The following is a 72,089-nucleotide window of genomic DNA, read 5'->3' as shown; positions in this document are numbered from 1 at the left end:
GGGAATACCTCCTCAAGTAGGCAGAACGCTTCGTAAAAAAATCTGAGTGAACGATAACTTTCCCAACACTATCAACAAACTTGGCGCATACATCAACGTCCTTAAGTAAGTCAGCTTTCAGCAACACACAAACCTTGAGAAACTCCCCAACCTCATACTCGGTGGATCTTTCACAACCGCCCGTGCGAGCAGACTTTCATTTCTTAGCAGACGAATCAATCGCAACGAAAGAATGAACAAGCCCAGGCACCACCTTAGTAGTAGAATCCACTTTCCAGTTCTTCATAACTGCGAGCCTCTCAGAAGTGGAACTAGACATAGCACATGACACGCGCTTCAACACAAACCTAAACATCGAGGGCATCACCAAGCCTTTCCGTTGTGTGATCTTTTCAGCAATGGTTGTGCCTACCTTCATAGTAACAGGTTTCACAACCTCAGACTCAAATGTCTTTTTCGTCCCTTTGGCAGAAGTCAGATCGATGACAAGCTTCTCAGCAGCAGACGCGAAGGATCTTTTTTTTCCAACCTCATTGGCAGTAGGCTCTGTTGTAGAGATCGGGAGAGCAAGTGCCTTATCTTTTATTCGTTTTATCACTTCCTTCGGAGGTAGCCCGTCTTTCTCCAGATGAAGAGGACTGAGCAGCCAGCGCCACTCACGGTATTCAGCAAGAATTCCCAAGGTGATGTGCATTTTCTTCATATTTGCCGAAGTTCTTGGAGATGAGCCAAATTTTGAATCTACACAAAGTAAGAAGGACAATCAATAAAATAAAGTCATAGAGTAGCTTAACAAAGAGTTCAAGCAGGCCAAGAATGAAGCAGTTCACTTACCACTGATAAAGACAGTTGGAACATGCAGCTTAAGAAATGAGTTAGACTCCTACTCTCTACTTACCTCCAAAGTATTTCTCGTCCACATATGATCACCTTTCCAGGAAGCATTAAGTAGCCTATGGTGAGTCCTCAGTTGCCCCACATATTTCTTATGGCCAATTTCAAAGAAGTACCGGAACTTATTTATGGTCAAGCCAAGATCAAGGAACCTGCTTAAGTTCGAGAACATCACTATCTCACGGACTGCATTCGGGGAGCACTGAGTAGACGAGCATTTCATGGAGCAGATCGCCTCCTGAAAAAGACGCGGCATAGGGAAAGTAAATCCCAACGCAAAGTAATACTGATGGAATTTAATAGCCTTCTTCCTAGCAGAGGCATCATTGTCGCACGATTCATGACCACTATCATCTTTCACCCGCTTAATGTGAACCCTTGACGGAATTGCATGTTTGTACATCTCAAGAAAATCCCAAAACAGCTCATCGAAATTAATCTTAACATGTGCAGCCTTGAAGTAGCCCACCTTGCCGAAAGAAACATCTTGACGGTATAAATGTGGAGGGTATTCATCACTTTTGCAATCAGAGGAAGACATCTCAAAATCTTTGCAAGAAAAATACTTAGAAGGCAGTTCACGAGAAATGAAGAAAAAAAAACCGCAAAGCCCAGTGCTAGGCCCTACGACCTAGCTCACACACAAGGCCACTTGAGGGCTCAGCCCTCATTATCTCTTTCCTCTAGCGCGGGCCCAAACGGCAGGAGCCCAGCAGCATGCCAGGCCCCAAGGCCCGGACCCCTACCACATATCTTTCGCACCCAGCACACCCAATAGAGCCCAAGGTCTCTCACCCTAACTTGCCAGGAAGTGAGACTCGGCCTATGCCGGTCTTTTTCCCTTTCGTCCACTACTTCTCCATGTTTGGCTCGCGCCAAGCTTAAGCCTAAATGGGCTAGAGTCTTACAGCTCGCTTAAGTTCCTCGCCCTAACGCCCCTATTACTTAAGGTCACCCCTATTACTTAAGGTCGAGCCAAGTAGAACACCTAGCCTACGCCAGCCGATTCTCGTGTTGCACCACCTGTGCCCAACAGCCCCATGGCACCCTTGCCACATCCTTCATGCCTTCTCGACCCTTGCCGAGCCAATTTTTCAAGTCCAAGACTCCTAAAAAATCAAGAAGAAGAAAAAAAATTCAAATTTTCTTACCTTGGTGCGGCACAGAGAAAAAGAACAACAACGAGAAACGACTCTTTGCAAGGGCAAGAGAAGAAGAAAGCTAAGGGAAGGGGAACAAATTTTCTCTAGCTTCTCTCTTCCTTGTTGGAATGATGATTGTTCTCCAAATTTATTTAATCCCCTAATTAAGGCATAATTAAATAGGTATTGGGGGCAATTGGTTTCCTTTTCCTAGAAGAAATCTATCTCCAAATCAAGTAAGGAGATCAAGTTCAAATTGGGAAAACTTTATAAGCCCATGCAGCTTGGGATTTCTACACTTACTGCCATTTTTCCTACGTGCAGCCCAACAGGTGTGGGAGCATTTGTGAAGCTTAAAATAATCCCAAAAATTCTAGAGGCGACACATGGACTTTTACTCAAGAAAGATAAGATTGCCCTCATTAAATGGGCAGGCTCCTCAGATACTCCCATGCGCAGCTCACACCCCTAAAGGTCTTAGTAGCTCACCTGCCATTGGCAAGGAAAAGTCAAAGCATTAAAGATAATGATTAATTACCCAAATGCTATCTTTAATACATTTCCCAATTGAATATTGACTTCATTCAAGTAAGTAATCCCAATTTAAATAATTAGGGATAATTACTCCATTATCTCAAGATATTATTTCCTATTTAATATCTTAAGAATATTTCTCCATAAACCTTGGCCTATAGGATGCTGCCATGTGTAGGGTAAAACCCTAACACTATGGCCAGCCCTCTCCTCCTATATATACCCCATATTCTACCAAATTTAGGTAAGCTTTTGCTACCCTAAGAAGCCCTAAACACTTTACTCTTACCAGAAAAACTAACTTAGGCATCAGAGATCCATTGGCCAAACCCCCCCACCTCGTGGGCGCGTGAGGCTTAAGTCTTTGATCAAAAGTGTTGATTGTTTTACAAGTGCATTTTCATCAAAGCTAGAGACGACAAAAATTTGCATCGACAGACACCACTTGAAGAAATGTTTTTGTCCTAGATAAGAACAAGTGAGAATATTTGAACATATAAGCTAACAATTAACACTTTAAAGTAGGCATGCATTCAACACACATGACTTTCAATGTCTAGTGAATGGTAAACCACAAGACTCTTTAACAACATTAAAGGGAAGAAAGTTTTTTTGAGATTCATTACCCTTAAAGCTCATCGTTGTTTACACAAGAGATTCACCTAAGTGAAGGGCCTTCAAGTCACCACCTAGCTCCTTGGATCTTCCTTGCGATTTTTCTCCTTTTGATTATCTTTTACTCCTTGACAATGTGAGGAAATGAACTCCAAAAGTACCAAAGATTTTGTACCTCTAAGTCTCCACACCAAGGATGATGGTATGAAGATGAAATGTATTACCTAGAAGGAATTTGATGCTAGTAAATCCTCCGAGGTAGGCCGGCCTCTTTGTAGAGAGAAAGAGAGAAAATGTTTCACTCTTTGCCTCAAAGAAACCCTAAAGAGGTTAATAAAAGTTACCACGCCATGATCCTGACGTACGTCTAGGATCGACACATGACGTCACCAAGTACCCATATAGCTAACATACCCCGCCTCTAGGATATGGACAAAGCACAACTCAAGATTCGGATTGCGTAGGAATTTTTCATTTACTTTATGGTTGCATCTAACCTCTTTATTACACTGCCTATGTACGCTCCAACGAGATTAAGCCATTCATAGTTCACCATTTGTTAAACTCTGAATTGTTCATAAAACACTTCATAGCGGACAACATAAAGTACCACACTACACATCAACCATAAGCTAAGCAAGAGTTGTCATCTTGCCATTTACACACACATGCTTTCCAATACCATTCCACAATCAAATCAATTTATAACTCATACAATACATCAAAATTCAGGGCTAGAGTGTCACAGTTTGGCCGAAGCCCACATCTCTGAATCTTTCTCAATTTAGACCGAATCCAACGAATCAGAGAAGCCAAGGATGTGATTTCCGACCACTCAACGAAATCCAACAACCTTGAGTTCCGGACCACTCAATGGAACCAAAGGACCAAACGGGATTCCGGACCACTGAAGGGAATCCAAACCAGAATATGATTCAGGACCACTCAACGGAATCGTGAAGTAGAAGGGATTCCAGACCTCTCAACGAAATTCGAGTGGATACGATTTCGGACCACTCAATGGAATCGTAGAGTACAGTGGATATCGGACCACTTAACGAAATCCAAGGCAGTATACGATTCTAGACCACTCAATGGAATTGCGGAGTACAATGGATATCAAACCACTCAATGAAATCCAAAACAAGATACGATTTTGGATCACTCAACAGAATCGAGACTGAGCAGGGAACCGAACCACTCAACGAAACCCCAGCAGAACCCAATTCCAGACCACTCAATGGAATCAAGCGGAAGTCCAAGAAACATAACAATGGCTTGAAGAAACAAAACATGAACCAAAGTGCTTAATATACAAAGGCTTAACGAAACTAAACAAAGCACAAGTACTAAATTTAGAACGGGTCAACGAAGTAAGAAATGAAATGATATCGAAGCAACAAAATGCCATGACAATGGGTTAACGGTCCATTGCTAGCCCTCACATTTAACAAACAATCCAACTAGCACTTCAAATCACATTTCACAAATATCATCAACACATAAGTCAAATCACATTTAATAAACATAGTTCAATTGGTAAATATATATAAAATAAAAAATAAAAATTTCACATTTCACTAGAAATCACATTTATAAAATTAAGTGATATCCACAAAAGATTCTAAATACGAAATCAGGGTAATAACCCTATCACATATATTAAAGTCTGTCACGAACCAATGTAGGTCCACTAGACGTCACTTAGTCTTTAGTAGTACTAATTTTAGTATTTAAGAATGATTCAAGACATGTGCCGAAAGTCAACACTTTGTCAACGGTGGGGTCCACAACCTTGCGTAATTCGATTTGGAGCATCCGTCTGTAGATTTCTGATCCTTAATTTCCCAAGAATCTCAATAATCTTCTAGAACAATATCCTAACATTTCGGAACGATCCAACGATTGGATCTCTACCAATCGCTAAAATTAAGAGGTGGTCAACGTTTGGTTTTACAAACTTAGAAGTTCAATTTGGGAAGATTTGTAAGTCGGATTCCCAATCCGTAAGTTTCTAAGGTCCTCAAATATTACATATAATAACATATTAAAGTTTGGTAACAATCCGACGGCTGGGTCCTCGATTGTTATAATGATCAAGTGGCGACCTCTAACGAAAATACGTTCAAACGATGGGATTTTGTCAATCGAATGTCACATATGGAATCAGGGTATTGAATTTATCCTAGAAGGGTCAAGTGGGTCCTCGGGCCACACGCCGCCACCACACACCACCCCGACTCGCCAAAAAATTCACCTAATTCCTAAAATTACCAAATTTTACAAACATGTAGAGCTCAATGAGGGAAACATTTTTCATACCTGGGCCAAAGTCTAATTCGGCTAGGAAGATGCCTGAAATGGCCTTGATCCACCATAAACCCTTGAAATGGGTGCACTTCGATTCGTCTTCTCTGGTGCTCCATCGCCCCCCAAACTTTTTTGGGGTTTTTTCCTAGGCTCAAGAGGAGTTGATTGATGGTGGTGATCGACGATGATGCTTGCGGAATTGACCATTCGTCGTCGTGCATCCCTGAAGCCTATTGACGCGACATCCACAAAACCTAGGCCAAAATCCATCGATTTTTGGATGAAAATGGAAGAGGGAGGATTGTGGAATGTTTTCCAAGTGGTGAGTGGCTTCAAATCATTAGAAAACCACAATGAAAGGCGTCGAAAACCGTGGAAGCCGTCAGGTCGGGTCGCATGTCAAAAAGAGGTTCGTGTTCCTTCCTTCTCTCTTCCCGCATTTCCCTCATTTCTTCTCCTCCTAATTCGCTCATTCCCCTTCTTTTCCCTTAGTTATCTCCTCTTTTTCCCATCTTGGCCACATACTTGGCACCATATCACTGCTCCAGCAATCTAGAGCCTTCTAGATAATCGTCAAATAACCATTTTGCCCTTACTTTGCTCGTTTATATCTCGTTCGTTATAGCTCTATTTGGCGAACGGTTTTTTCCTACACTCTCGTGAGGTCAAGCTCTATCCAAATATGTAAATAAAAGTGAAAAAACATACAGGAATTAAATACATCCTTGAAAAGTCTGTTTAGTTCATTAAGGGCATTTTTGTCCTTTTATTTATCGAAAAAAATTATACGCCATAATTATAAACACGTTGAAATTAAGAATAAAAAATACGTAATTTTAAATAGTGAAATTCGGGAATGGGATTTCACATCCTTCCCCCTTTATAAAAATTTCATCCTCAAAATTTCCATTGTCGGCCTACTCAACACTGCAATAATTCCACTAATAACTCACCACTTCCTTTCACTATGGCTGGCCACCTTAAGTGATTGGGCTATTTGCTCATTTTTGTTTTAGTTGTCATACAACTTAAACATAATCGGTCTAGTGGACCAAAACCCTTTTGGGCTTCGAAGCCTGAAACTAACTTAAAAAGGCCTAATACGAACTTTTTCTATAATTAATTAATCTTGATCATTCTCAATTAAAATATTTAATTGTTTATCCATCTCATTTATATTTCTTCACATTCATCCTTAATCGGTGTACAATCCATTAGGTTCCTATTAGCGAGGCAATGGGCGATTGTAACTCTTAACGATCGATTGTGAATTGAAACAACATTTCAATTCTCCCTTTAATGAAGATTAGTGTTTGCTAATATTCAAGGCTTTCAGAAACCATGAGTGACATCTAGCAGTATGTCATGGCTACCCAAACTAAGTAAAAGTGGTTGGAGTACCTATCCGATTACAACTACAATGCAATACGGTCTTTCTCTAATACAATACTCTTAATCACATTGTTTAAGTGATAGTTTGTTTCATGTCTACTATCCAATGTGATACTTCTCTATATGATTCAATTGAATAATGATTTGGAACATTCTTCCTAAGTCATATTGTACGCTTTAGCCAAAGACTCCTGAATCATATCTTAGAGTATGCTTCTTCCACCATGGAAGGTTAGAGATCCCTTGTTGTGCATTCACATGCCTACATGACTAGATAGCTTAACCCTAACAATACACTCTCAATGAACTTCCTTTGACATAGTCAAAGATACCCTTCAGACAACTATGATGCCTCAGGTCAAAGGACTACTTTGCATATTGCAACTTATGAGCTCTTGCATGACATTTATGTTTGAATTCTCTTTTGATCGTTGTTCAATGTACTCGATTACCCTTTCGAGCACCTATGTGTTTGTCTAAGTGTCTAACACTAAATGACTTGAGACTAGTCATACTCAAGCTTGAGTCAACATAACACATACTAACCTTAGCGGATTGTCAACGCCTAATTGGCAATCCTATGGCTAGGAACATTTTAGGAATGGACATAAGAGAAAGGTCTTGTTAATCTAACTTACTTAGATCACTTCTCTCTTAGAACAAATACATTCTTAGATTCCCCTATTGCTTAAACACATGATACAACAAACAATGATTATAAATAAGCTTTACCCTTCGTTAGACAAATAATAGTTTAACATAATGAGTATTCCAAAAGCTATTACATTAAATGAGTGACTTTGTGGGCATACTTCCAACAGCCAAATAACAAGAAGCCCAACAAGGGTTGCTGGCTTCTAAAATGAATCGAGGACGTGAAACCCATGCATTAGGGACCCAAGCACAAGCTTGGTCCAATTTGAGCACTAATCCCAAAGGGCTACCCTATTGCAGACCCAAGCTTCAAGCTTGGCACAACTCAAAGCCATGGCTTAGCCACCAAAACAAAATCCCTGATTTTTTTTTTTTTTTGACATCTAGGATTACTCCTAAATTATTTCGATGTTTTGACTCACAAATTCTACATAGCATAATTGCATATTGCATGACATGTGTGTGTGTATATATATATATATTGACAAATATATGGACATATACAATATATATCGGAAGGAAAATATAAATATAGGGGGGGTTCATGTATCATGTGGAATGTTTTCATGCTTCATGATAATTTATTTTAAAAGAACCTGATTGGCAGAAAACAATTGAGCCTTTGAATTTGTAAAAAAACCATTCTCGAAAAGCCATAATTGCATCTTCAATGTGTTATATTATGTTCAACAAAGAAAAATTAAATTGAATCAATAGCATATAGATCAAGTCAATAAAATAATAAATTAATCATAAAAAGAATGATTAAAACATAATACTCCCCTGATTGAAGATCAAACTCTTTGTAGTGTAGCGTAAAGAGCGTGCTGATAACGTGTTGTAGGCCTAATTACTGAATCATATCAAGGACAGAGAGAGGGGGTGCGGCAACATTAGAGAGAAAGAGAGAGATGTGTAATTGTGAGGTATGTGTTATCTCACCTCATTGTGCCTTTATTTATAGTAGTAGGGAAGATAAATTCCTTACCCCAATAGGATTGCAACTCTAATAGGATAATATCTAAGCTAAGAGATATGGTAGAATCTCATAAGAATATCGTAGATATGATAGAATTTACATGATCATATTCCTAAACTAATAGGATTGTAACAAAACCGAAATTAATAAAAATAAAAATTTTCCAAAGGAGCCTAATAGCCCCAAGGTTGAAGGCCCAAAATCTCACAACTCCAAGTCCACAATCCACTCAACAAGTACAATCACACATACATAAACTGGATTGGTTTTGTAAGTTGACACTTCAAACTGTAGTAAGACTTATGTTAACTGTGATTTTGCTCTACCTTTTCCATTTTAGATCGTGTAGATTTGGAAAGAGAATGACAGACGGTTATACGAGTTGAGATTGTGTTAGATGAGAAAGATAATAGTTATATCATTTTTATTTTTTTTTGTATAGGAGCCTGTGTGGTTCAAGGCAGTTTAAGATGATGATACCACAATTCCATTGAAAACGTAAATATCGACGAGCAAGTTTTAGGAAAAACTGGCATTTGGCTTGCGGATGCTAGGGACAATGTTTAATCCCAATGGTTTATTTGCGCATGGTGGTAAAAATCAAAGGAACCTTTTTTTTTTTGACAAACGATAGTGTTGACAAACGATAGTGTTAGCGGGTTAAATAGTTAGCTATTACTTGTTAGAGGAGAGGGGAATCAATGGGGATTGAACCTGCACTATGATGCATAGACGTGATTGTTTTCCGTCATTGCGGTAAAACGCCATCTGCAAAGAGAAATTCATTTATTCAAAAGGTTTAAGTTATCGACCAATCTTAGCTAGTTAATATTCTCTTTTTTTTTTATTGAGCAATCTATCTTATCTACACTAAGGAGGAAGGGGTAGACTTAGTTTCATAATGTGTTAGCAATAATGTGGTTCAAATTCACCTTTGGTAAAAATCGAATCTAAGACCTCTCACTTACAAGTGAAGACAAATATCATTAAACCGTAATACTAAGTGACAATATTCTTTTTATTTCCTACTTACAATATTATAGAAGATAAACTTATCAAACAATTATACCAAATTGAGTAGTATATATATGCTGATTGCAGGCCTGCTGACTTAGGAATGTTGACGTATTAAGTTCGTTCCATATGTAACCTGACAAACGTTCGAGCTTCCAAATGGGTCATTCCCTTTAGGTATGTTATTTAAGGAACGGGTCAAGAAAAATAGTGTTGAATGTTAGCTGGGCTTTTGTTAACAATCCTATATATGTTAGGTTTGCATTCTTTTATTCTTCTGTAATTGTTGTTGGAGCAAATGATTAATGGACAAATAGCATGCCTTTATCCCAATCTATTTCAATGAGGAGTCATCCCCGTAAATGGGATTCCAACTTGGACCAGACATTTCTATCGTTTTCCTCAAGTTTCTTCTGCAAAAGGAGTCAAAATTCCACCCAAATAGTTTCGAAATTCTATAGAAATTAAACCGGTATTTCTGGTAACAGTACCAAGAAACTAAGAAGAATTTCAATAGTATCAAAGAAGAAGAAGAAGAAACCAAACAATAGTATCGAAGAAGAAGAAACAAAGGAAAGAGAGAAAGCACACTAAATCTGAACCGTTTTTCATTAACTGCACACAGTGCTCACATACTGGTACATATAGAGAATTCCTAACTAACTAACTTGCCTTTGTGACTTATCCAATACAACCATACCTATTGTATCTATCCTTATCTCTTCATATCAACCAATAGCCTGTTGACATCTGTTATTACTCCCCCGTAATCTCAGCCGGGATTTCCTATCCTTAGGTTATAACAGTGCTTGATGAATAAAGGACTATGCAATCCCTTTGTAAGTATATCGGCAACTTAAGACTCTGTTGGTACATAATGCATTGTTATATCTCGATTTTGAACCCTTTCTCGGACAAAATGATAATCAATGTCAAGATGTTTTATGCGGGAGTGAAACACAAGATTGGATGAAAGTGCCAAAGTTGACAGATTATCAAAATGTAGAGCTGGAGGACAACTCAGAACCTGATGCAGGTCTCTTAGTACTGATTTGATCCAACACACATCAGAAGTACATTTAGCTAAAGCCTTATACTCAGCTTCAGTTGAACTTCTTGAAACTGATGCTTGTTTCTTCAACTGCCATGAAATGGGATTATCACCAACATACACTACATATCCTGAAATCGACCTCTTTGTGTTGGCATCTGCAGCCCAATCAGCATCAGAGAATGCTGAGATATTAATGTCTTTGGATGGTATATAAGTAATTCCACAGTCTAATGTACCTTGCAGATACCTTAGGATTCGTTTTACCAGGAAAAAATGTGCATCAGTTGGTTGAGTCATGTATTGACACACTACATTCACAGCATGTGATATATCTGGCCTGGTGAATGTCAAGTATTGCATTGCTATTACTACACTCTTGTATAATGTTGGATCTTCCATAGGTGTACCTTCTGAGACAAGCAATTGTGTATGTAGCTTTGAAGGTGTTGGAGCAAGTTTACATGAAGTCATCCCTACCTTACTGAGCAGCTCCTTTGCATATTTTGATTGGTTTATGAACAAGATGCCATCTGGTTTATATTGCATATGTAGTCCTAGAAAGTATGTCAGTCGTCCCATATATTTTAAATCAAATAATTCTGCAAGATGAGTAATGATAAATTGCACCTTTGCCTGATTTGAACTAGTTAGAATAATATCATCTACATAAAGTAGTAAGATGATAGTATCTATACCATCATGTTTAATGAATAGACTTGTATCAAATTGAGACACAATAAACCCAAGAGATGGCAAGACTTCAGTGAACTTTGCATTCCAGGCTCTTCAAGCTTGTTTAAGCCCATACAAAGATTTAACTAACTTGCATACATGGTTAGGATATTTTAGATCAAGAAACCCATGTGGCTACTTCATATAAATTTCTTCTTGAAGCTCTCCATGTAGAAAAGCATTCTTTATATCCAGTTGCCTTAGTTCCCATTTGTGACAAGTAGCCAAGGCCAATATCAGTCTTACTGTGGTATGACGAACCACTGAACTAAACGTTTCTGAGTAATCAACACCTTGTTCTTGAATGAACCCTTGAGCTACCAACCATGCCTTATATCATGCTACACTTCCATCAGGATTTCTTTTTATCTTATAAACCCACTTGCTGCCAATGATTGATCAATTGGACGGTGTGGGAACAAGATTCCAAGTCCCTTGAGTTTTCAGTGCATCGAACTCTTCCTACATTGCTTGTTGCCATTTAAGATTAGATGTAGCAGCTCGAAACGTTTTTGGTTCATCACCATCATTAACATCAGCAATAAATGAATATCCACCAGATATGGTATCACAAGTATCATCAATTTCTAATGACTTAAGTTCTGGAACTGAAGCAAGATAAGCAGCATAGTTTTTCCTTTCAATAGCTTCTGTCTTTATCCTTGTTTGCATAGGGTGGGAGTTGTGTGATACTGATTCTTGAATTGGAACAGAACTTGGAGACACATTATGAGGAAATGAGAAAACTACCTGTAACTGTGTCAGATTGAGGACAGGTAACAAAGGTTAAAGTTAACCTTGACCTTGAGAAGGAGCCTATGAATTTGAAGTTTCAGATCCCCGTGAAGATTCTTGCATGGTATCAGTTGGTGTAGGAATGCTATCATTCTCAGAAAAATTATAAAATGGGACTTGTGAGACCTGTCTACAATGAGAAGTAGAATCTGAATCATTCTGTGATCCTTGCATTGACATGTGACTGATATTTACAAACTATGTTTCAATTGGCATCTGTGAATGTGTTCTGGAAAGATCAATATTGACTATAATTGGACAATTAGAAACTGTTTACATTTGTCTAACCACTTTTGTGATTTTAGGTCTCTCAACCTTGGCTGGAAAAATTGACTCATCATGTAAAACATGCCTGGATAGAACTAACCTCCTTGACTCCAAATTGTAGTAGATAACACCTTTATACCCAGGAGCATACCCTAGAAACACACTTACAGAGGTCCTAGGTTGAAGTTTGGAATCATTATAATGTCTTAAATATGGATACACAGCTGATCCAAATATCTTCAAATCATGTAACTATGGTGATTTATTAAACAAAGTGTAATAAGGAGATGCCTTCTGCAAGGTTCTACTTGGCATTTTATTGATCAAATACACTGCATGAGCACAAGCATGATACCAAAGTTCTTGAGGTAATCCAGCAACATTCATCAATGTTATAGTAGTTTCAATTATATGTCTATGTTTGCTCTCAACTAAACCATTTTGTTGAGGTGTGTAAGGGCAAGAAATTATGTGAATCATCCTTTTGGAGGCAACAAAATCCTTAAAAACTTTATTGACAAACTCACCCCCTCCATCAGATTGCATACTTTTGATCTTTATTCCAAATTGAACTTCAACAAAATTGTAGAACTGAACAAAAATTGAGAAGACTTCAGATTTATTGAATGGAAAAATTCATACATGTCTAGTACAATCATCCACAAAGGTAACATAAAATCTATAGCCTTCAATTGACTTGACAGATGTTGGCCCCCAAACATCCATATGAATTCTTTCAAAAGGAAAAAAGCATCTCACAGATTCAGAAGCAAAAGGTTTCTTAGCTATCTTTCCATGAATACACCCAGTACACATCCTATGCACATCATCTATAGCATGAGACATTTGAGACTTAACTAACATGACAGACAATACTTCATTTGTTGGATGTCCCAATCTCTGATGCCACATTAAAGACTTCACCAATTGTCCAATAAACATTGCTGAAGATGAAAACGTTGAGGCAGAGATCTGAAACAATTCTCCAGGCTTAATCCTTCCTTGGTACAAGATTTGTTTTGTTGCCTTGTCCTGCACAAAAAACAATGTGCCATCACAAATAAACCAGCATTTATTGTCTTTGCACAGTTAAGTCACAAATAAAAGATTAATTGCTATTGAAGGAACATGTAACACTTGATTCAGTTTTAGATAACTGAAGGGTGTTTTTATCATAGTATTTCCAATATTACGAATTGATAATCCCTGACCGTTCCGAATTTTTATTGTTTCTGCACCTTCAAAGGGAGTTATATTGTTCAAACTCGCAATGTCAGAGGTCATATGATGGGATGCTCCAGTATCAAGAATCCATGTTGAATTCTGTGCAGAAGTCTCAGGTACAGTATTATGAGCAGCCATAGCATGGCCTTGATATGATGCTTGATTCTGATCAGAGACATTTGGATAAAACCCTGGAGCTTGATAGGAATAATGTGCCATGAAATGAACTGATATAGAAGTGCCTTGTTGCTGAGAAAATAATGAACCATATGGAATTGGAGGCACGGATGAAGAAGTAGGGAATGTTGGTGTCTAAGAAATAGGTGGCCTAGAAGGTTGATATGCATAATTTCCCCTGTGGTAACACTCAAGTGCAGTGTGGCCACACCTTCCACAAATCTGGCACTCAGTTGAATAACCAGTAGTAGGTGATTGAGAGCCCCTGAAAAAACAGTTTGGAGCAGTGTGACCTCTTCTTTGATAGATTTGACATTCAGGATGCAAAATTGTTCGTGACTCAGTATTTCCAGACCATGTATTATTGTGTCTGTACCCATTAAACCATTTTCCTTTGTAATTTGACTTATATCCTCCATTATTCCTCTGTTGACTACCATTGTATGGCCTTAGTTGTTGTTGTTGCTGCCCACTATGATATTAAGTTGCACCGGACCATTGCCCAGAACCTGAATCGGTATGATTACCAACAAAACCAGTTCCATAATCAAAGGTTTGACTAGGAAAATAAGAAACACCTCCAAGTAACTGAGAAGTGGACCCTGGTGGCACAGAACTATAAGGAACCTGAGTGATTCTTCCTCCAGTAGTTGACTCAACATTAGACGAATTAGAAGTCGAAGCACCACTGTGAAGTTGTGAGGTACCAGACAAACTAGATGATGCACTATTCATATACAAAGCTGACATGCTATTAGACAATGAATTAATCATTGTTTCATTTTCTCTTTCAGCACTAAGCAATAAAGCTCTGAATTCTTTCATTAAGATAATAGTATCCCGAGCCAAAATTACAATTCTTATATTTGCATACTCCTTTGGCAGTCTAGCTAAAGCAGCAATAATGACATCATTATCTGAAACAAACTCTCCTGCTGCAGTTAATTAATCCCTAATAGATTTAAGCCGAAGCAGATACTTATCCACCGAGTCTCCACCCTTTTGAATGGTATGTAACTCAGTCTTCTAATGATTAACACCAGTTTTTGACATAGAAGCAAATCTTTCCTTAAGACTCAACGAGGCATCTCTAGCAGTTCTACAACCAATAACATGTTCAATCGCATCATCAGACAATGTAGCAATTAACAGACTCAACAAAGCCAAATCTAGTGATTCCCATTCTTGTTAATCTTCTGACACATCCTTACTCACTCCATTTTCAGGACTGACAGTAAATTTGGGTGGACAATTCACAGATCCATCGAAATGATCAAACAATTTGTAGCCTTTCAAAACTGACTGAAACTGAAAAACCCACTTAGTATAATTGTTATCACTAAGTTTTATGGTTAACATACCCAACAAACCTTCAATCTTCACAGTAGACGAAACCATGATATCAACTTCAACAAGGAACTAAACGTTCAAATCTTTCACAAGAATCACACACTGTAATCTTCAAAATTCAACTAACTACAACAGAAATGAATAGCATCGGCTTTTCAAACTCACAATCTTGATTAAGCAAATTCAACAGGCATCAACCTTCTTGAGAGCAATCGAATTTAGAAACTAAAAAACTTCATCGATGGACAACAAATTTTCTTACATAAACATTCTATCAAACAGTTTATCTGCAAGTTTTCAAGATAAGAAACTATACACCTGAGATCACCTGGAAATTTCCACCATTGAATCTTGCAGATCATGGCCAAAGAACTCTCCTCAATCACTTCAGAACTTTCAGAACGCACCTCGAAGAGCCACAGATACAGCGGAAGATTCACCATGGATCGCACCTCGGCAATGATACCATGATAACAGTACCAAGAAACTAAGAAGAATTTCAATAATATCGAAGAAGAAGAAGAAGAAACCAAGCAATAGTATCGAAGAAGAAGAAACAAAGGAAAGAGAGAAAGCACACTAAATCTGAACCGTTTTTCATTAACTGCACACAGTGCTCACATACCGGTACATATAGAGAATTCCTAACTAACTAACTTGCCTTTGTGACTTATCCAATACAACCATACCTATTGTATCTATCCCTATCTCTTCATATCAACCAATAGCTTGTTGACATCTATTATTAATTTCCATCATATTCTCTAAAATTTTGAAGATATTCCGCCAAACATTATTTTTCACATAATGTTGAAATTAAACCAAAATTATGGTGGTTTTTCAGTGTTGAAATTAAACCGATATTTCCATCATAATCTCTAAACATTGAAAAACCACCATAATTTCAACATTATTGTTTTGCCAATTAGCACATATCTATAGCCAACCTTGTATTTGGTTGGTAATTTTCACCATGTAACTGTTTTTAAATGTTTTTTTCTTTGTTGATAAATTTAGTAATAAGTTGTTTATGGGATCCTAGTTGTTTTCCAAGAAGAAGAACAATTACCCAAAGAAGAGAGAATGCTAAAACTAGATTTATAGGAGTGTTCACAAAAGCAAAAATGCTATTCTTATTACATTTTTTATGTCATTAGCATCCATATTTACGTATTGGGACCAATCGTTATCACTAGCAATCATATTTACGTTTTCAAGTTACTTAGTACTACGGTCTAGTGGTATTCCTTTTTATTTGTATGTAAGAAGTCTTAGGTTCGATTCTTACGCAAAAGCAAATTTAAAACATACTAATACTAACCCTTAATATATATAATATTGTTGGTAAAAAAAATATTTACATTTTCAAGGCACGTATTCAAAGGAATTGCCACTCTTTAATTTTTATTTTTATCTATTGTCACTTACCAGTAAAAAAACCTCCATTATATAAAAAGTCGAAAAAGCAGTGACGTCAACCGCCTTAAGGCCCTCAAGAGAAATGTGAAACGTAGAAGGCTATGAAGTCATTCAGATTTTCCAGCACACCAACTTTTTCAAACAAGAATCCAATTTGGCAACAACTTCTTTGAGAAAGAATTGGCCAATCCTACTCCTTTGGTAACAGTATACCACACTAGCTATACCATTATCTAATAGATCTAATAGGATACTACTTGCATTCGGTTTGGAGTTCAGATTTCATAGTCTTACCTGTGTCTTAATTTATTTCTACATAAAAATCATCTGAATTGGATATTGTTTAGTCATTCAAATGGTAAGTAATATATTAATAGTGAATCTTCCATTGTTTTGAATGATTTTTTATAAAGATAATATTTAAAAGAAGATTAAGACATTAAAAGGTTCGAATTATGAAATTTTTATAGTAATGTTTATAAATGGGCGAGTGAGTTCATCAAAGGGGGAATGCAAGTATTAAAATGGCTGCGCCATACTATATTCCTCTCCCCTTCTAGACGTCTTCAATGTTTCTGATAGACAACTAAGCGCCGTACGACATTAAAAAGCTACCTTATTTCTCTAAAATGGATCGCAGCAACAACAGAGATGAAAACAATGATCTTGCTCTATCCCTATTGCCAGAATCGGTACTGCCCCGGAATGGTGCGGAGGACAAAGATGAGACACAAGGCCTTTCAATAAGAGTCTGGATAGAGACCATGAAGCTATGGCAAATAGTTGGTCCTGCAATCTTCAGCCGTCTCGCTTCTTACACCATGAACGTCATTACCCAAGCCTTCGCCGGCCACCTCGGCGAGGTTGAACTAGCTGCCATTTCTATTGCCAACACTGTGATTGTCGGCTTCATTTTCGGACTTTTGGTACGGAACACTCACTCTCTGTTTCATTGGATTGAATATGTCATCAGACTAGTAATCTAAAAGCAATTGATAATTAAATTCAAAACCCTAATTTGAGTTTGTGATCTCTGACTGTTTCATAATTTAATTATGTGCCTATTAGTTAGGCATGGCAAGCGCACTAGAAACGCTTTGTGGGCAGGCCTTTGGAGCCAAAAGGTACCACATGCTTGGGATATACTTGCAGCGGTCATGGATCGTGTTGTTTCTATGCTGCCTTGCCCTTTTACCTGTTTACATATTCACCACTCCAATACTTAAACTGCTCGGGCAGACCGACGAGGTGGCGGAGCAGTCAGGAGTGGTGGCGCTGTGGCTCATACCCCTCCACTTCAGCTTTGCTTTTCAGTTCCCATTGCAGAGGTTTTTGCAATGCCAGCTCCAGAACATGGTTATTGCTTGGGTTTCTTTTGTGGGGTTGTTGATTAATGCATTCACAAGCTGGCTTTTAATCTATGTGTTGGACTTTGGGGTTGTCGGTGCGGCCATTGCTTTGGATATTTCTTGGTGGTTTTTGGCTTTGGGGCTCTACGTGTATGCTGCTTGTGGTTGGTGTCCTCAGACTTGGACTGGTTTCTCTATGCAAGCATTTTCTGGGCTTTGGGAATTTATCAAGCTTTCTGCTGCCTCTGGTGTTATGCTCTGGTACTTTTTTTTTTTATCACTTTATGTCCCTTTTTTCAATTGTAATCTTTTCATAGTTTGGGTTTTTATTGATGCTTTGTAGGTTTTGTTATATATGATTTATATGTGCAGTTTGGAGAACTGGTACTACAGAATATTGATATTGATGACTGGTTACTTGAAGGATGCCACTATTGCTGTGGATGCCTTGTCAGTTTGGTATGAGATTCTATTTTTGTACTATTCCAACTCTCTTATTAATTTGTTTAAACCAAGTTTAATTACTCAAATTTAGCTTTCAAAAATTACTATTTAATTTAATACGTATGATCTGCTCTAATTATGCAGCATGACTATAAATGGGTGGGAGCTCATGATTCCTCTAGCCTTCTTTGCCGGAACAGGGTACCATTCTTTAAACTCCTCCTATTTTTATTCTTTATTTTTTTTACAGAAAAATTAAGTTAGAAAATAGTTTTGTGGAATGATTTCGAACCATACATATCAAAATTGATTATAGATACAACTTCTTTAGGAAAAACCCCAAAAAACCAATAAAAATGTTATTACAAAAATATTCTGAGTTCACAAAAGGGTCAGCTGCCCCTAACCTCTTTCAATACGTACCTTTCACACTTTTACAAAAACAATTATAAAAATATAAGTAGAGAGGATAAAAAATTGTAATTTTAATTTCTTAAACACTGCATGAATTTGAGTTATACGAAAAATATATGATTGATTGAAAATAAAAAATCAAATAATTGTGGAAATCTAATATATCATGTAAAGTTTTGAGTTGAGGAAGCTACCATCTTCATGATGTGGATAATTAATGACCATCACTTCACAGTCATAAATGCCTTTTGGTGTATTAGAAAAAATTGTCGGGACCCTTGTTTGTCCTTTTCATAAAACCACTTGTCAATCGAACTTTGCCAAGATATAAAACCATGTTGACCGTTAGGTTGCAGAAAACCTTGTTTTCAGCCAAGTTACCATTTGCATACTTTAACACGTCCTGCCAAAAAGGACAAATAATGCAACTATAAAGCATCGCAAACAATTAAGTGTTTCATTTGTCACGAAAAATCAACGTTTGCGGCCCGAGAAATGTTAGCAATTTTTGTATTGACTTTGCGTATGAATAATATGAATTTCAAGAAGAATAATCATCAAAAAATCACAACACTAATTATGTCCTGCCAAAAAGGATAAATAATGCAACCAAAAAGCATGGAAAACAATTAAGTGTTTCATTTGTCACGTAAAATCAACGTTTACAGCACGAGAAATGTTAATTCTACTCTCATTCTAAAAAAAATTTACGAATATGCTTCAACATGAATTCGATTCTAGCTTCTCTCTGTTTCACTTCCTTCCTAATTCAATTTGTCTCATTCTACTTATGGATTAGCAAATCAACCATAAATGGGTACAAGACGCTAAATTAAGAATGGATTCTCCCAGCATAACCAAACCCTATCACAAAGACTCCTTCAAAAGTTAAGGGCATGTTTGGTATCGTATTAAAAAAAATTAATAATTTTTCATAACATTTCTTAAGATCCAAAAACTTGTTTGGTATGAGATTCAAAATTGTTTTTGAATTTTAATAGTCAAACGAAAGCAAAAATATCTTACAACAATTGACACGCCCCAACCCAGATATCCAAATGACACCTAGATGGCACGTGATGGTCGACACCTAAGGGTGACGAAAGCCATGAGTATGTGAAACGGTGGGGATATAAAGGAATAAACAATTCAAAAACTATGCAAGCAATAACATTCACAAGCAGATGCAACACAAAACAAAACAGAAGTAACTGTAATCCCATTTAAACAATAAAAGAAACAGAGTATTCAACGTTCACAAATCTGAATAAAGATGTACGAATATGTCCAGAGCATACCACTACACGGAGGTGCTAGAGAAAGTAAGACATCAAGTAACAAATGATCAAAAAAAAAAAAAAAAAAGCCATACTCAAGGAAGGATGCAAGTCACTGGTAGGGAAACGCCTCAATGCTCGGGTCGTACTTTTCGTCACTATGTCCTGAGGGGGCACAAAACAGAAATGGTGAGTAGACCATAATTTATATTAATACTAATATTACGAAAAACTCATTTCTTACTGAACATACTAACCCCATGTTTTGAAAACATATATAATTCTACATATAAGTTTTCTGAAACGCTAACATGCCATAAAATCATTCGTAAAACAAGTACGAGTAAAACCATGCTCAATAATTGTGCTACCATCGCCTAAAGGCAAATCCATAAACCTCATAAATATTGTACTCTCTAGGGGAATCATAGTCGCCTGAAGGCAATACCTGTCCATCACCAAAGGTGAAGCTGTACGACATTGGGTTACGCCAATGAAGAAACATGGTAGGCCCCATCACCCGAAGGTGAAGTTGTACGACTCTAAGTTACGCCGGAGAAGAAATGCATAACATCACACACACCGACACTAGCCCCGAGCTAGTGAAGCTAGGGGTATATCATCAATATCATTAACTCCTCATTCGCCTGAAGGCATTACCTGTCCATCACTCGAAGGTTAAGCTATACAACACTAGGTTACGCCAGTGAAGAAACATGGCAGGCCCCATCACCCGAAGGTGAAGTTATACGACTCCGGGTTACACCGAAGAAGAAATATATACATAAATATCCTCAACTATGTCTTATGGCCATAGACATCTACATACCCGTGTTGTGTGGATGTGTTGTATGATAACCAGCTAGATAAGCACTGAAAACATACCTCAAAAGCTCATATCAAATCCGGAGTTCACATGCTCAAAACCTCATTTCATAAATCGAAGATAATTCACATTCATAAATCCAAATAAATCACAATCGTAAATCCATAGAATTTCATAAGCGAAAACCCAATATTTCATAACCTTTAGTAAAATGTAAATTTGATAAATCATGATTATCTCGTAAACCATAAATGTAGAAATCCAGAAAATATAATATAAAACATATTCGATGCATGAAATATGAAATGCATGCAAGCCTAACATTTTATAAAAACATGCAAGTTTAGAAGGGGTCCACTTATAAGTATTTCACTACTAGAGTGCCACTGGAACTAGAGAGGAATGTATCACTTCCAATCGATGCACCTAAATACAAAGAGAGTACATTCAATAAAACTCTACTAAAACAATGGAATTTCAGAATACGGACAGCGGATTCGGATTCGGCACGTCGAAAAACATAAGTAAAGATCTCAGGTTCCCCCACACCTTGCCGCGCACCGAGTTGAGTCGCCGAAAAGTTTGCCGGAAAAGTCATCAGTGCCACCATGGACGGCGGTGGAGCACAGTACCTTCGGCGAAGGTGCATGTGCTCCACACACTGGCCATGATGCGCACCCACACTCAAGCCACGTGCTGACCCAATAGACTGGGTTGGGATTCGAGTCGGATTTGGGTTTGGGCCTGGGTTCTAGGTAACTGGATTAAACCGGTTATCAATTTGGGTTCTAGGCTTGGGTTATTAGGTTTGGGCTTGGGTTTAAGCCGAATGGATTGGGCCTGGTTCTGGTTTGGGCTGGGTTTAGAGTTGGGTTGTGGGTCATGGGTCGGGTCGACCCAATTTTAGGCGGTGGGTTCAACCGGAATCTAGGCAGACTTTCCGAGCTCTGTTTGAGCTCGATTATACATCATTTGCATTGATTCAAAAGTCAAAATAAAGATACAAAGATAAGGAACAAGAGTATACCAAGATGAGATCAAGTTGAGGTCAGGATCGGCTGGAAAATGGCCTACAACTTATGATCCTTCGTCGAAAAACTGGGAAAATGATTCCTGAGTTGGTTTCTGCATCAAATGTCACCAAAATGTTTCAAAAACTACGTAAACTTACTCCTAAACACAATCTACGAATATTTAGAGTTGTTATCAAGCTCACCTCATCGAAAAATGAGAAGAACTCGCCGAATTTACTTTTTGGACAGTGAAGGTACTATGCAACGAATGAGAAAGAGAAGTGAGGGCTTCCCCTAGTTATGGGCTCGTAGAATTCGTAAGGGAGGAAATGGTGGTGGTGTGAGGGTTGTCGGAGGGAGAAAGGCCGGTGAGGGTGTTCTCTAAGAGGGTTTGGGGTGTAAGTGAAAGAGAGACATGGATAAAGTGAAAGTGTTCTAAAGAGAGAGGGTTCATGGGTCGGGAAGAAAACACCCAGAAATGGGGTGGGGAAATGCCACGTGTCAGCCATGTAGAGGCCTAAAATGGAGAAATATCTCCATTGGTAAAATTATCAAAATACCCTTGTCGTTCAAAAATCATAAAAGCTTCGTTTTAACTCGAAATTCGATTCTAGTCGCGCCTACACGCTCATATCGATGAGAACTACAAAAATAAAATAAACAAAAAAAATTAATACATCAACGGACGAAAGTCAATGAAGGTCAACCTTTCCGTCATTAAGGGTATTTTCATAATTTTAACTAAGAATATTAAACTTTCAAAACGAGTCGTTACAACAACTCCCCATGGAAGAAGTACTATATCAATAAGGCAGACATAAATATTTAAATAGAAGATCAGAGGAGAGAGAGATTAGATAGAAAGAAGAGAGAGAATGAGAGATGATAGAAAGAACAGAGAGATTCAGGGGGAGGAGGGGAAGAAAGACAAATGTGAGAGAAGTAGCAGATAGAGGAGAGAGAAATATAAGAGAGATTCGAGGGATGAGGGGAGGAGAGAAAAAGAAAGGAGAGAGGAAGAGAGAAAGGAAAGCCGGAGCATCGATGAGTTTCGTCAGATGCGGGGAGAAGAGAGAGAAATGAGAGAAAAATAGGAGACAGGAGAGAGAAATAGGAGGGAGATATGGAGAGGAGGAAATAGTAAGAATAAGATAGGATAGAGAGAAAAATCAGAAGAGGAGATGAGAGAGAAAAATAGTGGGCTTAGAGTTTAAAAACTCTAAAAGTTTTCAGTAATAGATTAATTTTCAAGTTAGTTTTTTAGTTTAATTTTTTTAAAACAATCATACCAAACAAGTATTTAAGTTGTAAAACTTAAAAAGTGTTATTGAGTCTAAAAAGTTGAATTCAAGTAAAATACTAAACATACCCTAAAGTTTTTGTTGGCTAAATCCTGAGAGACAGAAGTTGAATCCTCTCACCCTTTTTTTGTTTATTCATCTACGAATAATATGTAAGAGACTTGAATCTAAAAAACTAGATAGGGCTAGTTTGGTATTGCTATGTTAAAAAAATTAAAAATTAAAAAAAAATAAAAAATAAAACCCTACTTCTTCTGTGTTATGAGAATAAACAACTGTAAAATAAAGTTGATGAGTGTTTGGTAAACTTTTTTTGTAAAAGTACTTTAACAAAAAAAAATAGTGTTAAGAGTGTTGGTATTTAATGTGATATACTAATTGCCAAAGAGAAAAATGTAGGGGCAAAGATTGTAATTTTGTAAAATATGCGTGGGTATTCTTTTCATCAGTGGCGAAGCCAAGAATTGGCGGGGGGAGGGGCGGGTTTAAATGGGTGCAAGGTTAAAAAAAATGTAAATAATCAAATCCTTTTAAATAGTAGACAATAATAATGACGTTCATAATTTATTAATATTAATTACAAACTACCACACTATGACGAACTTAGTGAAAATAAAAGAAATTCTTGTACTCTATGACGAATTTAATAATTGGGTACATACATGTGGTTTGGTTGATTGTACATATGTAATGGGTGCATAAGTACGTCGAATGTGTTAGTATAAACATATTGATGATGCGCAATTGTTTAAAATTGAGACACATAATGAATTGAAAAAAAAAAAAAAACTTTATCTACTAAAGCGTGAACCAATATTTATCTAGCTAGCATACATAGTTCCAATTCCATATCGAAATTATTTGGAAAAATCTAGCCTTGAAATCATTCAAAAATTCCACGAGAAAGAAGAATAGAAGGATGTTAACACTAAGGCTTCGACGATCACGTGCTACTAAACGAAAAAACAACGCATGGTCCTTGCTATCACACCTTTTATTAGAAACCAAAACGCACCATTCTACTAAATTGTTTTTTCTTTGCCCAGGTCTAAATGACGGCGTTTTGGCCTAGGTTTTGAAAAATAGAAAATAGAAATGCAACAACGCTGTTGTTGTTGCAGAGCACCAAAAACCAGAGAACCAGATGGGATTGCTCACTTCCGACAGGACCAGAGGGGCGGAACCACCACTCTTGGGCTTGATTTCAATAGAGGGGAGAGGCGGCCGCCCCTCTTTGCTTCTCTGTAGCTTCGCCACTACTTGTCATTTGAAAATTTCACTATATGGGCAATGATCACTATGCTTTGAAATAAATAAAAAAACACTTTTATCAGAAGCAATACTCTACTTCTACTTTTCTATGTTTTTCTACGATCATTGATAACAGTTTTTTAAAAAAGCATTTTTTCTTGTTTTTTTATATTAGCACCCCACAAAATGTTGAATGCATCCCACATTAAAATTTAATATTAATGACTTATTTACTCTACTATGCAATGATAATTTTGACCTTATTAGGTTTAAAATAATAATAAAATTAACTTTTAACGTATTATTTATCTCCTTCAACTATCAAAACTCATCACACCCTCCATTGTTGAATAAAACTCTAAGCAATGAAACTACAAACATGTTGATTAAGAAAAATTGTTTTTAACGAATGGAACATGAAATTGGTGTTTCGAAAGCTTTGAAATCATTATTATTGTTATTGAAAAACATTCAAATGAACCTAAACATTTTTTCAAATTATTTAGTTTGAAATCATTCGGCAAACTAAAGTTTAGATGGTTTGAAATCATTCGGCAAAATTAAAAATGACTGTTATAAGATTTGAGAAATGTGGGGTGTATAAAAAATATGGGGTGTGTATAGAAAATGTAAGGTGTATATTAAGAATGTCGGGTGTGAGGATATTATGGGCAAGGAAGTGGGGTGTATTAAGTATGTGAGGTTTATTCAACAATTTGTGAGGTGCTAATATAATAAGCCTTTTTTTTTACCAAATACATTTGATGTTCTAAATTTTTTTTAAAACTACTTTTTATAATACACCACAATCTCAAACTAACCCATAATTAGAAAAATGAAAAGTCGTCAAATGTAAAGTTAAAACCAATCGGGCATGAAACGTCAATGATAGCTCATTAATTCTTTTGGGTCTCCCTCACCAAGAGATTCAGCTCATTTATTTTTACTCCCACTTTTATCTTCACATTTATTGCGTGTCTCTCAGTCTTTAATTTTCTCCGTTCTTTTTTATTTATTTATATTTTTTTAATATAAAAACGGCATTATTATTGGAGACCCATTCGAATACAATGGATGTAAACGGAAGGATTAGGCAAGTTGAACTCCACATATGTTTGGTCGTTAAACTACTCTTGTTGCCTTATTCTCTTAATTGCACAAAATGATAAGAAAGAACCAAGACCTGGAACTTAGTCATCAACTACAAATTTAGCCTACTTCATACTTGCTTAGAGTGATTAGAATAGAGTAATTTGTATATTAACTTTCTCACAAAATTAAAGCATTCCCAACTATATTCCTCTCTATGCCACTTTCAAATATGTAATGGTTTCTATGGCAGTGTTGTGAAATTCTTTTGATGAAACTCACAGGGTAAGAGTGGCAAATGAGTTGGGAGCTGGAAACTGGAAGGGAGCAAAATTTGCAACTAAGGTTTCTGTGGTAGAATCCGCTATTATTGGTGTCTTTTTCTGCATACTTATCATTGCACTCCACAACAAAATTGCGTACATATTCACCTCAAGTAGTGATGTACTCGAAGCAGTTGATCAGATGTCTTATCTCTTGGCCATCACAATTCTACTTAATAGCGTTCAGCCTGTTTTGTCAGGTTCGTTTTTTATGTTAATTATTTGAATAACATGTATAGACGGTCTTATTGACCACGTCTTATAAAATAAGTGAACTCGGAGCTCAATTAGAAAGATAATCATACACATATTTGATTCACATATTGAATGCAGTCAAGCATATTATTGTAGCAATGAATTTCAATGTTAATTGGTTAGGTCTAATGTAAATTTTCTGATTATATTTCACACTTGGGCTCATAATCGACAGGAGTAGCTGTGGGTTCAGGATGGCAAGCATGGGTGGCATATATAAATCTTTTCTGCTACTACATTGTTGGGCTTCCTCTTGGATTTGTAATGGAATGGATCTTCAACTTGAGCATTGGGGTATGTTATTTCATTTATTTCCCTCCGCATAAAATTTTCTTATAATGTTCTCTCATTATATGATTTATCACATGATGACACTCGGGACACATGAAAGTGTAGCCCTTATAGCCAGTGAACCAATCATGGGTTCTTTGGTTTTTGGTACCAACATCTACTGATGGCACCAATGTTGCAGTTTTGCTTCTTGATTTTCAATTCATCGAGTGACTACCAAAGCAAAGAAATCTTTCTCAGTTGTCTGAAAGACCCTTCCATATTAATTATTATTTCATTTGGCAATACTAGGGTCAATATAATTTGGTTTTCGTAATCTAATTTCCATCAACCACGGGAAGGAATAATGACAATATCTTTGCAATTTTATTCAAATATAATTGATGTAAAAACAGGGCATTTGGGGTGGAATGATTTTTGGAGGAACTGGACTTCAAACATTGATATTGGCCATCATCACAATACGACGTGATTGGGAAAATGAGGTAATGATTGATTGAACTTAATTGAATATTCGACTTTTATCTCTTCGTTTAAACTCGTTCTCATACAGAATTGATTGAAAATTGCAGGCTCAAAAAGCCAACCAACGTGTATTGAAGTGGTCAACCCCTACGCCAGACGGGCAATCAGAGGAACAAGTACATTAGCTGCAATTGCATTCACCATTTGTTAGGCTAGATTTTGTTTTTTGAACTCTGAGACCGACTTTCAACCATTGAAAAAGAAAACAAAAACAAGAGAGGTGATGTGTTGTAATTAATGTTTAAAATATCAATATACGTAAAAATATTGATATTGTTGTAGGCCTATTTGGCATTGATATTGTTGTAGGCCAATTTGACTGAAGAATTGTAGAGAGATTGAGAGAGAGGGTGTGGCAAACATAGAGAGAATTTGGTGAATTATGCAATGTATTTTCTCACCCCATTGTGCCCTTATTTATAGTAGTAAGGAAGCTAAATTCTTTATCCCAATATGATTACAACTCTAATAGGATAACATATAATCTAAGAGATATATTAGAATCTCATGAGGATATCCAAGATAAATACACAATCACATTCCTAAACTATTAAGACTGCAACACACATTTTGAGCATGTAAATACTCAAGTAAATGATGCATCAGGTCTTCAACGATGAAGTAAGTTCGGTTAATGAAATCATCCACACAATGAGCAAATGCATGTCTTAAATTAACGGAAGAATGCATAATAGGTAAAACTCATAAAACCTCACTATGGTAAACCCCAAGGTGGGATAAAACCCATAGACCAAGGAGAACCATAAGAAGTTGCATTAAGTCAAAACTATACATCTTCTGGATGCAAATAGCAAGCTCACAAGGGTATGACCAGCTCATGATTGGTGCCTCATCAAAACTTACTTAGGTAGAAAAAAACCTAGTGGGAATGCTCCTAATTGTAGGGAAAATGAGTACATTAAGGTCACATGAGTATACTTCTAAATACACCCCCTGAGTTTGACAAAACTTCAAATAAAAACTATAAGCATTGCATATGAGATAGTTAGACATACGAATTTCTCGGACAAGCTTCTAGAAGATAGACTTCGGCAATTACGTCGTGTAAAGATTGGTAAGGTTATCGGAGATCAGACTGGTTGACTTCAATCTCTTGATGCTTTGCTGATGTGATTTAAACGTAATATTCCTTGGCGTTGACTTCGTTGATGTATCATGTCTTGGTCTGTTTGATACTGCGACATAGTCTTCATAGATCGTCATTGGGATTCAACGATAGATGAAAACATCAAGTACTTCAGATATGCTCAACAATAGCTCTTAACCATAACTGACTTGTGGCATAGTGACGTAAGGTAAGTCTTTGAACTATTCAAAGATTTCGCAACTAAGGTCATATTGTGAACCTCCAAGATATTGCGGTATTTGTAACGATAAAGACATAATCATTTGGGGATTGTGCCTTGTGAGAGTTTGATAAGTAACCAGCGTCAGCATAACAAACAAGGCAAGCATCATTCCAAGGATTAGAGGGGTTGGATTTGCTTGGGATGCAAAGGGATAAGCCTAATTCCATAGTACCTTTAAGGAAGCAGACATACGTCTTTAATACCAATTCAATGGTTGGGGTGTAGGCGCGATGTTGCATCTTTACCGATAGATCAATAACGAAGGAGGTAGCCTATTTAATGTAATGAGCTAAGTACAACAAAAGCGCAAAGTTTAACTCAGATATGGAATTTCAGATTCCATAACCTTTTCAAGGGTTTCATTTGCATATAATGTATGAAAGATTATAGGTATACTCAAAGATAACACCTACTAAGTGTAGTTCAACTGGTAGACCAAAATGTCGTCTAAACAACGCTTGAATGTCAAGCCAAGGCATAAACACGTTTTCTCAAAATCCATCATCTCAAACTTCATTTTCAGGTGCGAGGTAGTTTTCTCAAGCTCTTCCAGAGTCTTAGTGACATTCATGTCATCGACGCAAACTCTAGCAATTCGGAATAAGACTTCTTAATTTAACACGTAAGGGCATAAAATTCCATATCCCTAACTCATTAAATAATCACTTAGACTGGTATATCATATCTGCTGGATTGTTTCAATCAGTAAAGTGAATGCCTCAAATGAGTTTAGAGAGTGTTCCGTGGTTTGGAACTATTTGAACCAGTCTATGTAATTCTTCAGGAACTTACATGTAAGCCTCTGTATTAATATCTTCATGAAGAAAAACTAACCACATTCATAATGCTGTTGTTAATCATCAGGCGTAAGACGTGCATTACATCGCACTATTTCATTCATCTCATTACGCTTCATTTCCCACTTGTAACACAACAGGGTTACCTTGGGTAGTGTAGGAATGACAGGTCCAAACACAATTTGGTAAGGAATTTAACTTGGATTGTGATTTTGGTTGTCCAATCAGTTCTATGATTGCACTAACCAACATCATACCGTTCGATATCGTTGCTTTTCATTTATGTTGATAACTATCAAATAAGTAAAAACATCACCAATGATAATCTCATTCCAATTCCATCTCATCCAAACTACTATACTAGACCAAGACTTCAAATCTCGGGAATAATAAGGATTAATCTCATAAGATGGAAATGATTGAGATATCGATCAAGTATGGATTCAATTTGTGCCGTGTTCTTCCTCTTCTTGGTCGGGCCTCGAATATGGTGAAACCTTCAGCTCGGTTGTCAATCACTCTACTTCATTTAATTTTGGCCTTATCAATTCAATTTCAATGACACTTCTGCTAGTTGGATGTTCAGAATGCATGTCTTCATGGATTTTTATTTGAGGATGTTTATATGTAACAACCTCGTGTTTTTGTAGATCCTCAATTTTCTCACCATGTTTGCAAACTCCATTGCTCTCTTTATGGCCTTAAGCAGGCACCTAAAACATGGTTTCAATGTTTTTCTACTTATTTGGAGGACCTAAGGTTTCATCCGTCTCATGCAGTTACATCTCTATTTGATGGGAACACTAGCCAAATGTGGGATTATTAGTTGTAATCAAAAAGTTGCAAAAGGGGTATTAAGACAGTCTAAGGGTTTTGCTCCACATCAAAATGAATCTTAATGTTGGAAATATGAGGTACAAGAAAAGATTAAGGTTGAGAAGGAATGTTGTAAAGCATTTACAAGGATAGAACTAATGAATACTATAAGATGTATAAGACAGCGAAGAAGGAAGTAAAGAACACTGTGACAGAAGTGAAGCTAGTGGCTTTTGACAACATGTATAAGCGATTAGATACCAAAGAATGAGAGTTAAATATCTCAATATTGCTAGAGCAAGTGAAAGGAGGATGAGAGACTTAAACCAAGTAAGGTGTATCAAAGATGTGAATGAAAATGTTCTAACTACGGAGAACGCTGTTCAAGACAGATAGAGAGCTTGTTTTCATAATCTATTCAATGAAGGACACAACATGAGTACTTATTTGGGTGAGTTGAGTTACTCAGAAAAGTGTAGAAAGATACTCATTTTACTATTGAATCAGGAAAGAAGAAGTGGTTGTAGCTTTAAAAAAGATGAAGCAAAGAGAAGTAATGGGTCTTGACAATATACTGATTGAAGTGTGGAAGGTCTTGGGAGAGACAGGTATTGCAACAAACCTTTTTCAATAAGAATGAAAAAATAAAGAAGATGCCCAATAAGTGGCAAGAAAGCACTTTGGTGCCTATCTACAATAGTCAGGGCAACATACTTTGGTGCCTATATGAGTATTAAGTTAATGAGCTATATAATGAAGCTTTGGAGAAAGTAATTGAGCATAAACTGAGACAAGAGACACAGATCTTAAAGAATCAATTCATGTTCATGCTAAGGCCCTCAACAATGGAGAAAATCTATCTCTCGTGAAGATTGGTAGAACTATATAGAGATTTGAAAAAGGATTTGCACATGGTCTTTATAGATTTGAAAGAAAAAAAAAACGTATGATAGTGGTCCCAAAAGAAATTCTTTGGAAGAATCTAGAGGAGAAAGGAGTACAAGTAGCATATATCCAAGCAATAAGGTATATATATATATATATATGATGGAGTAAAGCTGCATCAAGAACCCATGAAGGGCGGACTGAAAGCTTTCCCATAATCATAGGGTTACGCTAAGATTAAGCTTTAAGTCATTACCTTTTTGCATTGGTAATGGACGAGTTAATAGGACATATTCAAGATGATATCCCTTGGTGGCTTTTCACATATGATATGGTGCTGAAGGATAAAACACATGAGGGAGTAAATGCGAAACTTAATCTTTGGCGAGAAGTGTTGGAAGTTAAAGGTATTCACCTAAGTAGGTCAAAGACAAAATTTCACTTGGATATATCTTGCAAAATAATAGAAAATTTGATGGAGATCTCAATCATAGAATACAATCTAGATGGATAAGGTGGAATAGTGCATCGAGTGTGTTGTGCGATCGTCGTATGCCACTAAAGTTCAAGGATGAATTCTATAGGATAGCAATCAGGCCATCGATGCTTTTTGCACAGAATGTTACATGATAAAAAAGAAACACGTGAAAAAATGAGTGCAACAAAGATATGAATGGTTCGCTGGATGTGTGGGCACACGAGAAATGATAGAATTAATAACGAGCTTATCCGAGGTAAAGTAAAAGTGACCACAATTGAGGATAAGATGAGAAAAAATTGTTTAAGATGGTTTGAACATGTGAATCGAAGAATTATAGATGCTCCAGTTAGAAGAGACCTAGGAAGACTTGGAGAAAGATTATAAGAAAATATATTAAGTACTTGAAACTAACAGAAGACTTTAGCATAAAACCGAGCACAATAACATTCTAGGATTCATGTAGCGAACTCCACTTAGTGGTATAAGACTTGAATATTGTAGCGTTGGTGCTCTTTAATATCTTATTCTCGCATGCCCAAATATCACTTTTGTCGTTAATCAAGTTTGCCAATTCGTTCACCTACCAACCACTCATTGTTGGCTTCCGTTAAATGCCTTCTTCGTTATCTTATGGGAACTTCTCACCATGACAGGTGGATATTGTTTGTATCTTGGTTCTAATCTTGTTTCTTGGAGTGCAAAGAGGTAAAATTGTGCATCTCGGTCTAGCACTAAGGTCGAGTATCAACAACTTGCTATGAAAGCTGCTACTATATCATTGTTTCGAATGTTGTTTCGTGATCTTCACCACCACCACACTCTTTTGCGATAGTATTAGTGTTATTTCATTAGCTTCAAATCCAGTGTTTCATGCCCGAACTCATCATGTTGAGGTGGATTATCACTATGTTCATGAGAAAGTAGTTTGAAAAGAAGTTGATTTTAACTATGTCTCTATCCATGATCAGATATTTTCACTATGGGACTTTCCATCAATCGCTTTCATTTTCTAGTCTCCAGGCTTCTTGTTCTAGCTCTTCTCGTCAATTTGCAGGGGTGTGATAGACAATAATTATGTATTTCTTGATTTGAGAGATCTTTCGTTATCTCTTATTGATTCTCAAATCATTTAGATTAGCCTTTCTTTTATGTATTTTTGTAATAATATATTAAATGAGAATTAAACCCCCAAACCTATAGAAGGATTTGACGAACCTTCTATGTTCTTCTCTGCTACTTAGTCTTTTACTGCGAACAACCAATGTCAACATTTTATTGTTCCTAACATAGTTAGCAACATGTAGAAAGATAGAGAAAAAGAAAACAAATAAGAAATTGTTTTAACAATCCCCGCCTAGTGCTGCTTAGGCTTCACCTAAGCGCTAGACGGCTGGTCACTGCCTTGATCGGTCATTAGGTGTTTGAAAATTAAGAAAGTATGCCTAGACCCTCTTAGGCGTCTTCCTAGCCCACCTAAGCGCCCGTCTAAATCTGCCTAGGATGCGACTCACTTAGACGGAAAATCAATAACTTTCATTTTGTATTTTATATTTTTAATAAAATGTAAGAGACTTGTTGAATACTTGGATGAACATTCATTATATGCTTGTTTCCCATGTTTTTAACATGTTCTAATACTTTATAATCTTTAAGTCATTTTATTTTACAATTTATGTATATAGTTATGTTTTTTTTTTTAGTATGAATATGCACTTATTTATACAATATATAATAAATTTACTTAAATCCGTCTAGTTCGCCTAGGCCCCTACCTAGCCGCCTAACCATTAAACCCCATCCTATCGCCGAACTAACGCCTAGTGCCTTTTAGAACTTTATCCTAAATTATAAGTTAGAAAGAGATAGTTATTTAAAAATAAGTTTATCTAAAGATCCTTAAAGAAAGGGGACTGTATATATTCCTCCAAAATTAATAACCAAATTCCTTGCAAAAGCTTATAGCCCAACACATAAACCATTGCCGCCCTGTGGTTTTTGAGCTCCGAACACATCACTACAAACGTATTAAGATAAGGACAGAATCAACATCAGTTTTATCTTATTGTCATTTCGTCAAAGATGTCATAGAAAGCACCCATCAACATCTAATATATAAACTACTAAAAATATATATGCAAAAGCCACCATGAGAAAAATCAAATTTTAAATTTTTATTAAAAAAAATCAAATTACCTAGCTAGAATTTCATTTTCTTTTTTGTACATAAAGAAAAACAAATGGACATAAAGTGATAAAAAAAAAAATCTTTTAACCATTCTCTTAGGCATGTCAAAATACATTCACACTGTTACATACACATTGTTAGAACTGTGACACCAAATATTGGGTTGTCAAGGCAATGAACAATGTTTGAGAGATCAAAGAAAAAATATAAATCACTTTTTTTTTATTACAAAACATAAATCTTTTGTTAACTTATCTAGAAACATGTACAGCTAGAGTGCTTGTAGTTGATGATGCATGGTGGTATGAGTGTTTATAAGTTGTTGATGCACGTGAATACAATGTATCAATTGCTAATCGCTCATGCGCATTGTTATGTATAAAATTAGGGGCCTCCCACTATACAAAAACCCAACCCGACACGATGATCTACTGTTCAAACGGCTATTGGTGTCGGTCCGAAGCCCAACCACCCACCACCAGATGGTAACAGCAACAACTGTCCTGGTTCAAGAAATGGGTTCCAACATTGAGTCGACTCGGCCAACTCGTTCGTCCCTGGAAAAACCACCAGCCTCTCCTCTCGCTGCTCCTTCATCTCCACAAGCCTAGCCTTGGTCTCTTTCACCAAATCCCATAACCCATCATTCCTCTTCCTGTTCACAAACAACAGCATTAACTTCCCCTTGCAACCCTCCAGCCTCTCAAACGAGTCAATTAACCGAGTCAACTCAGCCGAACGCAAACCCTCGACTGAGTCGATTCTGTCTCCAACTTCCTTGACTCGGACAACAATTTCATGCTGAACCGACCTGTAATCTTCGCCCGTGGCTCTCACCACTTCGTACACCAAATTGTTCTTCTGAAGTTCTAATGAATCAGGGGCGTCACAAATTCGCACCACAAATTCCACAAGCACTTCAATCTCCATTGCCAAATCTGAGTCCAAAAGAGCAAGTGCCTTCTCTTCCTTGTCTCTTTTGTTACCTTCGTTTTTCGACGAACTGAGATAATATCCAATTGCTCTAGACACCATCAGATTCTGCTCGACCACACCGGCGTACCATCTGACCCAAGACGAATATTCCAACATACAAAAATCGGAATTGTCACAAAACATGGAGAGGTTCAAGAAATTGTATCCCCCAAAACAAGGGTAGTACGCAAGCTGGTCTTTGAGAATAAAAGACCCTTTTGATATAATGTTTTGAATCGTGAGGAGACATTTTAGGGCAACAAAGGCGCTCCGAGTGACGTGGAGCCGGTCCATGAGAGCATCAATGCATGCGCATGCAGTGAGGCGGGAGGAAAGCCCTAGGGCGAGCACGGAGGCGATTCGTGTCTCCGATGGCGGCCTTGACGGGTCGTGTGTGGTGGCACGGAGGACAGCGAGGTGTACGGAGGAGACTCGACGGTTGATGGTCAGAGTCGCTTTGAGGATTGAGGCTCTGTCTTTCAGAATGCCGATGAATTTGAATCGAGCCATTGCGAATGAAGGAAGAATGGGAAAGGTTGAGGAAGATGGAGGTGGGAGCGCGGAGGAAGATATAAATTGACAGTTAGACGCGGTTTTACTATTTCATGGTGTCCGTGTGTGTGCGCAAACTGTACATGGCTCTTACCGATTCAGAAGAGAGCTCGCTTTTTAAGTGTATTTTTACACTTATGTTTAAGTTGGAGCTCGAATATCGGTTTACTAATAAAACAAAGGGTAAATTATACAAAACTATTTCAATTATGTGTCGAATTATAATCTCATACCTCATATTTTAAAATTACAATGTCATATTTCATCTTTCAAATTTGTTGCAATGTCTTACTTCCGTTAGTTTTTCTGTTAATTTTTCTGTTAAATGATGACATGACTTAAAGTGGAGCCCACTCCTTAGCCTAACTAAATTAAAAAATTAATTAAAAAATTAATAAAAAACATTTAAATTTTTTTATTTTAAGATGTGGGACCCACCCTTTACAATTAAAAATAAAATCACCCTTTTTCCCCATTCTACCTGACAACATCGACCTCGCCCATCTTTGACCACCCGAACCTCACCCATCTACTATGCAACTCCAAAACGCCCTTCGCCACCATCCCCATGACCTCCACCCGCCTCACCACCACAACCCTAAAGTTAACCTTGCCAAACCCATCTTTATCAAATGTAGCCAGCACTACCCACATCTTAGATCGCTCGTTGGGCCAATCCGAATCCTAAGACCGGGTGTTTGGGTTAATATTTGAATATTGGGATTAATTGAAGGGAAGCCCAAAGGCGCCAAAACGAGATGAACTTGCCCTAAGCCCAGCTACAAAGCTTGAAGCAAATTGAAGCCTTCTCAGCCAAGGCATAGGTCATGTGCCTGTGATTGAAGTGACAAGTGACATAGACCATCTCACTACCAATCAAAAAGCACTTTTCATGGCATAAAGGTGTAAATACAAGATGACTCACTACCCCTGAAAGACCTTGGCCAAGAATAAGACTAAAGCAGTCGGGCCAAGATGCCTAGAAAAGCCAAAAAAGAGACAACAACAATTATGGACACTCAACCAATCAAACAAACAACATACAAACTCTGCTCCTAAGTCAGTTCATACCTAGACAAGCTATAATCAACCCAGATTCAGTCATTTTAGTAACTGTTTCCTAAGAAAAGCCATCTTTTGTCTAGTGTAAAAACTTTGCTATCTTCTCTAGTGTGGTAATATCGATTCCCTTGTGTAAAACCTGTTTACCATCCATCCCTTTTAGTGTACAACCTTTGTAAACTCAAAGAGAAGTGGCTGCAAGAAGTTCAACCTTGCCAAACAAGGTGAAATCTTGCCTGAATCTCTTTGTTTGTCCTATAATTAGTAGATATGTCCTCTAAATGTATTTTTTAGAATGTATTCAAGTTATTTCCAATTACTTTCTACCAAAGAGTCCTATTTGCATCCAGATCTAGTTAACTTAATAAACCTATTTTCATTAAGAACAACCTGGAATCAAGCAAATGGTTTAAAGGGCTATGAACTCCCTTCATTTGAATTTACAAGATCATGGACTAAAAGTCCTTGTTTACAAGGCAAGAAAAAGAACTTAATGCAGACATAACCTATATGTGACAATCCTTTGATGATAAGAAGTTTGAGTAACTTAGGGTGCAAGTAATCGATTTAAACCAAATATGTTCTACATCTGTTATACTGAGATAACAGTGGCACCCCAAGCTCTTTGTTAGTTTTGATTGCGAGTCTTAATGCCTACATCTAAGGCCCCACAAAGGCACCTCTCAAAACTAACTTTATATTCTTCTTGTAGTACACCAAGCAGCAAGAAGCCAGCAGACACCAACACATTCACCCAAAGTGCCAACCTCGCAAGGGAGCTATGCCAAGGCTAAAATCTCGCCTAAACACTGGGTCTTCAACTTCGCATGCAAATAGTGACTCTTGCTTCCTGGTTAGGAGTTGCAGAGGAGATGGCTGAAATTTCTTAAGCTGTAACGACATAATAATAACAACAACAACAACAACAAGAAAATCCCACTATCCTTTCCACCGTTAGCCAATAGCCCACCCATTACTCATTTTCTATTAAATCCCAGTTAGCCATGATAGCCCACTATCCTTGGATGTGGGTGGTGGTGGTTGAGCATTTGACAGAGATGGGTTTTGCAGTGTTAACTTTAAGGTGGTGGTGGTGAGAAGGGTGGAGGTCATGGGATGGTGGCGAAGGGCGTTTTGGAGTTGCACAGTAGATGGGTGAGGTTGGGGTGCCCGAAAATGGGTGAGGTCGAGGTGCCTGGAGATGGGCGAGGTTGTTGTTGTCGGGTAGAATGGGGAAGAAGGATGATTTTAATTTTAATTGTAGATGGTGGGTCCCACATTTTAAAATAAAAATATTTAAATATTTTTTATTCTTTATATTTTTAATTAAATTTTTAATCTAGTTGGGCCAAGAAGTAAGCCTGCTTTAAGCACCTCAGCATTTAACAAAAAAATTGATAGAAAAACTGACGGAGATATGACATTACAACAAATTCGTAAAATGAGGTATGACATTGTACTTTTTAAAATATGAGATGTGAGATTGTGATTTGACTCATACTTAAGATAGTTTTGTGTAATCTACCCTAACAGAAAAATATATTTTTCTTAATTTTTTGTTTTTTGGAGTAAATATAAAAGAATTTTTTTTTTGGCAAACAATATAAAAGAATTAGATGTATAAGATCTGTATTTTCCATGCTTCCTCTTTATTGGTTCTTTTCGCCTGTTATGAATGAAATCCTTTATTACCTTGAAAAAAAAGATATGTATTTTTCAAAGAAGTTACATTGTTTACAACACATAAAAAAAGAAAAAAAAATCGTAAACTTGATATAATTTCAATTTTGTGAACAATTATTAGGTATAATTCAGTAGTTTAGGTTAGGCCCGATAACTCAATGTCCACATCAGCTTTTTTTTCCCTAACAAATTTATCCCTTAATTCTAAAATTAATAATGATTGAATATCTAAACTACATATTAAATCATCTTGTCAACCAAAAAACGCTGAAAAGATATTTTTATCTTCGGTCACGATAGTAATGTAATTTCACAAACAAAATTTTACTATTTTTGTTTAAACCTCATTTTACAGGTGATTTTATCTCTCTCTAATTAAAAAAAAAAAGGAGACTTTGGATGCGAATATTCTTTGATTGAAACCTTGTTGGTTTTCAATTTTTGATCGAAGTCCTTGAAATTAATGTGATAATTTATTTCTATGTCTGTTACTATATTTTTTAAATTAAAATTAAAAAAATTTAGTTTTTTATATAAATGAGATTTTAAATAAAAAAACCAACATTTGTGGGATTAAAAATATTAAAATATAAATATACTATTGTGTGTGTGTGTGTGTGTATGTGTGTGTGTAAACATGGGTACATTCATCAAAATTAACCAAAAAATTATTGTATCAAAACATGGGTACATTCTTCAAAATCAAGGAAAAAACAAGATATTAGGCTTAATAACATTAGTAAATTTTTTATTAAACTTGACATGGATACATTTTAAAATCAAAGAAAAAAGAATGTACCCATATAAGTTTAAAAATGGATTAGAAAAAAATTGAATAGATTTTGTATATAAAAAAATGGTACATTTTACATATAACAAATTGGTATATTTAAGAATGAGTACATTTTAGATTAAAATTTTGAAAAAAATACATGAATGGGTACATATAATTAACATGGGTACATTTGGCAAAATAAAAAAAATTAAAAAAAATATGGGTATAAATACAAATAAAACTTTAAAAAATATGGGCACAAAAAGAAATTAATATATGGATACAAATTAAAACTGAAAAGAAAATTGGTACAAATTTAAAAAGGGCCTAGACCGCCCAAGCCACCTAAGAGCGCCTAGGCGAGTGCCTAACAGCTCCCTAATTTTTCTTAACGATTTGGACCTAATCGCATCGGTACCACCCCGCCTAGCGCCTAGGCCGTTTTTTAGAACACTGTAAATAAGTGCATGTTGACACTTACAAAAAGAATAATATATATATATATATATATATATATATAGGTAAATTTCTTGTTATTTTTTAAAAAGAATACTATATATAATTTTGTAACTTAAGATTTTTAGTATATAATATGGTTTGGTGTTTAAACAAATAATACAACATATAAAATAAAAATAAAAAAGAAAGAAAAAAAAACCCACGAGCCCTCCACCTCTACTACATCACTCCAATAGGTGGAACCCAAATCGAAACATTTACTCTACCTCTCTCACATTACCCAAGGTCTCAATCCCATGTCAAAGATTTAATAGTGCCAAAAATAATTAAAAAAAAACAATTATAATATTTAATGATAAGGTTAGTGGTGGGCAATGACAGTAAATACAGAAAAGTGGTGCACATGACAACACCTTTTGACACTTTGGAAAACGAAAAGCCCTTTATTTTGATTCTGTTTCCTCTTCTTCCTCTCGCACATCTTCTCTCCTATTTGTTATTTTTTTGCTTTGTCTTCCTCCCCTTTCCTCTGTAAATTTCGTTCTTCTTCAAGTCTGGCTGTGCAAGAGCTTGAGTTGCAGATGCAAGTCTACTTAAACCAAATAGCATGATTTAGATTAGTGCAGAAGACGATGATAAGAACTATGCATAGAGCCGAAGAAGAGAGTTTGAAACAAAAGTTGCAGAACTAGCAGCTTAAAACGAGATTCAATCCACCTAGACATGCCGCCTAGCACCGCTTAGAGTGTCTAGACTGCCTAGGGAGTGCTTAGACGGTCGCCTAGCTCCCTCCCAATTTATGTAAACGATTTGGCCCAAATCGCATCGGGACTCCACCGCCCAGTGCCTAGGCGGCCGCCTAGAGCGATTTTTAGAACATTGATTATATATATATATATATATATATATATATATATATATATATATATATATATATATATATATCTACCTCTATATATATATATATTTTTATTCTACATGTATCATACACTACCTGTATACTATCTACCTACATATAATCAATGTTCTAAAAATTGGCCTAGGTGGCCACCTAGGCGGTAGGTGTTGTTGTGCCGATGCAACTAGGTCCAAAATGTTAGGCAAAATCGAGGAGCTGTTAGGCGCCCGTCCAGGCGCACCTTGGTGGTTGTGTAGGCGACGGTCTATGTAACATCCCACATCATCCAGGGAAGTGGATCCTCCGAAGTTAAGCAAGTTTGCACAAGAGCAATCCCATGATGGGTGACCCACTAGGAAGTTCTCGTGTAAGTTCCCAGAAACAAAACCATGAGGGTGTGGTCGGAGCCCAAAGCGAACAATATTTTGCTACGACAGAGTCGAGCCCAGAATGTGGTGGCGGCCTGGGCCGGGATGTGACAGTCCAGGCGGAGTGAAAAGGTTTTGGGGAAGAAAGTTCAAAACCCAAAATTGCAAAAACTCTCTCACAGCTTCGACTCCCCCCCCCTCTCTCTACACCTTGACTTTCTCTCTCTCTTGCCGTCGTGACTCCCTCTCTCTGCACTCGATCGAACTGTTTGCAAAAACACTTTGGCTGCTGCCTGCTAGGTCCTGCCTAGGTGCCCAATTAGCTATATGATTAATTATGCATTTTTCTTTATTGTTTGCAGAATGCGATTTTACACACACACACAAAAAAAAAAAAAAAAAAAAAGATTACAAGTTTGATGTCTTGCTAATTGGTGTACTTTAATTTTCGGAAATTTTGTTTGTCTTGTTGTTTAGTGCATAGAAAGTGTTTGATGTTAGTCTATCTATCTTAGTGAAAACTGAAATTTACTTTATCTTTACTCTACTCCACGAGATTAAACAACTTAGGAAAATCAAATTTATATGAAAATTATACTCTTTCACTACGCCTATTACCTAACATGGAGGAAAGTGTTACACGTCAAAATGAAATTTACATATTCCTTGGGACGACATTAAACTACCTAACATGGAGGAAAGTTTATAAAATAAATCTATATAAGCATTCATGTGGTAAATATTTACGTAACCTACCCTGGTAGAAAAAAATTAACATGACAATTATTCTTCACTTTATTCATTATAGGGATAACTTTAAACTACGTAACATGGTGGAAAAATTGTACAAATCAAACCGATGCACACACAAGAATTTATGCATTGAAAAATATTAACTCTCCTGGGTATGGTAGGTAGTATACACGAACATGTTATTTTTCTCTTCCCACTTACATGGTTTATGCATTTAAAGTTCACGTTAATTTGTTTTAAAATCATGGAAAATTTAAAACAAAAGGAATCAGATAGAATTTATGGATGAGTTAAAAAATTCAATTGCATTCAAAACAGGCTTACTTAGAGCTAGTTTGGGATTATGGTACTTTTTAGAAAGCAAGCTTATTAAAAAAATCTTAAATATAAAATGTGTTTGGTAAAATTAAAAAAAAACAATTTTTTTTTTCAAAGCCTAGTGTTCTGTGCTCATTTAATAAAATTTTCAAATAACAAGAAGTATACATTCACATATTTTACAAAATTAATATTTTTGCCCCTACATTATTCTCTTTAAAATTATTATATAACATTAAATACTATATCATTTTTAGTTATTTAACATATTCACAACAATTTATATAAAATTTTACCAAATACTTAGAAACTGTTTTTTTTAAAGCACTTTTACAAAATAAAAAATAAAAAAATATCAAACACTCAACAACTTTATTTTACAACTGCTTATTCTCACATCATAGCGGAATCAACTTTTTTGAAAAGCACTATAATACCAAACTAGCCCTTACTTTTTTATTTTTATCAGCAAACTAGCCCTTACTAAACCCAATGTATGGTTGCGTAATACTAGTGAATTTCATTCAAAACAGGCCTATAAAACGACCCATGTTACTTTTGGATATACCTATTACAGTGGTGTAGAGGAGTGTTGCCGTTACACCACGATGTGGGTTTGAACCCTGTCGTTTTCCTAATCTAACAAAAAAAAAAAAAACAAGAATCATATTGAAATGTTCAAATTTGCAATGGCAAGGTATATTACGCTAGGGTAGGTAATTGACTTGTCCAAAGTCCAATTAGACATTTCATAGTGCTTAGTCCACCATGAAGAAAAAATGGAGAACATTTCCACATGGCAAAGTATATTTCCTCGTGCTTAGATATTAGGTGAAACTTATATCGAAATTGTTTATTTCAACCAAATAACTTTGTTGACAACTCACACGTTTTTAACCCGTTGGATTAAAGATTTAACATATCAGTTATAACAATCTCTAATGGATTAAAGATTCAAGACTTGGATATTGAATCTAGAAACATGAGGTCATCAAAAACATATATATGTGTGTGTGTGTGTTTGTGTGTGTATAGGAAATCAAAGGGATCCCCATTTTTTTCATAAAAATAGGAATTAATTGTGGGGTACACTACATCGAACTTGAACTCTCTGAACCATCTATTTTTCAAGTTACACCTCGTAGATCATCCTTGCAAAATATTAGCTAGATCGGAAATGTTTAAGACATATATATAATTGGGTTCAAAGAATTAATGAATACTCTATTATATAAGAAAAAATGAAATTTTATCTTGATAACTAAATAAGCAAATGGTTTTGAATTGAATTGAATTTTTGTAAGGATAATCTATTAATCGAAAAGTTTGATGTAGAGTGAGCCCCTCACCTAATCCCTATTTTTTTTTTTTTAAATGAGAATCCCTTTGTATAAATGGCCTATATATATATATACACACACACACACACACACACATATATATATATATATATATATATATTATTTTACATGATGAAACACAAACAGGCAACAGGTCTAAAACAAATATAGAAAGTTGAGTCAAACTAACGTGTTGGATTGTAACACGCGTATAGACATTATCTAAACCATTCAGTTGTTTAAAACATATCTTCGGTAAGTTTTCACACCCATAGCTCCTTCGTATCGACATCGATCCTTCTTAACCTTGAAGTTACGTGAACAATAAAGTAATTTTCTTGCATCTAATTCCGATAGTCTCCGGAGGACAAGAGTGACTAGTGGGTTATTGACAAAATTTCATCCTACAGTTTTGTTTGGCGCCATCTCAGAAAACAAAACGTATAGTTGATATAGAAAATACACTTTTATGAGGGCTCATGTACAAGGACACTGTATTGAAACTAGAGGAACCAAAAATTGAAAAGGAATGGCGGAAGCAGCGGAACCACCCTAGGTTTGTGAGAATGTGAGGACGAAATTCAAATCGGTGAAGCACCAAATCTTACAAGAGCTTATAACGACGTTGGCTACTCTCCATAACTTCCTTTAAGATCAAATAGGGTGACCTCTAGCCCGATTTAGGTTTTTGAAAAAAACAGAAACGTTGGTGTTAATTTCTAGTTCCATCAACTACTTACCATCCAGAATTATAGACATGCAAAAAACTATTTTTAAATTAACAATGTAACGGTATATTCATATATCATCTCCTACTGAATGAACTAAACGTAGCCCCTCAATAATTTATTAGTTTTAAGTTTATGCCTTAAATATATTAGTTAATTTAGTTAAACTACCGTCGAATGTTTTCAAATTCAGTTGTTGAATATGAATCATTTATTGCAACTAAAGCTATCTCCAATGGATCAGGTCATATAGGCCTTAGGCAAGGACTGAAAAATCGATATTATCAGCAAAATATCGCCGATAATATCGTTTTTTTTAGACAGCGATATTTTCACACGTTTACACTTAATTATTGTACTAATATCGCGATATTATCGATATTATCATGCCGGATCTGTCGTCATAGTCGCAACGGCAGTCGAAAATGATCAATCCACACTTAGACCCACGCTCAGACCCTAAAAATGAGCAATCCTCTCTCTGCAATCCATGCTCAGACCTTGAAAAGGAGCAATCCCCACTCGGATTTGATGGATCTGATCATCTGAGAGCCTTGTACGGCCTAAACAAGGCCTCCCCTTGCCTGATGGTGCTCGTCGCCATCGGGAGGTGAGAAAGGGAGGAGGAACGGTCCACAGGTGGTGATGGTGCTCAGCAGAGTGTGTGCCACTGTCGTGGAGGTCACGGTGGGGTGTGTGTGGTGTGTCTGTACTCCGGGAATGAGAGTTGCAGAGAAGAGATGGGGGGAGAACCGAAGAAGAAACAAGGAGAGGAATGAGGGAGAACCGGAGAAAGAAAAAACGCAGGAAATGACAAATAGAGAAGTGAAACCCAAGAAAAAAACCAAAACAAATGGAAAAGAAAGAGTGCAGCGATCATCAACACGTGCAGCGATCATCAATTTTACTCTCTAACCAATATGGTCTGATTCTGATCTGAAAATGATACGTCATGATATGACTACTGTTCATCAACAGTAGTTTTCCTTCATTTTTTTTTTATGTTTTTTGGAAACTCAGTGCTTTCTTTTCTTTATATACCAGCCACATGATTTGTGGCACAACAAACAAGAAAAATTTATATAAAACAAAAATAAAATATTAAAAAATGTGACAAAAATGCCGTTAACAATTACATATGGATGACATGTTAACAATTACATGCAAAATTATTTTGGAGATTTATTATTTGATTACTCTTCACAATACACTTACTCTACAAATAGAGATGATGAAGATAGTGAAAATTTTGAACCTTATAAGAACTCTATGTGATACTAAGTCACTCATGTATCTTACCATGCAATGTATAAAGTGTAAAATACTGTACTAATTTATTATATATAAATTATTATGGTGTGTTTAAACTTCTTTCATTAATTACTACATATTTTCTACACTCACAATGTTTGCCAACTCGCTATATAATAAACTTAAATCAATTAAATCCATCATGCAATGCATTTCCTTCCAATTTTTTGTGATAAACTAATAGATAATTGACTAAATAAACATCCTGCAAAGTTTCAATAAAAATTTCCAAGTTTTTCTTACAATTTCCGTGGTTTCCATATTATTTTTATCGATATCGATAATATCCCGATATTTCAGTGTTTTTGGACTACCGATATTTCCGATATCATCGATATTTAATACATTGGCCTTAGGCCATGTTTTAGCCTAAATTAAGACAAAAACCAACTCCAATTGAGGTCTGCGAAAAGAAAGAAAGAAAAAAATAATAAAAAAATACCCACTAGGCCAAGTTTCAACCCATCAACCATTGGGGCGGGCATTGTTAGACAGCCTGCCAACATTGTTTGCTAGGCCCAGTCTGTCAGAACCCAACATCTACATGACGTCAGTTGACATCATGTAGCCGTTGAATTTTTTTTTTTCTTTTTAGGACGAAATTCAAAAAAGAATTTTAAATTCTAATTTTTTTTTCCTATAAATACCTAAGTTAATTCTACACAATTTTTCACATCCTTTTTACCTTCCCATACTATCTTACCTCATTTTATTTCAATTCTTCACATTTTTTTTTCTATAAATACCTAAGCCATTTAAAGAACAAACTTAATTCAATTGTTGAATTAATGCCTAAGTTGTTGTAGTTTTAATATGATAATTTAATTCAATTAACCAATAGGTTAAAGAACAAACTTAAAAATAATAGATTATTGAGGGGCTAAAACATTGCCCCTTTAGGTTGGAGATGGTATATAAATATAGTTTGTCTACTACAAAAGGGCCTTATAGTGTCAGTAGGTGGCGTCGATTTAATTTAATATAGTGGCGGATAAGACAGTTGCGACACTAACTGAAGATGACGTCGGATATACTGTCGCTTATAAGCGTCATAAAATTTCTACGTCTCTTTTAAACCGACGTAAACATTTAATGTCGCTTATAACCGACATATATTTTAATAATTTTAAATAATAGCTTCGCTTTAAACAAAACAATGTCGCTTTTTAGCGACATAAAGTGTTAGTGTCGCTTTTAAGTGACACAAATTATTGTTTTTAAATAATTTAAAGCCTGCGTCGGTTCTGAGCGACATAGATTTTAGTTTTTTTAAATATTTTAAAACTTAGTGTCGGTTGTAGCGACGGATTGAGGGTCTTTATATACCCTCCCGTGTTCTCTTTCATCCTCTCTTCCATTTTTCTTGTTTGTTCTTCCTCTCTTACAAACCCTCCCCTTGTTCTTTCACTTAGACCTTTCTTATTTGTTCTTCCAATTTCGTTTGTTACTTCTTCACAACAGTAAGTGTTTTTTGCTTTTAATATTTTTATTTTCTCCTATTATGTTTAATTTTTATTTATAATTCATTTTTGTAGGGAATTTATTTGAGCTGCTTGAGTACATAAAGAATTCATCGACGACAGAATTCTTCTATAATTCAGGTTTCTATCACTAAATTCTTTAATTGTATAAAACACAAGTTTATTTATTTAAAAATTCTAATTTAAGTACTTAGATAAATTTCTATTATTTTTGTTAAATTAATTTATATTTAGTCGAATTAATTAATTTTGTCACTTGAATTGTTATGAGATAATGGAAATGAATAATATTTATTAGCATTTATGTTAAATTAACAATATTAAATATAACATAAACTTATAATATTTAGTAATATAAGAATATATTATGTTAAATTAATTTGTTTTGTACTGTAATTGTTATTTTAATTTGTTGTTATTTTAATTTGTTTTTGCTGTTATTTTGATAACTTTTGGTTGGTATTTATTAGAATGGATTAGATAAGCATAATTTTGATAAATTTTTGTTGTTATTTTAATTTGTTTTCACTATAATAGGTGTTGAAAATTAAAAGATTGCAATTGTGATAGAGTTCGAGGGTTGAAAGATAGAAATTGAAAATTCTAATAGTTATGCCTACATGATAGGGATTGAAAGATTGTAGGCATCTTAGTGTGAACGTACTATTTTGCCCTCATAAAGTGGTAAAGCATGGACAAGAGTTGGTTGACGATACCTCGAAATTTTGAAACGTATACAGCTGGAATTAATTTATTTTTGGATCAAGCAGTTGCAAATGGTGTTGAACCTGATAAGTTTAGATGTCCTTGCAAAAGATGTTGTAATTGATACACTTTTGTTAGGAACACTATTGTTGAACATCTCATATTGTATGATATGGATAAAGATTATAAAAACGCTTGGTGGCGACATCATGGTGAGCAAAACATTGGAGAGCAAAATATGGCAATTGGAGAAAAAGAAACAGGAGATGAGGTGATTGGCATGCATGATTTTCTTAATGATGTATTTGTCCAACCATTAACAGAAGAAGGTGTTGGGCCGTCTACTGAACCCCCCATTAGGGAAGGGCGTCCAGAAGAGGTAGAGACTTTTTTTAGGTTGTTTGAAGAGACAGATCAAGATTTGTGGCCAGGTTGTAAGCAGTTTAAGAAATTGGAAGCAGTTGTAAGACTGTATCAGATTAAGTGTTTAGCGGGAATGCCAGATGAGATCTTCACCACTTTACTGGAGTTAATTAAAAGAATGTTGCCTGAAGGGGATTGTTTGCCTGAAACCATACAAGGCAAAAAAACTTATAAATGACTTGGGTCTGTCGTATGTGAAAATTGATGCATGTCCCAATGATTGCATGATCTATTGGAAAGATACTTCAGATTTGACCGTGTGCTCGGTTTGTGGTAAATCAAGATATAAAATTACCAACGCATATGATAGCTTAAGAAAAAAGATCGCAGCTAAGGTTATGTGGTATTTTCCTTTAAAACCACGATTGCAACGATTTTTTATGTCGAAGCATATGGCTGAACATATGAGGTGGCACGCAACTGAATGTCCTAATGGGATCTAATACTAATTAAACTATGTAAATTGTATATCCAGAACATTATTTAACGGTTTTTCTTTGGATATGATGCATTTCTTTGTTTTCATTGTGTAATGTGACTTCTTCAGATTGAGTTACTAATCGATGCAATAAGTTGCATTGAAGTTTGTTGATTTTGTTAACTGGAAACTTTACTTCTTGCGTGCTATGTTTTCATAGGATCCTGCTTACTATGTGCTTAAAGAAGATGAATCCCCTTGCATTTTTGGATCTATTGAGAAGCAGAGATGGTCCTATGCATGTGCAAAGCAATTGATCGAGAGGCTAATCTATGGTTAGTCATCTCTTTGTTCTACTTTTATGTGGTTGTTCATAAATTGGTATTGTAGTATAGGTTTCTGATTCTGGCGTGATTTCTTCTTGTTTACAGCTGAGGGTGCGGAAAATGGTCTTGAATTTACCATTGTGAGACCCTTTAACTGGATTGGACCGAGGATGGATTTCATTCTTGGCATTGATGGCCCAAGTGAGGGTGTTCCAAGAGTTCTTGCATGCTTCAGTAACTTATGTCAGATAATAATTGTAGCATTCCCTATTTATTTGGTTTTTCAGCATTTGTGTTGTGATCGTGCTCTGCTTTCTTCTGTTACAGAATCTTCTTCGCCGTGAGCCTTTTAAGCTCGTAGATGGCGGCCAATCTCATAGAACTTTTGTCTACATAAAGGATGTTATTAAAGCTGTTATGTAGATGATCATAAGTGAAAATAAAAATCCCTTTTGCTTAAATTTTTATTTAGATGCAAAAGTTGCTCAGTAATGTGATCTGTTTTCCTCAGGAAATCCTGCTAGGGCCAATGGTCACATCTTCAATGTAGGCAACCCTCACAATGAAGTTACCGTAAGGCATCTTGGTGAAATGATGACTGAGGTGAAGAATTCTCTTTGATACCATCTTCTTTTTAGTTAATGTACTATGTCTCCTTCTTTGCTTCCATAAGTTTTCAGTCAATTTTTCTAATGTTATATTTTTATGGTTCAAAAAGTGTATAGATGTCGTAGTTGATCACTCGTCATCAGAGTGTGACCAATGCACCTCCCGTATTTTCAGCACCTACTGCTTTAGCCGTGAGTGCTCCATTGATTAGGGAGCCTACACCCCTTACTGAGGCTACTCCTAGTGCCTTCCAAGTGCCTGCATCATTAACATCATCAGTGTCGGTTTAGCTGCTTAGTGCACGACAGCCTCACCGATGCCACTGCGATCCAGAGCCTTTTGATCACACTTTGGACCTCCCAATCTTCTAATCACCGATGCCTAGGACGAGAAGATGAGTATGATCTTATGGGCCTTACAGATGTCTGGCCTCCAAATCACAATGCCAACACTTGATCTTGCTCCACCTTCAACTTTCCAGCCACTTTGCCTAATCGATATCCAATAGCCTAATGCATCAAACCTAGACGACTACTTGTTGTAGTTTTTTCTTTTATGTTTGGACATCTTGTATGTACATTTTCATATATTTTATAATTAAATACTTTTTTTCTTGGTTTATTAATTATTGTTTATAATTTAAATTAAATATTTATAAAAAATTAAATAAAAATTATTTTGTCAAAAAAAAAAAAGGAAAAAAGGGTTTGCGCAACGAAGGCGTAACCTATGTCGCGCAAAATACCTATTGTGCAATGAAGGTACTGTCGTCACGCAAAAGGCTTTTGCGCGACGCGATGTAGTTACTATCATTGTGCAAAGACTATTTGTGTGACGCAAGTTACTTCTTCGTCACGCAAACCCTGCTTTCACGACTTTTGCGCGGCAGTTTGTGCGCAACGAAGTTATCGTTGGGCTAACTTTCAGGCAACGTTTTTTTACTTTGCACGACGAACTATGCTTCATCGTGCAAACTGTTTTTTGTACTAGTGGAAGAGGAGAAGACTGATAGATAGAGAAAGTAGAGAGAGAATTTGAATCCATCATTATTGGCCATTCATAGTCCAATGTAAAACTTAAGAGAGAGAGGGGTGTTTCCATTGAGTGAAGCTGCGAACATGTCCTTCTGAAGTTGTCGTGTCAGCTAAGTGGATACAGATACTGGCTTCTTTGAGTATTCCTTCAATTTTTGTTTTATTTTATTTGTTAAAAAATACATCAATAAGGTTACTTTAGGAATCAGGGTGGGTGAGAAAAGAGGATTTTCATTTTTTTTCAACTTTTAGTCGTGGGTGAGAATAAATAAGGTGGGGGTGAAGAAATACAAATGTTGGGTGACATTAGCAACACTATTAACTTTCCTTATCTCCAAATTTAATTATATTGAAAAAAAAAAAAAACAGAAAAGGAAATAGGAACAAGTCATTAACATTTTACGAGCAAATGAATGTGATGAATTAAAATTGGGTACTTTATACGCACCCCACAAACTACTGAAACCACCCGATATTTGATGGAAAATTTAGAAAAGTAACCAAAATTGGGATCTCATATAGAAATATAGCTACTATTTAAAGTTTATGACAATTATAACAAAAAAAATAATTATTATAACAAAAAAAATGACATGCAAGTAGTTATATTCCCTAATCAAACTTCCTCATTTACCCTTAACCATAAAAAAACCGCACCTGACATTAGAATCCCCCTTGTCCCATATTCTGGGACATTCTATAAATAGAATGTCATAATTACCGCAATATCCCTGCTTTCTTTGTTTATTTCTCCCTCGTCACAACTCTGTTTCGCGAAGGCTTTCGCCTATGCGTTTCTTAGATCGAGCTCTATCTAAAAATACTAAGTTTGATCCTGAAAGGTCCTATGGATTTTAAATGACCAATGGCGAAAATTCAAACTTTGTAACTAGTTAACTAAAAATCTAAAATTAACAAAATTAAAATATATCACAACAACAATATAAAATATCGTGAACACATAATTCGTAAATTACAATAGTGAAATCTAGGAATGAGATTTGACAGCATGGAATTCATAAGGTTCTTTGATTTTCTCCTTGTGCTTTTCAAGTTAAAATTAAATGTAACAGTGCAGCTCGTGATTCTCCGGGCATGGTTGATTTATGTGGTAATTTATGTGCCCACTTAGATCATTGTCTTGGATGCTTTGCAGGATGTTTTGGCATTGCTACTACCTTGGAGGCGGAACTTAAAGCTACTATTCATGTTGTTTATATGGCTTTGGAGAGGAGGTTGCATTTGCTTTGGATTGAGGGTGATTCTTGTTTGCCAATGCATTTCCTTTCTAATGGATCTTCTCAAGTGCCTTGGCGTTTATTGGTTGATTGGGCAAATTGTTGTACCATTCTATCTCCCTTGCATATTTGATTTTCTCACATTTATCACAAAGGAAATCAGGTGGTAGATTGTTTGGCAAACTATGGTATTGATCATGTTGGGGTTCATTGGTGAGACTCTTGTTCGCCGTGTGCCTTTGCCGCTTTTGTTCATAATCTTTCGGGGCTTCCAAATTTCGTTTCTCTTAGGAGTTGTCTTAATTGATTTTTGTTTTTAATAATTTTCTACTTATTGTTAGGATTTGGCTTTATGTCCCTTCTAACTTATTATATTTTTATATTTTTTTCTTCTTTAATATATTCACAATAATATCTTCTTACATGATAACAATGATGAAGCAAAAGTGACATTATTGTTTTCAACAAAACATACGTTAGCAAGGCATCTGTATTCAATTTTTTGTCACAACAAATGGACAATTATATCCATTGTTTTTTTAATTGGTAGGTATCACATCATTTTCTTACACATATTCTCTTTCACTCTTTTGAAATGAATAAACATAAAGACAATCAATTCAATATTAAAAGGATATGTACACAAAATTTCAATCTACTCAAACTACCTAAACGTATTCCTTCGTTTAAACTTGATCCTTTGGCCGTAAGGTATCAGTTGACCGTTCATCGCCGCCAATATGGTCCAACGGTGCACTAATCAATTCCGATGGCTCGGCTGCCGACTGGGTTGCAACGTCGTTATCACCACTTTGGTTCCTAACAGACCCGTTTCTAGACACAAAAGGCGGCAACATTGAGAAAGCCCAACGGCCTGATCGCCCCGACAGGTTGGACCGCGAACTTGGGTCAAACCGCTCAAACAAACCGGGGCTTTTTCCACGCCCACTCTCACTTCTTAAATCTTTTCTCACACTGCCGGCCCTCGGAAATGCCACGTTGTTACTCCTGCTACGAATCAAGGCTGAATTCACAAGTTGAGCCCGTACCTCGTCCGGTAACCTTAGTGTAAACTTTTCGACGTTCTCACCCGGTTTAACCAGCGAGTGTCCGGTCGAATGTGATCGTGGAAATAATACTCTGGTAAATCGCATCCCGGTTGATCTCGACCGAGGCGGTCCAAAACCCGTTGACCTAGACCGAGGTGGGCCTCTTTGATTGTAGGCTTCACTTCCATTCACCAGATTAATAAACACTGGAGGTGCTGGAGATGGAGATTCCTCCTCTTTGATTTGATCTTCCACTATCCGAACTGACACTTGGCGGGGTGGCATATGCGACGGTAGCGAAGGTGGTGATGCTTCTGCCCTACACGGCGCAGTGTCAGATTGACCCGACTCGATATCCTCTTCATTCGGATCAACCCAAGTGTACGGTTCTTCTCCGGGTTTAGGAACCAGGTAAGCCCGGCAAACAGGGCAAGTCGAGTGAGAGAGAAGCCACGTGTCAATACAATCGGGGTGGAATACGTGATCACACTTGGGGATCAAACGCAGCGTTTCATGGTCTTGAAACTCCTGTAAACATACGGCACATTCCAGAGCGCCCTGGCCGAGCTTTAGCGCCTTGACGTCGGAGTATATGAAAGCAGGGAAGGTTTCGATGACAGCGGGGTCAAGGCCACGCGCCATGAGGGAGCCGTTTCGAAGGGCGAGGTCAACGCGCCCCTGGAGGCGGGTCTGGGCGCACTGACGGGTGTAGACGGAGAGGAAGCCCAAGATAAAGAATGCAACTACGAGAACCACCATTACCACCGCCATCTTGAGGTTGAATTTCGGCGAGCTTGAGCTTTTGGTTTGCGGCTGAGAAGGCGGTGTGGTTTGCGCAGTGATCAGCTGCGACAACAGGAGGAAGCTGAGCGTCCATAGCAAGACTGCATGAATGGTGTATTTCATGACTCGTGAGTTATTTGGATTTGCTGCTCGAAAGAGAAGAAAAAATAGGAAGGCGAGAAAAAAAAAGGCTTGGCGCTACTCCATGAGGTTTGTGCAGAGGAAAGGCAAAGTGGGAATGAAATGAAGGATTTGAATGAGTCGTGTGGACTTGTACAGCAAGGAGTTTTGAAGGTTGACTAACGACGAGGGTGGAAGCCCACTAGGAAAGTAAAAAATTTCTATTGAGGATTAGATAAGGATTTTATTTAGGCGGATTTGTCTCAAATAAAATTGGTTAGAGTAGTGTACTTTTTTCAAAACGTCTGTATTCGAATCACAGATCTTGTAATTTAAATATAATGTAATAATCTTATCATTCATCAAACAATAATTATTTAAGATTTTTTTTCAATAAAAATGATTATTTGTCGATTATTTGGTGTTTAATAAGATGATTAATGGTGATGTAGGGTTTTGGGATAGCAATGATTCCCATTAGGCCTGGCAAACGGGTCGTGTCTGTCGTGTTCGTGTCGTTTTCGTGTAACACCTGTTATCTTAACGGGTCGTGTCGTGTCACACCTGTTATCTTAACGGGTCCTTAACAGGTCGGGTCACTTTACCCAACGGGTAAAGTGACCTGACCCGTTATGACCCATTATGACCCGTTAAGAAAAATATATTTTTTTCTTAAATTTGCACATACCACACATTACCACATAAATATTACTTCAAAACATTAAAACATATTTGTCATTTAAGTACTACATCTACACTCGAAAATAAGAGCCTAATAAAAAAACATCTATACACTAGTCTATTACAAAATATTAAATGTGCAAGGATATGCAAAATGAAATAGTTTTTGTTTTCAAGGTTGTGAAGCCTTTCTCAAAAGTTTAAACCTTGTCAATAGAACTCAAAGTTTGAATGTTATTTCTTTTACAAAATCCTCAATTTTCATCGATCATCATGGGGAAATTGTATTGGAACTTTGGCTTGATCTATTGCCTTCAAGAGTTCTGTTGATGATGTTTTCGGTAAGGTTGTCTACGTCAGAACTCTCTTCCGCATAAACTAAGTATAGAAAAACCAAACATTAAAAACCATTCAAATTATACAAACAAGATTGACGGTTGGATCATTGAAATTAGTTTCATAGAATTCGTATCTCATCCAAACCATAGATACTTAGACTTTATTTATACTTTCATTAAGTATAACATAAGATTTTGTAGTATCCACTTGTGTAAATATTTTAAATTGACGATCGAATTCATTCATTGTATTCGTATAGGGTCAACAAGTGTGGTTGTAAAAAATCATCAAAATCGGAGTTAAAAAAACCGTTAAATCGTGATTTTTTGTTTTATAACCGTCGAAAAGTTTTGTCTCATTACTTGATCTCTGAATGTTTGTTTTTTGTGATTTTTGGCATATGCGATCTCGAAGCATATACAAACAAGATTGACGGTTGGATCGTTGAAATTAGTTTCATAAAATTCGTATCCCATCAAAACGATAGATTCACTAACATTTAGAGTTTATTTATACTTTCATTAAGTATAACATAAGATTTTGTGGTATACACTTGTGTAAATATTTTAAATTGACGATCGAATGTATTCATTGTATTCGTATAGGGTCAACAAGTGTAGTTGTAAAAAATCATCAAAATCGGAGTTAAAATAACCGTTAAATCGTGATTTTTTGTTTTATAACCGTCGAAAATTTTTGTCTCATTACTTGATCTCTGAATGTTTGTTTTTTGTGATTTTTGGCGTATGCGATCTCAAAGCATATACAAACAAGATTGACGGTTGGATTGTTGAAATTAGTTTCATAGAATTCGTATCCCATCAAAACGATAGATTCACTAACACTTAGAGTTTATTTACACTTTCATTAAGTATAACATAAGATTTTGTGGTATCCACTTGTGTAAATATTTTAAATTGACGATCGAATTCATTCATTGTATTCGTATAGGGTCAACAAGTGTAGTTGTAAAAAATTATCAAAATCGAAGTTAAAATAACCGTTAAATCGTGATTTTTTGTTTTATAACCGTCGAAAAGTTTTGTCTCATTACTTGATCTCTGAATGTTTGTTTTTTGTGATTTTTGGCGTATGCGATCTCAAAGCATATACAAACAAGATTGATGGTTGGATCGTTGAAATTAGTTTCATAGAATTCGTATTCCATCAAAACGATAGATTCACTAACACTTAGAGTTTATTTATACTTTCATTAAGTATAACATAAGATTTTGTGGTATCCACATGTGTAAATATTTTAAATTGACGATCGAATTCATTCATTGTATTCGTATAGGGTCAAAAAGTGTACTTGTAAAAAATCATCAAAATCGAAGTTAAAATAACCGTTAAATCGTGATTTTTTGTTTTATCACCGTCAAAATGTTTTGCCTCATTACTTGATCTCTGAATGTTTGTTTTTTGTGATTTTTGGCATATACGATCTCGAAGCATATACAAACAAGTTTGACGGTTTGATCGTTGAAATTAGTTTCGTGTATCCCATCAAGTTCAATGGTGTGTGTATATATATATATATTTATTATGTAGATTTAAATCTATTTATTTTGTATGTATAATTATTATAGTTTTTTTAGGGGTATAAAATTTAATTTAAAATTTAATATATATATATATATATAGTTATTATAGTTAATATTTTGGGGGTATAATTATTATAGTATATATAATTATTATAGTTAATTTAATATATATATATATAATTATAGTTTTAAACTTTTTAGGGGTATAAAATTGTTAAATTATTATATATAATTATTATAGTATTTTTTAGGGTTATAAAATTATTAAATTAATATTCTGCTTATCGTGTATCGTGTTACCCACGTGTATACCCGACCCAACCCGTTATCTTAACAGGTGCTTATCGGGTTACCCGATAATACCCGATTCGTTATCGTGTCGACTCAAACACCTGTTAATTTTGGGTCGTGTCGTGTCGGGTTATCAGGTCGTGTCAGTAATTGCCAGGCCTAATTCCCATGTGTGTACGGGAGTTTGATTCTTTTTGTTGGCTGTACATGTTTAGTGTGGATTTTAGGCTTGTAGGATGGTCCATGCGATGAAAACGAGAATCTATTAGCTAGTTAAGTCGGGTTGTATAGCTGGAGCTGGATATATGTGAGTAATTTTATCCTACACCTATGATATATGATCTTCTTCTAGAACATTTGACTTGTTTAGAAAAAAAATATTAGGTTGTTTTCTCATTCCGGCAAAATTCTACCTTTAGGACAACAATAATGCCTTCATACGTCATATGTAATAATATAAACCCTTTTTTTTTCTTTTTTTGTTTTGTTTTTTGTCTTCCAACTGCACCAGAGTACCTGGCAGTATTACAGGAACAAATATTTGAAGTGAAAAGTACCAACCATGTGGGATCACAAATTTTTTAGGACCGGAGTAAGGCGGATCTTAATATGTATATTTCAGAAGTTCGGTCATGGACTTAATAACTTTGATTGGATTAACCCGCTCAAAAAGACCCATGATACCACCACATCCTGTACCTCAGAAAGGTAGGCGATGTCCATGGACTTAACTGAGAATGACCATTCTTGTTGTTCAAGACACATAAACTTGATCCCTTACTTAAAGCCTTTAAAATGAGCTTGTGCAAGAAAATGAGCTTCTGGATTGGAAAAATTAGTAGATCTGTTGCGTCAAAATGGGACTAGGCAAGGTTATGAACTTATAATCAATAATTTGATGATTGAGTTGACTTCACAATTATACGTTCATCTCACATTGGACCAGACCGGGGTAAGGTTATATACATGCTAATTATGTCATTTGAGCATATCTCAGTAGGTATTATATATGTTTACTAATAAATCCCTACGTCGTCATATTCTATTTAGGATGAGGCAACGAGTTAAAAAAAAAAGGAAGAAGCGTCGGAAGGCAAACAGATGCGGTCATCTTCTTTTGTGTATGTGCCTTCTTTTGCTTGTAATAGTGTGGATTATATTTTTTGTTGGAAGGGGAAAATAATTAAAAAGTGAAAATAAAAAACAAGAACTAGAAAGAAAATGTTATCAAACGGCCCGTAAGAGGTGCTGCCCGTCTAGTTGCTCTTCATGCCTCCATGTGTGATGCAAGTTGTCTGCGGGATGTAATCGTGTCTCATTGGTTCTTCTACTTTTAAATTAGATCCATGTAAAGTTGTAAACATTTGCTCTTCATTGCTTCGCTGCAATTAGAAAAAGACTTAATTTAAAAGGGCATGTGTTGTAGGCGGCAAAAAAGAAAACTGGACAAGGAAATGATCGGATCAGTAAACTTATACGCCTCTTTCTCCACTTGGATCAATTATTATTTGTCTATTTCTTTTTTGTCATATCACTTACAAAAATGAATATATATGTATATATTTTAACAAACGATATTATCTGCATTAAGAATGTAGGGAAGTGGGTTAAGCCCCACAATGATTTAGTACTAATGTTGTCTAAATTTGCTTTTGACGAAAATCAAACCTAAAACTCTTCACTTACAAATGAAAAGGAATATCACTAAACCATAATACTAACTGGCTACTTACAAAATGAATTAAATTCAAACTTTCCTCAGTCCACCAAAGTAGACCTGAAAATGTACTGTACGCCTGTACGGTTGCCAATGCTGGTCAGACGTCCTTTGCACATGTGAATTAGGATTCTCATAATAAACGTTTAAGTTAAGAACGGGATTTGGTGATTAATCCATTAATTCAATATGCGCAGCCTCCAAACTAGATTAGTATATTTGACGCTAGAATGGAAGGCAGACGAAAGAGAGTGGTCAATTTACTTGTCCAATATTTTCTTCATTTATTTGGTCATACACATGGACATTTAAAAATTCATGTTTGTGATGTATATAATATAAAATTCAGTGATAGAGAAAGCTCGCTTGTTCATCAAGCTTTTTTCATGGAAGAATTTCATTGGTTCAATCGCATACTTAACCAGAACACAAATTTAACTAGAAGAAACTCAAATTCTGATACTATTAAAGTCATGGGCTTATAAAAAGTAAAGTTAAATACATTCTGAACATTTAATCTTGGTACTCCCTTGGTTTAACGAAGTCTTAATTTTGTTTGGATGACGAATTTGTTATTATCATGAAATATTGGTACAAATTAAGAAGGACTTGCAACTTTGTTTTTAATTAAATGGATTAGACTAGATTACCTCTTCGTCAATAGTCGTGTGAGAGGCACCAACCCTCTCTCGAAGGAGAAAGGACCGTTGCACCTAGAAACCCTCTCCCATTCCCCCTCTACTAGATTTTATTAATAATAAAAATGATAAGTTAAATAAGCTGGGGGGACAGGCCAATACCTGTTAAAAACAATTAATAAAACGATAAGTTCTAGTTTAAGAATTCATCAGCTTTAGTCACCTGAAATTGTTTTTCCATAGTTATGTTGCTCATATTTCATTGCCCTTAACCACCTTCTCATTAATAATTTGCTCCTCATGACCTTAAATGGAAGATTGGAAGCTCGACACTGTCTCTTCTATAAGACGCTGCATCAAAATCAGGTGCCAAGTCCCACCATGTAAAACTACTATTCACTACACCAATTAGCAAATGCATCCGCTAAACAATTACCTTCCCTGAAAATATGCGAAAAACACAATCGCAAGCAAGCAATATGCCATAAAAAAATAGCCCAAGAAACTTTGAGAAGCCATCAAACATTCATGGAGCGAGCTGATAGAAGGCTGATGACATGCATAAAATCTATCTCTAACCAAATGTTATGCCCTTCTTTATCCCATGCAACCCGAATTTCCTTGAGCATAGCCACAATCTTAGCAACAACTGCAATTGGATAAGAAGATGAGGATGCAAACGCTCCTAAAAGAAGATTACTAGAGTCATGAAAAACACCACTACTAGCCACCTGACCATTCTGCTTACAAGATCATTATGTGTTAATCTTAATCCACCCAACGGGAGGCGGACGCCAAAACACAAGCATAAAACTAAGAGCATCCAAAGAAATTGGTGAAATTCTTAACATGGAGAGTATAGGAACGATAAGCAACCAGTGAAAGAAGAAAAAGCAATCGAAGCCGATTCCCTCGAATGTCATAAAACACAACGTTGGGATGCGACAATACCAAAACTTTTGTTCCCAAACCTGATCCGGTTCCTTTCAGGCCAAAGCCACCAAAAGAAATTGCAAATAACCAAGAACTAAAGTTTCACAACAGACTTGGAGAAAGATGAGACCAAAGAACCAAAAAAAATATCTTCAATGAATTGCCAAAGAGTATAATGCTTGCCAAAAAGAATGAAAATCAATTTCCATAAAGCAACAGTTTGAGGACAATGCAGAAGAAGATGGTCACAAGATTCCCTAGCATTGTGACAAAGTTTAAAGAAGACAAGGTCACACCTCGGCGTTGAAATAAATCATCAATCAACAATCTCCCATGACAAGTTTTCCAAACTACTAAGCTCTTGCGTGGCTGAATAGATTGATGTTAAACCATTTTAGCCCATTTTCTACGCGGAGCATGAGATGAGAAATAATGAAAAGCCCACTTAGCTGAAACAGTACCACAAGAGGAACTTGTCCAAAATAAAGCATCATCCATGTGCGTAATCGGCAATGGAGTCTTCATAATCTTCTCCAAAAGATGAGGAAAAGAAGAATTAAAGGTAATGGGAAGAGATCATTTTGCATCCTGAATAAAATCATTTACCTTAGAATTCAAAGGAATTGTGTCCACCTCATCAATATTAGAGAGCAAAGGTATTCCAAGCCAGTTATCATACGAAAAAGAAATCTTACGACCATCACCAATACTCCATTGAAGAGAACTATAGAAAGAGGACCACACTTGTTTAAACCCCAACCAAACGGAAGACCTCTTATAATATTTTAGCAATTGAAATTTATCTTTAAGAAATCTGTTACGTAACCAATTCAAAGTCGGAGAGGAAGAAGAAATTACAACCCAGCATCTGTTAAGAAGGAGAGAACGGTTAAATTCAAAAAGGTCACGGATACCTAAACCACCCTCCTCTTTCAACTTACAAAAAAAGTTCAAGCTATTAGAGGCACACCTCGTTTTAACTGACCACCAGACCAAAAGAAATTTCTAATCCACCCCTGATCCTTATGTAACAAATTAGTAGGCCAAGCATAAATTTGAAAACTATAAACCAAGAGCTCTTGAATTATTGAATTAATAAGTTGGAGTCTCCCCACTTGCGAAAGCAAAGAACCTTTCCAAGCCGTCAACTTGCAACGAATCTTATCAGCAATGGCTTGAAAATAGAGCCTTTTCAGACAACCCTACCTGGATAAGTAAAAGGCAGATTTCCCCGACTTACACCAAGAACCTTTTAGAGTATGCCAACTGCTAGCATATTTCCAAGAAAAACTTAAGATTTTAATTTATTTATGCACTACCTATAATTCAAGCTATACTCCTCCACTAAACTCATTAGGTTACGCAAAGATCGCTTAGTTCCACACATGAAAACCATAATATCATCTGCAAAAAGCATAGGAGATGGTGGAGCAATACCTATAGGAACTGAAAAAGCGTCAATTAGATCATCTTCCACCATCTTTGATAAACCTTTGCTGAAAACCTCCTCAGATAGACAAAAAAACAATAGGAGACAAGGGATCCCCTTGACGAATACCATGAGAATAAGTGAAAAAACCGTCAACCAAACCATAATAAGGATAGAAAGATGAGCTGAAGCTAGAATAGAATGAATCAATCCATGAAACCTACTAAAAAAACAAAAGCATCCAAAATCCGGAGAAGAAAACCCTAATCCAAAGTGTCAAATGCTTGTCGAATATCAAACTTGATTGCAGTATTCCTACCTTTACAACATCCATCAAGGAGGTTCATGCATTCAGAAGTGAGATGATGGGATCCACAATAGATCATCCTTTTGTGAAAACATTGGGGGGAGAGAATACGAGCAGCAGTAGGGCTTAGACAATCTGCTAAAATCTTAGTGATAATTTTAAATGAAAAATTGGCCAATGAAATAGGGCAAAGATGATTCACCAAATTTGCTCCATCCACCTTTGGAATTAAAATCATTAAGTTTGAGTTAAAGTAAGGCAGAATATTCTCTTGAGAGAAAAAACTTTGCACTACTTGAACCACATCATTACCCACAATAGACCAACACAGAAAATAGAAAGAACCGCCAAATCCATTTGGACCTGAGGAACTAAAATGGTCCATAGATTTCAAAATTTCAAAAATTTCATCAGGAGTTGGAATCGTTAACGATGACTCATTTTTTGTTGTAGTGACTATATTAGGAATAGTGTGAGCAACCAAACTAGTGTATGTCGCATAACTACTTAAAATGAGTTATTTATAAAAAAAAATAAAAATACAGTATTGGTACATTTTTTTCCTTTTTTAAACCAAGTTAGGAAAGCTGAAAACACAAAAAGAGAGCAATTTTTCGTGACTTGGTATTGGGTAAAAAATGAATATCATCACTTGTTCTGTTTTTTATTTAGTTACAAAGGGGGCTTAAGGCCTAAGCAAAACCTAAACAAAGAGATAACAACTAATTGACAATTTTCTATTGCCAGTACCAACAATATTTAGAATATATATACGACGTATCAAATACACAGACAATTTATATCTTTGAATAACATCCACCACATTATTGACATTGTACCAATAAATGTACACAGGGGTTGTCTACACATTTCCCTTGATCTGTCCCCAGTCGATCCTGCCACTGATATCAATCTTTCGATTTCATCAACACAAATTTGTTTTCTTACTAAAACGGTCAATTACTCCAAATATATAGCATGTCAAATGTGAAAAGAGTTAGGTGTTCTTAAGCCCAAGGCACTGATCCAAGAAAAAGGCCCAAGGCTCAAACAAAAACAAAATTGAATGCAATATTTTAGGCCCTAGGTACACTAGTGGACCGGTGGAAGAAAGTACAACCCAAGTTTCACATGGTTGTGGGCCAAAACTCTTAAAGTTGTAGAGAAAACTCAATAATTTAAGCTGCTCCACTTGTAAGTTGTAACTTGATGATTTTATTGTACAACTGAGATAGGTTTAAAATTTGATCTTATTAAGTACCAAGTAATGCTACATTTGTCACATAATTTATATATTATATTTGTATTACCTCTCTAATAGAGATAGAGCCTAACAATACAAGTGTGTCCCACTTTTATTAAAGAGGTGGTACAAATATTGTTGAAAAATGTGGTAAAAGTAGAACTTTTGTTAAATACTTGTATTTTTTTTTTTTTTTGCATTACTAAATTTATATCCTTTAAATTTGAGGTGGTTTTGTAAATGGATCATGAGTATTTAATTTTCTCATATTGCATTTTGAAGTTTTAAAATTGTATCAATTTATACTCCGTTTAAATGTCTAATATATCATTGTATTGATGACGTGTCATATGTAGTAGTGGGACATGTTTTTTATTTGTTGTAGAAGCCACGCTTGCACATTTGGACCAAATTGTGCGATTGGTTACCATTTTAGGTTACAAAGCATCAATTTAGGAGATACTGAAGCTCTATGATGATTTATTTATTTATTTATTTCATGTGGTTCAAGTGTGGCTAACATGTTAGCTTATAAGTGGATCTCACACTTGCCATGTTACCCATTCAATTAATGACTAGACAGTTAAACAACTCAAAAACATATATGTAGCAGAAGGACATGTTTTTTATTTGTTGTATAAGCTAAGCTTGCACTTATGGACCATATTGTGCAATTGGTTATCGTTTTACGGTACAAAACATTGATAGGAGACACCGAAGTTCTATGATGTGTTTTTTTTTTCATGTGGCACAAGTGTGGCTAACGTGTTAAACTCATAATGGATCTCATACTCACCACGTTACCCATTTAATAATGACTAGATATAGTTAAACAACTCAAAGACATAAATTGGTATGTTTCCAAAATATTATAGTGTAATATGGGAAAAGCAAATCACGCAACTCATTTGATGATCTCAAAACTTGACTATTGGAAAAATGTAAGGACCGTTTGACAACCATTTCATTTTCAATTTTCCTTTTTAGAAACTGAAAAATCAAATCTTGTTTGATAACTACTTTTAGTTTTCTATTTTTTAAAAATTAAAAACTAAAAACCAAAAGGTGAAAACTCAAGGCCAAAGTTTGAAACTAAAAACCAATGGCTGATGCACCTCCTAGATTTTGATCAGATGTGGCGTGCTTAGCTACATCCTTTTTAAATCCAATGGCTTAAATTCAATTTAATGAATTCTAACAGTAAAAATAATAAATAAATAAATAAAATCAAAAGGCTCAAACTAAATGCAACGGTCAAAATAATATTATTAATTAATCCAAATCAGATTCGACCCCAAAACTCTTGTAAAAATACACACATCCACTAATCTGTTAAAAAAAATTCACAACAATTTTTTTCCTCTGAATTAGAATTTTTCTGCATCAAAATGTTCGTAAATATAAAACAAGCTAGATTATAGAACTGGCAATTTCTTACATGACACGAAAATAACGGGTTTTGGATTGGCACGATAACTAATCGGGTCGTTATCGGGTAAGAACCCGTTAATAAGGGGTCCTTAATAGGTTTACATGAGGGTGACACCCAGGTAACCTGTTTCTACACGTTAAGAAAAATGTTATTTTGATGATATTAATTTTTTAAACTAATAGAAAAACTTAATATGAAATACAATAGCCATAGTGTGTGTGTATATATATATTGTATATCAAATATGTATTATTGTATTATTATCCTATATAAATTTTAAAAAATTAAGTTTATTTTTTATAGTGTACTATAGGCAAAAAGTCAGATTAAAAAACTATAAAACACATTCAAAATGAAAATATCACGTAATTTAAAAACACCAAACAAGTTCAAAAATTATAATAATTAATTTACAAGTGCGAAAAAATGTGAAAAAATAGGCAAATGCTCATGATCGCATCCTCTATGATTCGAGGATGGGTACATCGTGGTTTGAAAGTTTTAGAACCATACAAACCCTCATGAATAGTATTTTAAGGGAGTTCAAAATAAATAAATAAAATTCATAATCATTAGTGTACAAGTTTGAAAATTTTGAAAGCATATATAAACGCTTGTGATTGCATCCTTAATCTTGAAATGCAACTCCTTTCATTTTGCATATCTTGAACATTTGGTATTTTGTAGTAATGTAATAATGTGCTTTCATTAGGCTCTTATTTTGGGGTATGTAACACTTGAAAGACAAATGTTTTTTTTTTTTGTTTGTTTGTTTGTATATTTTTTTTATTTTTTATTTTTATGTTTTGAAGTAATATTTATGTTAGACCATCTCCAACCCTTGGGCTAAAAGCCAAATTTTTTAGTCTGAAAAATTTAACTTTTAGCCCAGAAACAGCTTTTCTACTCAAACTCTTCTGGCCTAAAATTTTAGCCAGAGATTACTAAAGAATGAATTTAGGCTAATTTTTTTCTTAAATTAACTTTTAAAAAAAAATTATGTAGACTATCATAAATTAATTTTATGAACATTTTAATCTAAAAATATTTAAATTCCAATAAATATTGAAAAATCACTAAATCCTTCCACAAAGCAAGCTTTCAACTTTCACCAATCTTTCAACTCTCACCAAACTTTTAACTTTCACCAATCGTTCAACTTTCACCAACCGTTCAACTTTCACCAAACTTTCAACTTTCACCAATTGTCAACTTTCATCCTTTATATAAACACAGGTCCAATATCAGTTGATCACACAATCTTTCAACTTTCAAAGCGTTTTTGTTTCCTAAAAATCCTCAATATCTCACCAATGGGTGATAAAAGAAGGCGTAGTAAGGCAATGCAGATGGCACAATACCAAGCAAGACTTGACATTGAGGATGCTGAAATGATCAACATTGAAGCTGAATAGAAATAATAATTAGTACAATAATTATTGAAGGCATCTAGATTAATAGAAACAATAATTAACACACACGACAATTAATAAAGTAGGAGAAAATTGAGTTTTGTATGGATGTTTGAACAAATACATAGGTATTTATAGAGTTTTTTGGTGAATTTTGAGTTAAATAAACTTTTTTTTAATTATTTTAGCCGTTGGATTTAAATTTGGGCCATTAGATCTTTTTTTTACCATTAGATTTAATTATATTCGATCTCAGCCGTTGATCTCAGCCGTTGATCTCAGCCGTTGGATTTAATGTATTTTAAAATTACATTTAAAAAAAATTTGAATCTGGACTGTTGGATCAACCAATGGTCCAAAAAGCCTAGTCGTTGGGTTTGGTTTGGTGGCCGACACATGCGCTGACAATGGGGCCCACCCTGTCGGGCACTGAAGGGCTCAACTCGCGTGGGGTGAGTTGGGCGGGTGATCGGGCCGAGAGTGGGCTGGGAAATGGAGAGTCAACTCGTTTCTGGGCTATTTCTTGGGGGGAATTTAACCCTTAATTGGCATTTGGCTTGGGTTGGGTTGGGTTTGGAGTGGGAATATGGGGGAAATTTGGCATTTAGCCCAGGGTTAGAGAGATTCTTACAATGTGATATGCATATACTAATTTAGTATTATATTTTCTATTTTTTGGCGGTCAAATTATATTTTCTTTAACAGGTAACGGGTCGGGTCATAATACCTGATAATATTAATGGGTCAATTTCAGGTCGGGTCATATTAGCTGTATACTTTAACGAGTATTACACGACACGACCCGTTAAGATATCAGGTATGTCATGAAAACAACATGAATACGGGAAACACGACATGAATACCAGGTCTAATAGATTATATAAAAATTAGTTCCAAAATTATTAGAAAAAAAAATCAATGAAATACAAAAGTTAACAAATTATAAAGTGGTTGGGAATTATAGGTCCCTTACCATTGGAGGGAAAAACTATTAACCTCATACGTATAGGTGAATAGTTAAAAATAAGGGGCTAATTTTGAGATTTTAGCCCATTGGGTTGGAGATAGCTTAAAGACCAACAACAAAGGCTAGCCCACATGAAGACTAGCCCATGAAAGCCCTGTGCGAGTCAGCAACCTAGGGTGGAGGGATTGGCTGCAGGCGAGCGCACTAGCAACAGGGTTTCTACGGCCTAGATTGGTGCGTCATTGGCATCTAATGGTTGTTGCGCCTCCTGGATTTTGATATAGGGTGGCATGACTAGCTACATACTTTTTAAAAACTGCTCAAATTCGATTTAATGAATTTTATTGGTAATAAAAAGATTCAATGACTCAAATTTAAATCCAACGGTCAAAATAATAATATTATTAACCCAAATCATATCCACACCAAAACTCCTCCAAAACTCTATAAATACACATCCAATTGTCAACTAATCTATAAAAAAATCAATTTTCTCAACAATTTTTCTTTGAAATTTAAATTTTTTACATCAAATGTTCGTAAAAATAAAACAAGGTATATTATACAAAAACTAAGTCCAAAATTCAAAAGTTTAACAAATTATAAAGTTGGAGGTGGGAATTCTACGGCCCTTACTATTGGAGAAAAAAACTGCATAATCTCATATGCAAAGGTGAATAGTTGAAAATACGAGACTAAATTTTAGGATTTTAGTAGAGATATCCTTAGGGTAACAAAGATTAACGACAAGCAAGCAACGAGCCAATGATGGTGTTGGAAATTTGCAAAGAGAAAGCGAACATTATTATTGTTTGAGTAAACTGTCGATTTGCCCCCTGAACTATCATCAAACTTTCAATTCCCCCCCTGAACTTTTTAATTGGAAAATTAAGGACTTAAACTAATTTTTTTTGGCCAATTTCCCCCATACAGTTAGTTTTTCATAGATTTCATCCAAATTAATGTTAACTCTTATCATGTGCAAACCACATAACTCTCATTTGTGCACAAAATTGTCATTTCACTAGACCTTTAGATACAAAAGCTATAGAATCACACATATTTGCATAGGTTTATATTTTAGAAATCTAAGGTTTTCAATTATTTTAAAGAATGAAGCGACCGAACTACCCACAAATGTTGTGCATATGCTTCCATTTAACAAAAATTTGGATGGAATGAATGAAAAATTAACAGCAGGGGGCAAATCGGCCAAAAAAATTAGTTTAAGTCCTTAATTTTCCAATTAAAAAGTTCAGGGGGGAAATCGAAAGTTGGGTGATAGTTTAGGGGGCAAATCGGCAGTATACCCTTATTGTTTTTGTTGCGACTGAAAGAAGCCTCTGGTTTTCCTGGTTTTGGCTGTGCCGCGGTTTCATTGCGCTACACCACTCCTGAAAGAATCCTGTGAGGAGCAGGATGCCAAGTGTACGGCTGCTAATGTCCAACTTGTTCTTTGTCCAATCCGAAGCAGACGAATTTGCTACCATGGATATTGCCTAATTTTGATGTACTATATCTATATTATGTATCTGAATTTGTTCTCATGCAAAATGCATTTTATATACGTTGCTCCTCTAGGCCTCTGGCTTGATTTCTTTTTCTTTATTTATTTATATTGGTCTGGATTATTATTATTATTTTTTGGTTGGACAACTACATCAACTGCTGAATGATTATTATTTTTTCACTGTTTCTATGGTGTTCTTGGCATTCTTACTTGGTTGATTCCACAATGGGAGCTCTGCCGGTCAGGGATTTCATGTCTTATTGGACAAATACAAAAGGAAATTAAAATGGCGAGCTAACTATGTTTGATTCAGTTAATTATAACTAGAATTAATCTCTCCTTCAATCATTTTACAATATCATCATTACATATAATTATGCATACAATTCCTAGGAATAAAAATTGGATTGCTAGTTTGCGCTTTCCTTCAATCATCTTATATATTATTGGACAATATCAATCCTGCTATTAAGAGAATTTTTAAGGGATAGTTTTCATGCTACAATACTTATGTATGTACAATACACTCATTATTTTGTGTGTCTACAACTTCGTCATGAGCTGTATATATGTGACAACTTTAGATTTCGTTGTCACTTAAGATTCTGGTGAATTGAATGAAATTGGTGTCTATATTTGTATATTAGATTATTAAGATGAGGACTCATGTATACTTTTGACCAAAATTTAAGATATGTAGTATCCTTAATGAGTTAGACCACAAGTAGGATTTATACTTCTTAATGCTTTCCAGTTATAATTGAATGGTATTCAATTCAGAAATTCAAATCACATTTGAGAGTGTCGAATAAAATCTAGGTGATGAAGAAATTCTACAACCATGGTTAAGATTTAGGTTACCACAATCGTTGGTCACAAGAAAATTATACGTTGGATATAATGAAGCAATATTTAATATGTAATTTCCAGAACAAATTGTCAACTTGAATACGAGATGTTTTTGCTAGAATATTTGATCAAACCTCAACTTGTTGCTAACCTAACAAGAACGTATCAACTAGTTATGAAATGTTCTTTGACTGTATCCTGTCGTGTATAGGATGGGGCTCGTGATAATATAGGAGATCGTGGAATATCTATAGTGTGAAATATAGCTCAAAAAACCAATTATGCTGGCCATCTAATTAATTTATTTGATCAAACCCTTAATTTATTTGTCTTTTGTCGTATACAATAGTTCATAGTTGGACATACATAAATTCGCAATTTGATATATATGTGGTGACAGAATATTTGTAGCTGTCGTTCTAAGACTTCAAATCACGCAGATGGATTTTATCTTAAACACGACCGATAACCACATGACATTATCCACCTGCATTAGTTGTTCTCCATACTTTTGGGATATTAACTATAGGGATACTTTGGATGCGGTCCCTAATCCTTAACATTCTTTAATTAAAACCTTAATAGTATTCAAAGTTTGATCAAAGTCCCTTGACTTTGTACACCTCATTATATTACTATTAATATTTATATTTTTATAGTTTTGACATTAATTGTTTGATATTTTATGAGATTTATAATCCTATAAATTTAAAATCCCTCATTATAATAATATTAGAAACTGTTACAATAAAAAAATTCAAATATTTTGATTTAATAAATGGATAAAAACTATGTAAAAATAAGAAATAATAAATGGCAAAAGAATGTATCCATAGTGTTAAAAAAATTGGTACATTTTACAAAAAAATAGATACATTTCACATATAACAAAGTGGTACATTAATAAAGAAGAATGTGTACATTATAAATAAATTAGGGTACAGATAAAAGATTAAAAAATTATGAGTACAAATGAATATTTAAAAAATATAGGTGCTAAAAGAAATTAATACATGGGTACAAAATAAAACTAAAAAGAAAATACTACAAATTTTAAAAAAGTGTTGCAAATTAAAAGTGGGTACAAACTAAAAATACAAATATATGATACAAAGTTTAGGCATAAAACATAAATATACCATATGTAATTTTTCTATCATTGATTAAATATACAATGTCACGTGACGGTATACACATGGGTAAAAACACAAATAAAACTTTAAAAAATTGGGCACAAAAAGAAAGGAAAACTAATGAAAAGGGCTTGAAAACTTTGAGTTTTAATGATAATGACAAAATAAAGGGTAAAGTGAATAGTACCAGGATTGACTTTTTAGTGTAAAAATGTGGTTTTTCGTTAAAGTGAACAGTACCGGGTGCTTTTCGTTAAAGTTCCCCAAAAAGAAACTAATATATGGGTACAAATTAAAAATGAAAAGAAAATTGGTACAAATTAAAAATAGGTACAAACTAAAAATAAAAATATATGATAAAAAATTTAGCCATAAATATAAATATACTAATTGTAGCATTTTTAACACTAAATGAATATATTTAAAAATAATAATATTTTATTATTCAAATAATTAATGATGTTATTAATACCCAATGACCTTGATTAAAAATTGAAAATGAATAGGATTTTAATCAATGGAGTAACAAAAATAAGGATGTGAACCTAATTTTCCCTTTAACTATATGTAGTTGTAAGGTGCGGAAAAATTTGGGTTCAATTTTTCACCAACAAATAATCACTGTAATCTTGTAACCCATATTGGGAAGCTATATATAAACACCATCTTCACTTGCCATTAGTAAGAGAGCGTGGGAAATCTGTAAAAAAAAAAAAAAAAACAATCTGACACTCAAGTTAGTGAGTACTTGATATGGTTGCAGGAGAATCTTAGAATAACTCCATACCGCCTCCTCCTCCTTTCCATGGGTGAGTCAATTGCCTTTATACAGGTATATTAAAATCTTGGGCTCTAAGTCTTACTTCCCTTGATTGTCTCCATGATATGCACCCCATTACGGGCATGATGTGTTTTTTTTATTCTTTATTATTATTAAGGGAAGGGGAATGATTCGAAACTCTTGCAATACTTTAGAGAAGACGAATCAAGATAAGTGAAAACTCAACATTTTATCCATTAGGATATTAGACAATAGATTACGAGCAGAATAATGCGCAAATTGCTAGCATAATTGTAGCTTCACTTCCTCACGTTTAGGGTGGTACAGTGGTCCATACTCTTGCAAGCGTAGGAAACACAATCTCTGGTATGTCGACCTAACAACATAATTAATTTCACTAATAGCCAGTAAGCTTTTTTGTTTGATGTGATAAATGATGCATATATCAAAAGAAAGATTCTTGTACCGGCCGCGAGGTTCCTGAAAAAAGAAAGCAATATATAAATGAATTTCTTGTGTTTGAACATAAAAAAAAAAAAAAAAAAAAAAACGTAAGTTATCTTCAGCTGTAGAAGGCTATAGAAGCTTTTCATTTTTTATGGTATTAAACATTACACGTACTTTCTATAACAAGAGGCCCAAGACAAACAGCCTAATTTCACGAATTGACATGATCGCTTTCTTTCTGCGTCTGTTTGTTGGCATAAGGTCTTAAACTGATTTTTATAGCTTGCTTAAATAAGACTATTCATTTATGTTGAAGGTATTTTGAAAAATGAAATGTATAACATCTTCCTTATTTTGTCCAAGTTGTCTTTTTTAATCCTATCGTTTTTGTGAAGATTAATAGGGGTATCTTTTATTCTCGAATAACTTTCAACTTGGACAAAATATAAAAATTCTCATTCATTTCGTCATTCAAAATGACTTCAATATAGTAAATAGTATTATATAAGTTGACCATTGACACACCGCGACCTAAATCGAGGCATGTTGGCCGTCACGTGAGAATGACATAGCCATGTACGCAGTGCGGAAGTGATAGTGATATGAAAATGTGAGTAAATAAAAACCAAACTAGCTAACTTACACTAGACAAGTATATAAGTGCGAGTGAAGGTGTTTAGAGTGTAGATACACATATTTAGAGCATAGGTAACTTAGATGCAATCCAGCCAGCTAGGTAAGCCAGCTAGGTAAGAATTATACAAGGCACGAAAGAAATCCCTACATTGGTTGAAGTATGTCAGAACCGCCGTAAAGTCCTCAGAAGCCACCAACACGAACTTCTAACTAGAACCTGGAGGGGTGCAAAACAGAAAACATAAGTGGGCAAAAACAAAGCTTTTTAAAACCAGTTCACTTTCCAAAAATAATAATCCCTCACCGTAAAACCAGTATATTTCCCAAAAAATAGTAATACATACGTATGTAGAAATCATGCTCGCAAGTAATGAAAACCGAGTATATGCCATGTCAAGTATCTCAGCAATGAAATGCCAACCAGAGTCACCTAACGTGACCTGTATGGCTGAACCTATAGCTCGTCAAATATGCCTGCACACGAGTTGGAACCACCTATTATGGTCTGTACGACAGGGCTAGGTGTAAATAAGTACGCTCAAGTGCTAGGATCACGTGAAGGCTGTGTGAATAATCGCAGGTCACCTATGAGTCGGAACCACCTAATGTGGTATGTACGACAGGGCTATGCACCAAAATTGGATTCAAGGTGAGCGTACAGTGCAGGAGGTGAACATCACGTGAAGGACTGTGCCCTGACCATGGACGGGAGCACTAACACCGGGGTGCAGGATAATGAGCTCTACATGCCTCTACGTATAACCATAACCAATGCAACCACTAACATCATACAGTACTCACCTGAAACTTTCATGGCGTCCGCAGCTTCATACAATAGTTTGCATATACATACCAATGGATATAGTAAAATGAAATGCAAGCATGACATGGCATTTAAAAGAATGCGCTCGTTTCAAAACAGTTTCTGGGAAAATGTAAAGCATATAT

At 35.5% G+C, this 72,089-nt stretch overlaps 3 protein-coding genes and 3 long non-coding RNA genes across 6 annotated transcripts in view; 3 read left to right on the top strand and 3 right to left on the bottom strand.

Moving 5' to 3' along the window:
* Positions 1–5,920, bottom strand: part of LOC114821788 (uncharacterized) — a 15,788-nt gene extending 9,868 nt beyond the window's left edge. The window contains exon 1 of the long non-coding RNA XR_011576758.1: positions 5,508–5,920. This is a non-coding gene — a long non-coding RNA (uncharacterized lncRNA). The remainder of the gene's footprint in view (positions 1–5,507) is intronic.
* An 11,007-nt stretch (positions 5,921–16,927) lies between these two features.
* On the top strand, positions 16,928–27,310 carry LOC114821666 (protein DETOXIFICATION 27-like). The gene is made up of 8 exons (XM_029094695.2): positions 16,928–17,478; positions 17,621–18,162; positions 18,274–18,360; positions 18,490–18,546; positions 25,801–26,039; positions 26,270–26,388; positions 26,781–26,870; positions 26,958–27,310. The coding sequence occupies exons 1-8, from the start codon at positions 17,182–17,184 to the stop codon at positions 27,033–27,035; spliced, it is 1,509 nt and encodes a 502-aa protein (XP_028950528.1). The 5' UTR covers positions 16,928–17,181; the 3' UTR covers positions 27,036–27,310.
* A 6,318-nt stretch (positions 27,311–33,628) lies between these two features.
* On the bottom strand, positions 33,629–35,164 carry LOC114821719 (putative clathrin assembly protein At4g40080). The gene has a single exon (XM_070814585.1). The coding sequence runs from the start codon at positions 34,927–34,929 to the stop codon at positions 33,880–33,882; it is 1,050 nt and encodes a 349-aa protein (XP_070670686.1). The 5' UTR covers positions 34,930–35,164; the 3' UTR covers positions 33,629–33,879.
* Positions 35,165–47,798: 12,634 nt separating this feature from the next.
* Positions 47,799–48,448, top strand: LOC139192499 (uncharacterized). The gene is made up of 3 exons (XR_011576696.1): positions 47,799–48,028; positions 48,125–48,237; positions 48,347–48,448. It is a non-coding gene; the product is annotated as an uncharacterized lncRNA (long non-coding RNA).
* An 80-nt stretch (positions 48,449–48,528) lies between these two features.
* On the top strand, positions 48,529–49,249 carry LOC139192500 (uncharacterized). The gene is made up of 2 exons (XR_011576697.1): positions 48,529–48,622; positions 48,738–49,249. It is a non-coding gene; the product is annotated as an uncharacterized lncRNA (long non-coding RNA).
* Positions 49,250–51,376: 2,127 nt separating this feature from the next.
* On the bottom strand, positions 51,377–53,227 carry LOC114821727 (RING-H2 finger protein ATL38-like). The gene has a single exon (XM_029094923.2). The coding sequence runs from the start codon at positions 52,853–52,855 to the stop codon at positions 51,587–51,589; it is 1,269 nt and encodes a 422-aa protein (XP_028950756.1). The 5' UTR covers positions 52,856–53,227; the 3' UTR covers positions 51,377–51,586.
* Between the last annotated feature and the right edge of the window lie 18,862 nt (positions 53,228–72,089).

The sequence above is a fragment of the Malus domestica genome, chromosome 15 (genome assembly GCF_042453785.1).
Source record: "Malus domestica chromosome 15, GDT2T_hap1".
NCBI lineage: Eukaryota > Viridiplantae > Streptophyta > Magnoliopsida > Rosales > Rosaceae > Malus > Malus domestica.
Note: the sequence above shows the minus strand (reverse complement) of the source record. Positions and strands in the feature narration are given on the sequence as shown.

What these genes read in the sequence shown, in the direction of transcription:
- LOC114821727 (XM_029094923.2), bottom strand. Translation starts at nt 52,855, where the DNA reads ATGAAATACACCATTCATGCAGTCTTGCTATGGACGCTCAGCTTCCTC.
- LOC114821719 (XM_070814585.1), bottom strand. Translation starts at nt 34,929, where the DNA reads ATGGCTCGATTCAAATTCATCGGCATTCTGAAAGACAGAGCCTCAATC.
- LOC114821666 (XM_029094695.2), top strand. Translation starts at nt 17,182, where the DNA reads ATGGATCGCAGCAACAACAGAGATGAAAACAATGATCTTGCTCTATCC. An exon ending in GCTTCATTTTCGGACTTTTG is followed by an intron (nt 17,479 to 17,620) that starts GTACGGAACACT and finishes TGTGCCTATTAG; the next exon opens with TTAGGCATGGCAAGCGCACT. An exon ending in GTGGATGCCTTGTCAGTTTG is followed by an intron (nt 18,361 to 18,489) that starts GTATGAGATTCT and finishes CTAATTATGCAG; the next exon opens with CATGACTATAAATGGGTGGG.